Here is a 72,089-nt window from a genome sequence, read left to right as displayed (position 1 = left end):
TAAGAAAAACACATGGGATTCCTTCCCTGAACCTTGCCTTTCAAGATGGAGTCGTCAGTGATCTCACCAGTATGAAAGCACCGCATCAAACTGAACTTTATAAATGATTATGTGACATTCCTTCATAACTTACAGGACAGCTGCAGTAAACACCAGAGTGTGATCTTTTTTTATAGCACTGAGATAATGACTCAAGATTATAGGGATGGTGTACAGCTTCCCGTAGACCAGATAAACGGTAAACAATTGACGGTGTCACACCACTTCCAGTAGCTGGCAAAAGTTGTGGACATTAACCAGAAACCTGCGGATTCTCAGGGCAACCGATATGTTGTATGTGATAATTATCTTGGCAGAAACTCCTCCACTGGTGAATTTACTGTTTACACTTGGAATCCGTAGAAGTTACATTATTACAAAACGTTTGTAAGAACCCTCTTGAACATAAAGCTCCATGATTTAAAAAAGCCAAATTCAGAAAGCACATAAATTGGATTATTTACATGCAGGGGGTTGGGGGAGGGATTTAGGCTAATTACTGACCCAGGTTCCTTATGGCCCATGTCACAAAGACACACATTTCCAGTCCTGGAATTTCGTTTGCCACATCAATGCATTCTGGGTCTTAGTTCTTTCATTAGACTATCACAACCTAAAACAACGATTTGTAAAAAGGAGAGGTCCAGGGTGGTAAACATTGTGTCCTCGTGGCACGAAGCTGTACGGTAACACTATAACCGAGTGTCTTATTTGCTAGGCTCGGGTATACTGGAGGAAGGTTGAAGAAGGGCAGATGTTGCAATATAGTGCCGGGAGACTGGTGACGAGTAGGCGCTAGAAGTCTAGCGCCAGAGGACTGCTGACGAGCAGGAATTGGAAAGCTAGTGCCTGGGGACTGGCAAAGGACAGGCTCTGGAAGTCTAGTGCCAGGGGACTGGTGACAGGCAGGTGCTGGAAGTGTAGTGCCGGGGGCTGGAGCTGAGTAGGCATTGGAAGTCTATCTAGTACCAGAAGATTGGTGATGCGCAGGCGATGGAAGTCTAGTGCCGGGGGACTGGAGTAGATCAGGCATTGGAAGTCCAGTGCCGGGGGACTTGAGAAGAGGAGGTGTTGAAAATCCAGTGCCAGGGTACTGGAGAAGAGGCAGGCATTGGAAGTCTAGTGCCGGGTTACTGGAGACGAGCAGGCATTGAAAGGCTAGTCCAGAGAGACTGGAGAAGAGCAGGCACTGGAAGTCTAGTGCCGGGGAACTGGAGAGGTGAAGGCTTTGGAAGTCTATTGATGGAGGACTGGAGAAGAGGCAGGCAATGAAGGTCTAGTGCCCGGGAACTGGAGAAGAGCAGGCGTTGCAAGGCTAGTGCTTGTAGACTCGAGAAGAGCAGGTGTTGAAAGTCTAGTGCCAGTGGACTGGTGACGTACAGGCATTGGAAATGAAGTGCCAGGGGACTGGTGATGAGCAGGAGTTGGGAGTCTAGTGTCGGGGGACTGTTGACGAACAAGCATTGGATGTTTAGTGCCGGGATGTTGGTGGCAAGCAGGCATTCATAGTCTATCGTGCAGGGGCACAGGAGAAGAGCAAACATTAGAAGTCTAGTGCCGGGGGACTGGAGAAGAGCAGGCGTTAGAAGTCTAGTAACGGAGGCCTGGGGAAAAGCAGGCATTGGAAGTCTAGTGCCGAGGGACTGGAGAAGAGCAGGAGTTGGAAGTCTAGTGCCGGGGGACTGGAAAAGAGCAGGGATTGGAAGCCTAGTGCTGGGAGACTAGAGAAGACGAGGCACTGGAAGTCTAGTGCCTGATAACTGGAGAAGAGGAGAAGTTGGAAGTCTAGTGCCGGGGGACAGGAGAACAGTCAGGCTCTGGAAGGCTAGTGCTGGGGGAGTGGAGAAGAGCAGGCGTGGGAAGTCTAGTCCTGGGGATTGGAGAAGAGGCAGACCTTGGAAGATTAGTGCCGGAGGACGAGAGGAGAGGCCGGCGTTAGAAGCCTCGTGCCAGGAGCTTGGGTAAGAGGCAGGCACTGGAAGGCTAGTGTCGGGGAACTGGAGAAGAGGTAAATCCTGGACGGCTAATGCCGGGGGACTAGACGAGAGGCAGGCATTAGAAGTCTAGTGCCAGGATCCTGGAGAAGAGGCAGGTGCTGGAAGGCTATTGTCAGGGAACTGGAGAAGAGGCAGGTCCTGGAAGGCTAGTGCCGGGGGACTGGAGAAGAGGCAGGTTCTGAAGGCTAGTGCTAGGGGACTCTAGAAGAGGCATGAGCTGGATGGTTAGTGCAGGGGAATGGAGAAGAGTCAGGTACTCGAAGGCTAGTTCAGAGGGACTGGAGAAGAAGCATGAGCTGGAAAGCTAGTGCCAAGGGGAATGGAGAAGAGGCAGGTGCTGGAAATCGTGTGTCGGGGGACTGGAGAAGAGACAGGCCTTGGAAGGCGAGTGCCAGGGGACTGAAGAAGAGCAGGCATTGGAAAGCTAACACAAGGGACTGGAGAAGAAGCACGGCTTGGAAGTCTAGTGCTAGTGGACTGGAGAAGAGAAGGAGTTGAAAAGTCTAGTGCCGGTGGACGGGAGAAGAGACAGGCCTTGGAAGGCCAGTGCTGAGGGACTGGAGAAGAGTATGTTGGAAAATCGGTTATTGGTAGGGCAGGTAGGTACCTACACCTAGCAACAAGCCACTAACCTCCACCTAGGTACAGTTAGGTCTCAGTAAATTAATCCCAGCTCAACCCTTGGTAGCTTGGCAACGAGCGTCAAGGCTTAACTTAGGAGACAAAGTGTAAAGCATTCAAATATCACAAAACAGTAATTAAATAAAACACAGGAAACAGTTTAAAAATCCCAAACCAATTTATAAACATAGTTTATATTTTTATCTTTAAAATGACACAAAAACGATTAAAATCGGTTCAGGGGAACCGGAGATATGAATTTTTAAAGAATTATTACTTTTCTAGCGCTTAGAAACAAAAAGCGCCAATCGGGTCATCTGGTTGCACCTCGACCGGGGCAAAGTCAAACTTTCAGGCCGACCGCGATGGAGCCCTGCTCGGCTACAGGTCGCGGGAGGCCTCGGTTAAAAAGTTACCTTCTGACTTAGTCTTTATTTTGAAGTTTTTCTTCACCGGGACGAACCTGCCAGTTGAATCCGACCTCCTGGAGCCCTTGTCCGGATACGCGATGTGGGTTTCCTCGGTGGAGACTTTTACCTTCGGACTTAGTCGTTTTTTTCAAGATGAAAATCCTTCGACCGGGGTAAACCTGGATCTTGATCCGACGTCCGTGGAGCCCTTCTCGGATACGATGGCTGGGAGGTCCCGGTCAACTTTTTACGTTCGGACTTAGTCTCTTTTTTGGATGTTTTTCTTTACCGGGACGAACCACGAAGTCAGGCCGGGTCGCGGTTGAGGCAAGCCGGCTAGAATTTCCGCGGCGGGTCAGTCCCTCTCTGGAGCTTTTTTCCAAAAATTCTCAAATCTTTTCCAAACTTCTGGGGCTTCACCCAGATGTTCTTTTAAGGTTCTTTTGGGGTCCAGAGCTCACCCCAAGGGTCCAGAAGTTCTGTGATGGTCCTTGGGGGGTGCGGACTTCAACTCCCAGAATGCACCTGGCGCAAACTCCTTTTTGGCCACTGGACAGTGGTCAGCTGGTCGCTTTCTTCAGGAGTTGGTGCAGGGAACTCTGGTTAGCAATTTTTCACCTGTAGCAAACAGGGAGTCCCTCCTTGAACCAGTTGAAGCCAGGCAAAGTCCTTCTTGTGGTGAAGCCCAAGTGTGCAGCTGGTGCAGTCCTTCTGAGTGCAGGTTCCAGGTGCAGGCCAGGGGTCCAGCAGGGCAGTCCTTCTTCTCCTTAAGTTCTTTCTTCTTGAAATTTGGTGGGGATCTGAGGTGTGGGTGCAGGTCTGCCAGTTTTATCCTTGCTCCTGGGTGAAAAGCAGGGGGGCCCTGGTTCTCCAATCAGGGACAGGGTCGTCCCCCTGTGATGACCACTTCCTGGGAAGTGTGGCAAAAATCCATCCCAGAAGGCAACAGTCTCTAAAAATCCAACATGGATGAATCTGATTTTTGGAGGTTACATCTGGCTGAGCCCACCCACTGGTGTGGCTAAAAATCATAAACACACCCCTCTCCTGCCCTCTCCTAATCTAATCAAGGGGGCACCTAATTGTCTGGGGTTGCAGGATGTGGGGGTGTTGCTGGGTGCTGCAAATGTCCTTCTCTGCCTTTGAAGACCAGTTTGGCAGCCCTCCCCCTTCCTGCCTCACCATCTGCTGAGGGGAGATTCTCTCCCCCAAGCATATTCCTTTGTGTGAAGCCAGGCCACTTCACACCTCATCAAGGCAGCCTGGCAGAAGCTGCTGCAGGCTGGCCAATCAGAGCACAGCAGCAAAAACAATGCAGAGCTGAAATTGGCAACTTTTTAGGTAAAGTCTAAACTTTTTACCTGAACAAGTTATATTAAATCCAACAACTGGAAGTTGTGGGATTTATTACAACAATTAATTTGATACCAAATTCTTGGTATGTAACATTTAAGGAGACTTTAAAATTTAAAATAAAGTCTGCCCATTCTAGCCTATGAAGGCCATTTACTTCCATGAGGGAAAAACGAATTTGGCTGTTTTTACCTCACCAGGGCTTATAAATCTATTTTTATAAAGTCCCTGCTTATAGTTACATGGCACCCAGCCCTAGGGGCACATAGGGCACACCTTAGGGGTGACTTATATGTAAAAATAAGGTAGTTTAAGACTTTGGAAGTACCTTTAATTCCAAAGTCGAATTTGCAGATAACTTTAATTTAAAAGCAGCCAGCAAGGCAGGCTTGCTTTTAAAATGACACTGGGCACCTCAGCAGTGCACCTAGGTGTGCACCACCTATGCTGTGGTCCCTAAACCTACATGCCCTACCATATACTAGGGACTTATAGGTAGGTTAACTTAGCCAATTATAATTAGCCTAATTTGCATATCCATTTTACACAGAGCACAGGCCCTGGGACTGGTTAGCAGTACCCAGGGCACCATCAAAGTCAGGAAAACACCAGCAAAAAGAGGAAAATGGGGGCAAAAAGTTATGGGGCCTCTGCAATCAGCCCTGTTTTCTCACAAGTAGGCATTGGAAAGCTAGCATAAGGGACTGGAGAAGAAGCAGGGCTAGAAAGGCTAGTGCTTGGGGACTGGAGAAGAGCAGGTCTTGGAAGTCTAGTGCTGGTGGAATTGAGAAGAAGCAGGTGTTGGAAGGCTAGTGCCGGGGGACTGGAGAAGAGGCAGGCTTTCGAAGTCTAGTGCTGGTGGACTGGAGAAGAGCAGGTGTTGGAAGGCTAGTGCCGGGGGACTGGAGAAAAGGCAGGCCTTGGAAGCCTAGTGCTGGTGGACTGGAGAAGAGCAGGTGTTGGTTGCATAATGCTGGATGATTACAGAAGGGCAGCTATTGCAGCACTCCAATTAAGAGGAAGCAGCTCACATACTGGGAGCCCTAGACCTATCAACATGATGTAACAAAGATTAAAATAAGTTAAAAGAGAACTACTGAGTGTATATTTTAAAGGCCCAGGGCTACAGAATTCACGGTGACCTGGTTTCAAAAGAAGGAGGTCACACCAGCAATACAGCCTTATTGATTATTTGACTGAGGGCACAGAGCACCGAGTGTGATCATGTAGTCTAAGTGAATTTCAGAAATCCCTTTTACATTGTACCAAGCAGGAGACTCACAACCAGGTTTAGCAACTTTGTTATGTGTCCCAGAATTGTGGTGTGGGCTGCGAACCAGCTCCAAACAAGAAATATTGAGGGCAAATCACAAAGACAGCTATGAGTTTGTGAAGTAATACTTCTGTTATATTACTTCACATACTCATAAGTGCCTTTACAAATTGAACCCATCACACTCTTTTTGGTTTTAGACAAGGCAAAATAAAGAAGACAGTGTGTTTAATCAATATGGAAACATTAAGGGCCTCATTATGACATTGGCGGTAAATCTCACTTACCGACACGCTGACTGCCGCCAATTTACTGCCGCTGCGGCAGATATCTGTTCATTATATTATGACACACATGCACCAATCCATCACTATTCAGCCACAGACACAATTCCACCACACCAAAGGTCAGTGATAAACTGCTGGTATCAAAACTCACAACATTATGCCAACAACGCCCACCACATTATGACCCATGAATCACAACGGCGGACATTAAATGGCGGTAAACCATTGGCGGTACATACCGCTGCGCTCAAAATACACACACACATACAAAACAACACTACATTGGTCAATTTAAATAACAAACACCTGATACCCATACACACACCACACCCACACACCCACACCCACACACCCACACCACTATAAAATACACACCCATATTACCCACAACCCTTTACGACTACAAACCATTGGCACAAGACAGACACCAAGACCACAGACAAAACCAGAACCACACACTACTTGCACCTATACATCACTCATGCAACCCAACATTACACACCCCAACACATCGCCCTACACACCCTGACCTACACACCTCACACAACACCCATGGCACCACAAAGACATCCCCGATTCACAGAGGAGGAGCTAAGGGTCCTGGTGGAGGAAATCATCAGGGTAGAGCCACAGCTGTTTGGAGCACAGTTGCAGCAAATATCGATAGCTAGGAAGATGGAGCTATGGCAGAGAAGCGTGGACAGGGTCAACGCCGTGGGACAGCACCCAAGAACTAGGGATGACATTGAGAAGAGGTGGAACGACCTACGGGGGAAGGTACGCTCCATTGCAGCAAGACTCCAACTAGCTGTACAGAGGACTGGCAGTGGACTCCCACCTTCCCCCCACAACTAACAGCATGGGAGGAGCAAGTCTTGGCAATCATGCATCCTGAGGGCCTGGCTGGAGTAGGAGGAGGACTGGACTTGGGTAAGTCAACTCTCTACTACTACTACTACCCCCCTACCTGCATGCCATCACATACCCCCACCCTCACCCTCACTGCCATCACTCCACCACTTCCCACACACCCCCACCATCACATCTCACTTATCCCAATGCCAAACCCTCCATGCCATACCAATGCTTGGACACCACTCATAGACCTGCATGGACACCTATCACTAAAGCATGCACACTAGAGAGAATCAGCTATCCCACCATATACCCACTTACACAAGTGAAATGGCCAACATTATGAGAGAGGGAGTGTCACACCAGCGGGCCCCTGCCACTAGCCAGATATCTGGACAGCCTTCCACCTCCGCTGCTGCTAGTGGCCAGGAGGCCCCACCACAGGACCAACAAGCCATCAGCACCCCTCCCCCTGCAGAAGGTGAACCACCCCGCAAACATTCCCTGCAATCCAGACAGAAGCCAGAGACACTTTCCAAGACTCCCGCCAGGAAATCAGACTCTCTTGATTGTCACCCTTGTGTCCCCCTCTGTCACCCTGTCCACCTTGAACTGCCATTGCTCCCCTTCCTATGTCCCCTTGGGCAATGCACCAATGCTGCAAATAGACTGGAACAATACCCTGGACTTTCCTCCATCACCACCCCATCCCACTGCACACGGCCCTCCATATTCTAGCACTTCAATAAACACCCTTGGAAAAAAAGAATTTTGAAGTATGTCAAATTTTTAAAGTATGTAAACATTTCTACAGGTACAGACATTGCAATTCAACTGTACAGGAAATGAGCATAAGTGTATGATCTATAGCTGGCTGCAGTGATCATACCAGGAGCATATGTGAGGTCACCAAAATCTGTTAAAATATTTGCCAAAGGGTAAAGTAAGTGGGCATAGAAGTGGGGATTAACAGCATGCCAGTGCAACAGAAATTCCAAAATATTTCATTGAAATGTGAAGTAACACTGTCTTACCTGTGTGTCATTGGAAGTACTGTCTGATGACTGATGTTCTGTTGCCCTCATCCTCATCCTCTGCCTCCTCATCTTCACTGTCCACAGGGTCCACTGATACCAAACGGTCAACTACAGCCTCCTCTTCCTGCAGAAAATGCACATGGCCTCTCAGGGCAAGGTTGTCCAACATGCAGCATCCCACTATTATCTGGCAGACCTTCTTGGGTGAGTAGCACAGGGATCCACCTGTAAGAGGGAGGCACCTGAACCTGGCATTCAGGAGGCCAAAGGTCCTTTCTATTATCCTCTGGTTCATCCATGGGCCTCATTATAACGTTCTTCTGCCATTGTCCTGGCATTCCTCACAGGGGATCATAGCTATGATAGGTTGGGGTAACCAGAGTCACCTGCAAATGCTGAGGGACAACATTTAGCCACACACTATCCCATATGGCCCACACCATACCCATACACCAACATATATTGGGTGGGGCCCAGGCTCACCTATTAGCCACACTCTGTGCCTCTGTAGTTGGGCCATCACATTTGGAATGCTGCTATCCGTCAGGACAAAGGCATCATGCACCGACCCAGGATACTTAGCATTGACGTGGGAGATGTGCTGGTCTATCAAGCACACTATCTGTACATTCATTGAGTGGAAACTCTTTCGATTTCTGAACACCTGTTCATTTTTATGGGAGGACAAATGCAATATGTGTTCCATCAATCGCCCCAATTATGTTGGGGATATGTCTCATTGCATAGAGCTCAGCCTTCACCGTGGCCAAATCTTCAACCTGGGGAAAATCAATGTAGCTGCACATGTGTTTAATCAGGGCAGACAACACTCTGGTCAGCACTATTGAGAACATTGGCTGTGACATTCCTGCTGCCAAGCCCACTGTCACTTGGAAAAAACCAGTTGCCTCGAAATGGAGCACTGATGGAACTTGCACAAGAGGGGGGATCCCAGTGGGGTGACGGGTAGAAAATATCGGGTCATGCTCCAATTGGGCACACAGCTCTATGATTGTGGCCCTGTCTAGTCTATAGGTGACGATGATGTGCCTGTCCTCCATTGGTGCAAAGTCCACCAGGGGTCTGTACACAGGGGTATGTCTCCATCTCCTATTCATCCGCAGCGGTAGCAATCGATGGGGCAAAAGAGTGAGGAGCCGGTCACAAACTGTACAATGGGGCTACAATAGAACTTTGCATGCTGTGACCTTGTAATGGGTAAGAGTGAATTGTCTGGTATGTACAAATTTCTCCTGTGACACATCAAATGTCCAAGGCCTTCCTCCCCTGAAATGGCATCCGCCTTTCCTGTGTGGAGGGACAGGTTGAAGTGAGGTAATTCCGCTGACGTTGTGCGCTGTTACGGGAGGTGGTCGGAAACCGCTGTGCAACTCCTCATTGGATAACATTGGGTCCTATGGCTTACAGTGGCCAATGGTGATCTACACCGGTGGTGATGGTACGCACCGCTGCGGAGGTGACTGACATTTTCTATCTCATCCCTCACTTGCTACCTGATCTTCAACAGGAGAGGACCTACACTGCAGGTGCTGCTGTGACCTGTATCTGGAACCTACCATGGCCCGTGTGACCGGAGAAAGTGCCCCAGCCTTCACTTCAGAGGAGTTGGAGCGACTGGTGGATGGGGTCCTACCCCAGTACAGACTGCTGTATGGGCCTCCAAACCAACAGGTGAGTACACTCTGGGCACGATGCATGTGGCATGAATGCATGGAGTGCTGTGTGTGAAGGCCTCATGTAAGGGGTGGGTGAATTTCCTCTGGGCAGTGAATTGGTTGTGTGCAGGGCCATGTGTGTGTAAATGGTGATGTGAAAGTGTATGGTGGGCCATAAGTGTAACATGCAGGACTGTTTCACTAATTCTAGTTTCCTTTGTGTATTTCCTCTGCAGATCAGCGCCCATCAAAAGAATTGCCATCCCCAAGGAGGTGCGGACCCTGGGGATCTACGGCAGGCAGAGCACCCACTGTCGGAAACAGTGGGAGGACCTGAGACGCTGGGCACGGAAGATGGCAGAGGCCCAGCAGGGGATGGCCTCCCAACGAGGAAGGGGTGCCCCTCAAACCCTGACCCCCCTGATGGCATACTGGTAGTGGCCTATCCTGAGCTGGATGGGTGCTTGAGGGCATCACAGCAGCCACAAGGGGGTGAGTACAGTGCCCATCATTACAACTTACGCATGTTAGGGTGGTATCCGGGTGAGAGATGTGTGTCAGTGGGTGCCCCTAGGCCTGGCATTGCAGCGTAGATATCCTGGTGGATAGGGTACTGAAGGGATAATCCTACTACCTAGCTCTTAGGCATCCACTACTGGTCAGGGCTGCATAGGTCCCAGGTGTGCTGTATTTGCCGGTGTGTGCCCCTCCCCATGCCTTAGTGGCTAGCAATATCATTGGTAGTGCAATGCATAGTGCGTAGGCCTGTTCCCTGTGTGTGAAGGTGCTGTGTACGCAAACGGTGGTGTTGGTGCTGCCATTGACTAAGTGCATCCTTTGTCTCTTCCCCCCCTTACTGTTTTCTCACCCTGTCCTTATGTGCATTAACATCAACTGGCGGAGGAGCAGTGGCACTGGTGACGGAGGAAGCTGCATCCCACAGGACCCAGGAGGCAGACTCTACTAACGCTAAGGGCACCAGTGTGATGGAGGGCAAGGGGAGCACCACGGCGGAGACTGGAGGGGACAGTTCAGACACAGACACCTCCTCGGATGGAAGCTTCCTTGTGGTGGCGGACACCTCTGTAACCACCCCAGCTACAGGTACATCCATCACCCCCCCATACCAGCACCCCCCTCCTAGTAGCCCCTCATTGAGTTGCCCGTACCCACTCACCCAAGAAGGTGGGCATCTCTTTCACCCCAGGCACCTCAGGCCCTGCCACAGTGAGCCCTGCTGCCCTGAGTGAGTAGGCTATTGACCTCCTGAGATCCATCTCTGTAGGGCAGTAAACCATTGTGAATGGCATCCAGGGGCTGCCAGCCCAGATGCAAGACTAATGCATTCCTGGAGGGCATTCACACTGGCTTGACGGTCCAACAGAGATCGATCTGATGGCAGCCATTGTCCCTGTTTCCACCCTCCAACTTCCTCTTCCCAATCCCATTCTCCTCAACCCCAACCTATCCCATGCACACAGGGAGACGAGCATGCACACAGGACAACACACAAGAGTGGTTCAGGCAAACACAAGCACCACACTTCATCCCACAGGCACTCACACAAACACCATCGAGATGCAGAAATACCAACATCCACTATTTCCACTGTCTCCCCCACCTCCTACTCCACCACCTCCCTCCCAGTTCAGTCTACACTCACACCTACATGCAGTACATAATCATCCACTACCAGCATCATCACCACACCAAGCAGAACACAAACCTCACTGGGAGACACCTCCACAACAGCCATGCACACGTCCCCTGTGTCCTCTCCCACTGTGTCTGTCCCCCCCAAAGTACACAAACGCAAGCACTTAGACACCCAATAGCCATCCACCTCACAACAGCATCCAGCCCATGCACCTGCACCCAAAATCAGCAGACAGACACCTCCAACAACTACTCCCTCTTCCTCCACTCCCATTCCTTCTCCATCTTCCCGCCCCAGTGTCCCTAAGAAACTGTTCCTATCCACCAATGACCTCTTCACTCCCCCTCCCCCCTGTCCTGCACATCTGGCCAGGGTGGGAAGAACCCAGCCAAGCACCTCAGACACTCAGTCCACAGACCCAGTCATCACCACACCCACTCGTGGTGGAAAAGGATCCAGGACACATGTCCTGAGGGTGAAGGAGCCTGCCCCAGGCAGCCTCAAGGGAAAGGAGCCTGCCCAAGCTGCTGCCAGGAAGACAAAGGAGCCTGCCCAAGCTGCTGCCAGGAAGACAAAGGAGCCTGCCACAGCTGCTGCTAAGAAGGGAAAGGAGCCTGCCTCAGGTGGCAGGAAGACAAAGGAGCCTGCCCCAGTTGCCAGGAAGAGCAAGGAGTCAGCAGCAGCAGGCAGGAAGAGCAAAGGGCCTTGGGCAGGAACTGTGATGGAGCACCCACCACCAACCATGGTTGTCCTGCCGTCAGAGGTTGCAGGGTATGGACAGGAGCCTCCCCCCACCAGCAGCAGCACCACCACCTCAGGTGAGCAGCAGTCTGAGGTTGCAGGGGATGGGCAGGAGCCCCCCCACCAGCCGCAGCACCACCACTGAGCAGCCGTCACCACCAGCAGACGGTATGTAATCCTGCCTCCATGGGCTGCTGTGTGGCCTTCCCCCTGCAAATCTAGTGGCTATGACACCCACCTGAGAGACTGTGACCTTGCACTTCCCAGGATCAAGAGCACAGGGCACAATGCCCCCTCCAGAACCAGTGGGTAAGACACCCACCTAACCCAGACTCCCCAGGATCAAGAGCACAGGGCACGATGCCCCTCCTGAACCAGTGGGTAAGACACCCACCTAACCCAGACTCCCTAGGATCAAGAGCAAAGGGCATGATGCCCCTTCCAGAACCAGTGGGTAAGTCACGCACTTGAGAGACTGTGACCTTGTACTCCCCTTGACCAAGTACAGGGCATGTTGCCCCCTCAAGAGCAAGTGGGCAAGTCACCCACTTGAGAGACTGTGACCTTGCACTCCCCAGGACCAAGCACAGGGCATGTTGCCCCCTCCAGAACCAGTGGTCTTGTTACATCTGCCAGCTGAGGTGCCCCCATGCCCCCCATCCCCCTGAGGTGCCTGCCTATTTCCCAGCTGATGCCCCTGCAGTGTTCTCTCCGTGTTGATGCAGGTGCCATGTGTGGCCTTGGACTTTGGCCTGTGGCCAAGTGGACTATGTACAGCTGTAGTCACCGTCGTCGTCTTCGCCAGTGTTGGTGTTCGTGGTGGAGCAGCACCTACAAAATCATGGGGAAGACATGCATCTCGGGCTCCATGGCAGCGTGGTTGTTCCCTGTGTTTCCAATGGTGAGTCCTTTGACTTCTGAGATCCGTTTCCGCCAGGCTTTTGATGTAGTTGGTACCACCCCGGAAAAGGTTGCGGTTTTCAGGGTCTTAATATGGTGGGCAGAACATTGGCTTCTGCCTGGCTGTAGGTGGCTACCATAATTTGGCGGTAATTATCACTGGCCTGTTGGCGGTATTACCTACACTTTAACACAAACTGCCAGGGTTGTAATGAGGGCCTAAGTTCCAGTCTCTGCATTGTCTCTATGTTCAAGAGTAGACATCACTCATTGTTTAATAGATCAGATGAGCATTTTAATGCTTCATTAGTTCCCTCCAATCAGTGAGATCTTCAGACAGGTTATTGTCTATTCTGACTACTGGCATACAGAATTTTTCAGTGAGCAGCCATTCAATTATGTCTGTAGAACAAATTTCAACAATCATTGCTGTTCGCCCCCAGCCTTTCAGCTTTATCAGTTACCGATTTGTTTAGTTTTTACAAAACTTTATTATTGACACAGCTTCCAGGGTCTCATCAATACGAAAAAAATAATTAGCTCAAAGCACAATTTTTTGGTCTCAAAAAGAACACATTGCCATAGTATTGCCTTCATTTAACTATTTTGAGCGTGGATGTGCTATTTGTGAAAGGGCAGAATGCTATCACTCATACTGGTTAGCCAATGGTTAAAGTGGACTAACTTAGCACCTCATGCCGTATGATTTAGTGTGCAGAATCAAAATGTAAATGGCAGACCGTCAGACCAAAAGACGAATAAGGGTGGCTGAAAGCCTCTACAAAATCAGCAGGTTATACATATAATTTTAGTAAAATCAAAAAGTCTTGGTTAAATGACAGACTTAATATGCTAACCTTACATCGATGTTTCGCTTTTTGTTGGACTTCTGGATAAATAAATTTCACTCTGGGAAAAAGCTGAATCCAGGGGGTCATACAGCCTACTTAAAAAAAAAGTATTACCTGAGTAATTGTCCACTTCAGTACTAGAATTCTTTCCTCATTTTTGAAAATGACATGATTCACTCAAACTTATGTCACTTACAATGATTTGAATCGAACACTTTCCATATATTATTCAGCCTGAAATCTTGTGCACGTATAAACTTACAGTTATACACATATACCTCCTCATTCACACCCTGTATAAGGAATACAGAGACCGTCATTACAAATTATCGGTCAAACCAATAGGCAGCGTCTCCACCATAACTGGAGCTAAAAAACTTATGAACCCTTGACAGACTTAATATCTAAAACAGTAAGGGGCATATTTACAAAAATACAGCGCATCCCTGTGTTTCCCCCTGCGCTGGGGCTAAATTAGCTGCCGAGTGCCAACGCATCCACCCTTGCGCCATGATGCAAGGGTGGCTGTGTTGCGGGGGAGATTGCTTTTGTGTAAGAAGGGACACCTTCCTGCACAAAAACAATCTTCAATGGTGATTTGCTCTTTCAATGTGTACTGCACTGCAGAATGCAGGACACATAGAAAGAGCAAAGAAACGAGGAGAAATAAAAGCAGGCTAATGCAACCCCTGGGGTGGCGATACATTTTGGCGCTGCCAGAGGTTTATAATTTCTTGTACATCTAGGGCAGCGTCAAAATGCAATGAGTGTTGCTGTGGAATGCCCACATCAACACCACCTGCATGCCCCTTCCATGCAAAGTGCTGCTTGTGAAGGGGCCATATTTACAAAGTGGCATTAAGCCACAAAAAGTGGCTTCACGCCACTTTGTAAATACGGCACAGTGCACACTTTGCAGTTTGTTTTTCTTCCCTGCTTTCTCCCTTTGTTGGCTGTTTTTCGGTTTTCCTCTTCCGTCTTCTTTCCCTCTTTTTTGCCACTCATTTTCCTGTTCTGAATCAAAGTCTGATAATGTAAAATCAAAGCCAGACCTCAAAAAAGTGCAGGTGGGCCCCACCAGCAACAATAGGCTCATGTTAAGCACTGCCCTATAATTGTCTTCTACACCTGATGGTGGGAAGAGGACACAAAGCTTTGTAAAAGTGAGAGAGCATGGGGAAAGGCTTCTTCAACTCATATTGTGGCTGAGGTGGCACCCGCACTTTATGTGTTGGCCCCCGTGATTAATTTGTTAATAAAAATGTGCCAGTGCCCAAAGCCCTGCAACTAAATGTGCGAACATGAAATACTGATGCAGTGTAATCCTGAAGCCACCTCGGGCCACTTTAATCCATTTCAGCCACTCCCGCCCCCTTCAGCTCACTCTTGCAGCTTTCTGCTTTCTCCCATTGTGATAGTTTTTCGTTTTTCTCTTCCTCCGTCTTTCCCATATGTGTCTTTTGCTTGCAGTAAATGCTTGAGGCCGAAAAATAAGTGCCGGCCCTCAAAAATAAGTGCCGGTTCCCCGTACAGGAAACAACAAGCACAAATTAAGCACTGGTGGCACCACCCACCAGTGGGATGACGTTTGTTGTCTTGATGCATGCACTGTCAACATGTGGGAGAAGGAAGTGGGCAACTCGGAAGCTCTGGCAGTTTGGAAGCTGAGGAAGAAAGGGTACTATATTGTAGATTAATTGATTATGGTTTAGTATTGTATTTTTTAGAACAGCATTAGTTTTGCTGAAAATCCGGAGCGGATCCTGACTATGTGTTCATTTGCCACCGGGGGTCTAAGTCGAATATTTTCATGAGCTGGTGTCTTTAGGGTGTCATGGTCAGGTTTCTTCCACTGGCCTGCACCCATGGGTATGAGGCTGCCTATATTTGATTTGTAAATCCCAGGAGTATTGGACCCGGGAGCTTTTCACATGGGTTTCCACATGTGTAGTACAGATGGAGGGTTATTTCCAAGTGCAGTTCGCATTTTACTGTAATCCTTTTGGTTACTGGCTTTCTTTGCAACAAGGAAGTGAAACAGAGAAGGGCAGCTGAAGGTGAAGAGGTTAGAGTCAGTCATATTTGCAAGAGACATTAGGCATTGCCTGCACTGCAGACCGCCCTGGACCAGGTGATGGTAACAGAGGTTAAGATGAGAGTAGGTACCCAGAATGATTGCTGATGGCATATAGATCCGATAAGGGGATTGGGGATATGTTCCGGATGAGTGGTTGCACCTTTGTGAGGTGAAGGAGACTGAATGTGAGTCCCATTTGGTCACTACACCACAAGGGCATCTGCAGGGTCTGATCCATCAAAGGCAATGCCTGACACGCTGGGCATTGTGTGCAAGAAGATGTCAGGAAGCCTTCAGGGTTACCAGAGCTCTGGTCCTGAAGTACCACCAGGCATATATGATTTGTTTTGTGTACTGTGTAGAGGGGAGCAGTTAGGGCACCCAAAATATCTTATTCTATATTGGTTCATGTGTATTAGATCCTTTGTGCACTAGGGTACCCACTAGGCAGTCACGGGGCTTGTCATAAAAGTTTGCTGGGAATGAAGAAAACTAGCGCATTTGGGGGGGCCTAGTCCAGTAGGAATAATACAGTTTTTTGCCTAATAGCACAAGGACAAAGGGTGACCAGGACACCCAGTCCCATAGTGGCCGTCACCAGGCATACTATATTTTGAAGTTGGCACATAGGAGTATCACTAAACCAATAAAGGTATCAGGAATGTACCTCCCTTAACCCATAATGCTTTCTTGTCTTTTGAAAGTCAGTTCCGTAGTATTGGCACTCCTTTTCCGTAGGAATCACTCTTACAATTATCCAGCAATTTATTTCAATCTTGGGGTCCCACTTCCACTTGTTACTGATGCAGTCTCATCTTTTTAAGTCTTGCTCTTTCTATCCTGTAGTCAATATTGTCTTGTGTTCCCTCCTTCTTATTGTTTCTCACCTCAATTCTCCCCTTCCTTTGCACTCTATCAATCCTCGAAGCAGAGGCTCTTCTATGTGTACAACTATTTCCCCATTCCCTCTTTCTTCACTCTTCTTTTAACCCTTCTATTTCAGCACAGGTCTTTACCATATCACTCTGTGAATTCTATCAAACCTTATCTTCTGCAGAGACTAGTATTAACAGTTAACATTGTTTTAAGTTCACTTGCTTGCAATGGTTTCATGATGAGCCTTTCTGAGAGGTCGCCATGCCACCTAACGTGTATTTTATTCTAATATAAAACATGCTGGCATATCTTCATTTCAGTTGTGCTTTGTAAAAATGTAAAACAAACTAATGGAAACTAAAAGCCATTAGACCACCAGCAGATTACCTGAAGAGCTTTATCCAAAGGAAGGCCCTCAGTACATTCCATATTATTTTGTCTGATTTGTAAAGGCCCCTAGACCCCCAGTTAAACTTATATGGCCCGATCTGTTATGGGAGAATTGATCAGCTAAATACGGAAACTGAGCATGGATGAAATATAAAGAGGCGAGGTTCAAGATGGCCACAGGGATGTTCGCAATACAAAGTTTATAATAGAGTGTCCTGAGAAGCTGCCTGAGCACTAAAGAGTAGGAAGCAGGATAATAATTAATTCAGATCAAAAAGAGGAAACATAACAAGAGAGAAAAGGAATGTAAATGAAGAAAAGCCTCAACAGGTGGGGTGAGGAGTAGGTTAAGCTAAAGGGGGTAAAACGGTGAAGAAGAGGGATGAAACAAAAGTGGGAAAAAGAGAATGATGACAGCAAGAGGTGGTGGACGTAAGGACTCAAGGACAAATGTGTGGATTAGTGCTGAAAGCAGTACAGAGGGGAAGAGAAGGTAAGTAGAGCAGAAGGCAGGACATGGGCAGCTAGGACGAGGCCAGAAGATTGATGAGGTCTCTGGAGGTGTGTGCACCTAGACTCCCCGAATCAAAAACTATCAGAGATATGAAGCTTTTTGGTACACGGCGTTGTCCATTGTAATAATTGCCCTGAAGATAACTCTTTTCCTGGTGGAAGCCAATGCACAGAGCAGAGAGTGGCAGAGAAGCCATTTCACCAGAATAACCAAGTGAGCAGGTCGACTTCTCTATCCTGCATTAGTTGAAGGTTTCTTTAGTAACATTTCCGAAGCTGCAACACAAACAGCATTGCCATAAACCAGTTGTGACTCAATCAGAGTATTCACACTTGGGCAAGAAAAGAAGATGTGATGTAAGGGATAATCCTTTTCAAAATATGCAATTGAAGAAAACAGTTGTGTCCCACCTTGCTTTCAAGAGATAGGTTACAATAGCATTACAAATGTAAGATAGATTTTACCAGGGTGTGTGTCTGCCCATCGCCTGAGACGGACGATCTTGGCTCTAATTTGGCATGTTAGGAAAGGTAAGAAGCATGTCCATCCCTGCGACAACTAATTTAAGAAAATCAGAGGGCATCTGCCAGTGGGAGGGCTTCATTATAAGACATACCCTCATTTTAGGAACTGATTCTAGATCGGGTGGGAGTGATGTCGCTTAGGATAATTGGAAAACAATGATGGCAAGCTTTGAGGTGTTATTTAGAAATCAACCTTTAGCAATCCCTTTATTAGCTAACAGGCATTTAAAATAACTTGAAGGTCACTGTCACATTGTCTAGCTCTGCACTTTACTAAGTGATGTCTAAATTTACATTAAGCAAGGTGGATTGATGTAATTTACAATCAGCTGATGCAGAGGAAGATGAAGCTGTGGCGTGCATCTTATCATTAAGGGTGTACAGTAATTAAGGTACTAAACCCTGAGAGTTTTTCCCAATCTGTGTCAATGGGAAAATGTGTCAGTTCATATAGGCCCTACTTCTGTGTTTGCATGACAGGTTCACCTGTGCTGACCCCAGGTGACATTTGTCACTGATAGTCTAGGGCTATCACCATTTTTCAGCTTCCGGAAAGGTAGGTGAATTAAAAATAAAATTATCTCTATCCTCAAGGAACATCTTAAAAAAATCTGCTAAAGCAATATTTATACAGCAATATGCAAGGTTCTAAACAATAACTAGGCACTGGTTGCAACGTGAATGCCAAAGTCATAGCAGTAGTGGAATATCTTGGTCTTTAAAACTGCATTTTCCACCACTCATTTAATGTCCCAGTGCTGACTGCAGCTGTTTCTTAAAAAATCGTTGTCAAGCTTACAACCTGGCTGTGTATAGTCCGATTTTAAGGATATCCAAATGCGATATGTTTACACTTAATGAATAATACTGTATCTCAGTTACATAGTGGTAGCTCTGAAAATTTAGAATGGATCAAGCCCTCTGGCAATGCGCTGTAAACACCCCTGACTTATGCCTTGTTGGAGTCGTGCTGTATGGTCCAACGAGTAAGCAGGACTCCACTTTATTGGGGAGAGCATGCATTTCAGTAACAAACAACAACAAATAAAAAAGGTACACAGTATACAAAAAAGGTACAAAATATAAGTTCAATTTTATTTGCACAAAAATATTGCAAAAGATATCAAATAAATATTATTTTAAATGCAGAAGATGACAATATGTCTTTCCAGCAAAAGGGTACACTCAAATTGCCATTTTTTCAGAGTGTGTGCTGGAATAAGCACTAATGTGCCGTGTGGCATTATTGGTAAAACATACACATTACATAATATTAAAAAGCATTATTTATGCACTGAGTTGTGTAGGCACCGATAACGGCTTGATCTCATCTGCCTCTAGGCTTTTGTTACACATGTATTCATGGCAAAAACTGCACAAGAAAAGAATTGAAGGTCATTCATCTACAGCACTAATATGATGCAAATTACGCCAGCATTACCCTCAGGAGTAGGAGTGCCCAGCGTTCATCTAGGACACTGGTCTGTTGCAGATTTTCACCTAAAATAGGCTTACAAAGATTCTGAATAGATCTCAGCCTCATACTCAGTGGCAATTGTGAAAACCCGCACGGATCCCACCTGCTTAGATTTATGTTGGACCTCCTTTCACTAGAGAATACTTCATGTAACTCTACTGCCCTCATTACAAGTTGGGCAGAATATAGGGCCATATGTACGAACACATTTTCCCATTGACACAGAATGGGAAAAACCCTTTGCTACATCTGGCCCATAGTGTGGTATTTGTCATACGTGGTAAATACCTCTTATTCCAAGTTTTCAACTTCAAAACGAGAGATAACATGAAGAATTGGTATTTAACACACCATATTCTGTATATTATGCTTTTTTGAGACTTTTTCCCTGATAAATTTTGGCAGGATAGACCTCCTGAAACCTATCTGGGAAAACCCACAAGGGTGTGATATTTACCACATAATTAAGTAATTCTAATCTACAGGGATCATATGAAGCCCTTAACTTGTAATGAGGCCCTTGGGCTTTATTTAGGTGTTTTGTAAAGCGCTGGCTGTCATCTTACATACCGTAAATCTCTTAAGCGCATCAGTTACAAGTATCTCCCTTGTCATTACCAAACTCCACTACAATTATCTTAATTGATCCTTAACTCACATATAATATTGATTGATGGTCACTTTGATCGACAACTGAGTAGACTAAATATTGAAGTGTTGTCTTCAGTGGAAATTGGTACTGTGTTTTTAACACCCAATTCTCATCTTGCCCTGTCATCTGGAATAACAAGCTACTTGTAAAATTGTGCACAACTGCTGCAAAAGCTTTTTACTTCTACTCTTGCCTTTTCTGTTTTTTCTTTGCTATGCATATTTTGGGCTTTTAAAGGCAAAGAGCGCTTTAGGTGTATATTTAACAGACCCACTCACACGAGCTAACTTGATGCCCATCTACTGCGGAGACACCCACCAGATAATGCTAAAAGCTTTTAAATGCCCCATGTGAATTACTGACACCCACATTTTCAAGGAATGGTGATACTATAGTATTTTTACCGTCCTAGAAAAATATGGGAAAAGTACCGGTAAGCAGAAATCGCATAGTTTTGGACTGCTACATCCAATTATCACCTGTTGGGTGTGATGATCCGAGACAAAAAACAATGAAATCAAACAACAGATCACAGATTTGTGGATTTGGTAGACCCGGTTGTCCAGGCATATAGGCCATAATATAAGTATTGGTAAGGTGACTCTCAGAGGACCAACCAAGTTAAAGCATGATGTGGGTTGGCCAGTGCAATAGAGGTTCAGATTTGTGGATAGCGAGTACGTTTTTTTGTGCCCCAACTAGGAAAAAAGTAAGCCCCACTGTCACCCGCTAACAAAGTGCATATTCCAGAACAACATGAGCATGAATCACAAGCTTAGATCAAAGGTTGCGCTAGAATCGATTAGCTTGTATCACAGTAAAGAAGCTTCCAGCACAAATGTACACTCAAAAAAAACATTTTATAGCAATGCTCCTAAAAAAATATGTATAAAATCTGATTTCTCTTTCCATAACGCTTGTTGAAAACATGCATGCTGCAATTCAGCTTCTGCCAAGCTTATTAAATGCAACGATAAGGAAGGCACTGTTTTTAGGATAAAAAACCGTTCTGCAGTTCAAGTTGAACTGAGAAACTATGGCAATTAGAAAAAATGATCCATTTCCACAGGAAATATAGAAGTTGCAAAAAGCACCCTACGTAATGTTAGAAAATGGTACTTTTTAACAAACACACCACATCTTTGGGCATGGCTAAGATGCTAACACCTGATGTCCAAATGTTTGCCTACAAGAGCTTTTCAGGTTACCGACATGTAATAAATTCTACGCAACAGGCCTGATTCTGAGTGAGTAGAAATTCATCACAAAATATATATAAATGTTTACAACCAACTCAAAGTTTTCGACAGTACAATGCAGTATAACTTATGTAAATTGTCTTTGCAACTGTGATTTTTTCAGCACATTCTTCTTTATACTGCACAGTCCTGCTCGCCTAATTTTTTATAAGTATTGCCTGGAGACAAATGCAAAAACCCTGGGACTTAGAGCAATTTGTGTGACACCCACCAGAGAAAAAACAGGTACAAATTTAATTACGGATGATTTTATAAAAACCATAGCACTCTGAAGATTCTTTTTGGTTTAACTTCAGCTTGTGGGTGCAAAGTAATAATTCCTATAAAGATGTCAATTAAAGATTTAGTCACATTAGAGTGAGATGTCTGCTAATGTCCAATCAGTAGTTCTATTCAAGATCCCAGGGCCCAAATTCATAAGAAACACAGCTATTTAAAAAAAAGGGTCCACTACTATCCTTCTGGATTCTAGGGACATGTTTTCTCTAAAGCGGTCTCATACACAAAATAAGGACCTTAATCGTCGCTAAATTAGATAACAAATTCGAAATCTGCCTTTGGTGATGCAGGTTTGATAGAGAGAGGTCGGGCAAGCCTTCCAAACAAGGCATGCAGTGGCTGAAAAAAAAGCTGAAAAAAGAGCAAACTAGCCTCTTTCCGGTCTTTCCTCTCCTCCGAACTCGGAAGTATTTCCTATGTCAATTAAAGGTGTTTCCTGTCAACTAAGTTTTCATTCATACTTGATATCTTTGTCTTAAACGTTTTGACTAACTGTGCACCAAGATCCCCCATTAGCTACTGTACTAAAAGACTGAATATTAACAGTGAAGTTTAGACAGTTATTTGTTGGTTTTCCCTGAAGAAAGGCCGCTGGTGTGTCCCACAGATGTCTTGCACAATGTGAGACATTTGCTCGTGCTGGGCTTCCTGAGGGACGTGTAAGCTGGCGCTGCCGTAGCTCTTTTCTGCTTCCTGTACCAGCTGCCTCAATGCCATCTGTTCAATCTGAAACAAAAAAAGAGCACGGTTAGTTTTGTAAGGTAGTAGGGCTGTTAACAAAACTAAAAGTGCATGTGCCAACGGTGTCACTCCCTCCAAGAGGTTTGGCATGGGCTAACAGTTTGTTCACCGGTTGTCGGGCATGCTTTGAAACTCTTCAGCAGCATTGAACTGGGACAGAAATTAGACCCAGCAACCAAATTAAAAGTGTCTCCCCCTATTAGCGAATCAAATCGCAAAAAATGTGGCTCAGATTTGCAAAACAGGGCAGATTTAAACGTGTAAGGACAACTATAGAAGTGTTTTTAAGGCCTGAGAGGCTGCGTGCATTTGTGCTTGCTTTCTGCATGCGGTGTCTGTGGTAATGTTAGAGAAATCAGCAGTAAAAACGGCCCAGCAGAGTCTCAAATAGCCCAAAAACGGTCCACTCTCACCTCTCAGACCAACCCTTCAGGCACTGCCAGGTTGACCATGGGTTTCAGGGAGATTCGGAGATACATGTTTAGGCAAGTGAAAATATGGTCCTATCCAGGATTGCAATCATTTAGGCGCCTTGCCCAGACAGGATCTTATCCCAAGCTAGTATTGTGGAGATTTGAACTAGAGATGACCTCGTTGGACCCACCCAGTGTAACTTCGTTTCACTCAAACGACAGTCACCAAAATAGAGAACACACATTTGGAGAAGGATTAATGCATTTGAAGAAGGGCCAACAGTTTGTCCTTTAAAAATAACATCACCAATAAGGTATTAAGGTATCACAACTGTTTCAACATGTTTTCTTGCAATTGCTTGTGTTGTCAGAAATCCATATATATCAAGACAATACCCATTCAGTCTTAGAGTGTTGCATAAACCATATACATTACTCAAAAAAAGGAAGCAGAGAACTCTAGGTGGTTCCCAAGTTTAGGTAGACAGCAGCGTCTTTAAACGGAGCACCCTGCAGCACATCAGACACTGTCAATCTGCTCACCTCAAATGTCTGTTTTTCTAGATGACTTTTTAATCACAGCATTAGCACAGTGCCATCTATGCTGGGCTACAAAGTGACAAAGACTTTTGCCATTTTTACAGCAAACTCTTTAAGCACAGGATTACCTAATGCCATCCACGGCGAGCTGACAAATGAAGAAATCCTTTTCCCGCTACCCAGAGTTACCTGTTTCTATTTTTGTATATATATATATATATATATATATATATATTTATATCCACTGTGTAGTTATAGCTAGGAACTAGCTATCATAGGAAGAGCGTGTTTTAGTTTGCTACTAACTCCGGTGCCGTTTGACGAATTGTCACAAAGCTTTCCGAAAAATAAGTTCACCACCCTCAACTCCTTACTGAAATCTTTTGGACATTTATCTGTGAAGCAGGGCTGAGAAAAACGGGAGGTCCCAAAATACAACATCCCCATGCAATGTTCTATAGGAAAACAGAACATCTATACTGTGAAAATGACTGAACATAATTACTTTAAATTTGGCAGAAAGCTAGATCTTGGTCCAAAAAGTATGCTTTCTGTGAATTGGTATAAATCCGTTCAGTAGTTTTTTAAAAATGAAGGTTCAAAATAGGTGAAAATCTGGATGGTTAGTTTCACTGGATGCTCCTCGCAAGAGTCCTGCGATCATGAAACTTCAAATAATAGTGTGATGTGATTGGCCGAGAGTGGTTTTTTTTCCCATCAGCTATCTCACCCCCGGTAAACTAACTCTAACTTGTGCCCTCTTCATGCACTACTTATGACTCACATATTACAACACTTATGACATGTTCTATAACATCAGTGATAATAACATCACTGATGACAACTGAAATGACATCATGGATGACAAACTTATGCATAGTGGAGGTGTGAGTTATAGTTTTTAAAATAACTATTACTGGTGAATTTCAGTGTTTAGTATAAAGTGTTATGTTTAAACTAACATTTTTATCTAACTATAATGTCACTTTAACCTTTGTTTTTTTAGTGAAAATATATCACTTTATTGGGATGCTTTCTTTTACATTTAGCAATAGTGTTAATATCAGTAATCTGCATTGTTCTTTTCGTCCCTGCAAATTATGCATTTTGACCATTTAAAGATATGCAAAATAAAAAATTTAAAAAATCATATACTCTAAGATAAAAAAGATATACACTGAACGAAGTGTGGAGTGTCAGTGTAGGAAAATGCAAATAATTAAAAGTAAGTGTAATACTAGATAATAAAAAGTGGAGGACGGTACAGAATTACTGACTACACTTTCAAGTGTATCCAGAAGATCACATCCATAGCACTGTGTTCACTTAAATATGGACGTTCATGAGTAAATACAGAGATGGGCAACAAGAAGTATTAGTGAAGAGTGCTGATGTCTAGACAGGCCCAACCCTGATGGGGCGCCCAGGACAGGTAGGGAGTAGGCAGTAGTGCCTAACAGCCCCTAACGCTGGCTTCAGGGACCTCTGCTAGAGGAGGAGAGCTTCAAATAGCTTTCTTTGACAGTTTGAGAGTAGACTGACGTTAGCAACTTTTTTCCTGAAAAAAACGTACAAACTGCACGAAATTCCCCATTTTTATGTGGAAATGCACATGCATATATCTTTGTCCTCCGCTCTCAGTAACTGTAGTAATCACAAATGTTACGTGAGGATCGAGAGAGAACATCTTTGCAACTTCACCCACCCCCAAAAAAGAAGGGCTGAGTTCAGTGGCCACTAGTGAACTGCTACTTTTATAGTTGTGAATGCAAAGTGAAGCTGCTTGATAATGACTTCTTCGTGCATGATGGACGTATAATGTATTCTGTATAATGTATTCTGGACGTATGCTTGTGTGTTGTGGCTTTTTGACAGGTTTCAATTTTTCCAAATCAGTTTCTTGCGTCTAGTTTTGTGCCCTAGCGCCTGTTGGAACCTTCACGCTCTGTAAATGTTTTTTTTTTATTATTATTATTTTTGCTCTGCGTGTGTATGTGCACGTATGTGTGCGTTTTGTGCATGGGTGTGTTCTTGTGTGTGCACACACGCGTGTGCGCTTGTGTGTCTCACTTACCTGCACAATGATTAGTTTATACCGCAAGGGGGTTGCATCTGGGAACTCTTCACCAAAGCACAGGGTGACTCTGCTGTCTGGAAATCGGCCCTCGTTGCGGTAGTAGGCCTGGAGCTCTGCAGAGACAACGAGGGGAGAGAAATGAAACTGCGCCCGCAGCTGTATCATGCTATATAAGAATATGACAGAACAATCCACCCAGTTGCAGTGTTGAGTGCACAAAAAATCATCATCATGTGACAGATGAATATTCCTAAAACTGCATCCTAAATGCTGGTTCTCAAGGCGCTTGTATACGATTCATAGTCATGTATTGATGTCTCAGTTTAAATATTTGGACTACATACACAAAGTTTGTGATTTTGGACAAATTAATATCTTCCTCTGCAACGTTTTTACAAGTGTAAAAGGTAAGCACTTAGAAGTTGCACTATGGTGGCATTAGACACTAACCCAACACTTCCCAAAACGTACAAGGACCCAAGCATCCTCCATCAGGCACTAAGAGTTTGTGTGCGTCTGGTTTGCTATATTCAGGGCCATTATGTGATTGTGCGGCCAGTGCGATTTTCGCATAATTATAGATTTTCCGCATATGCCACATAATCCATCATCTACTGCATAATCTGCAGATTCTAACAAAGAAAATGTGGTTTCTAGCTCAAACGGTTCAAAGGTTACTAAAAATGCAGCGACACCTGTTGCCTGTGCGGTAGAAAGCCCTTGGCAAATTTGAAATGGTCACCTTTTTATTGCGCATTGCTATATTTGGGTGTTATACTAGTATTAATTATGAAATAATTAAATAATACTCTTACAAAATGAGCCGCATTATGCAGCATTATTTCCTCAACCCTGCCGCATAATTTGGCCCTCTCTTGCTGCATAACTCCACTGCCCCGGCTATGTTTATCTATGGCACTAGAGCCATGGCTCTTTCCCAGGCCTTTCCGCAACAGCATCAGCAGTGAGCAGAACCACGTCCATGGGTCCCTGGAGGATGGTTATGGAAAGGCCACCTCTACACATACATCACAGCCTTGGTCTTACAGTCAAAGGTGGCCTTAGACAAAGAAAACAAAGAATCGAAGCAAAGAAATGGGAAATAAGTCAAAAAATTAATGACATGCCACACAGGAAGGGGACTGCAACCACAGAGGATGAATTTTATGGGCAGTGGTCTGACAGATTGGGTTTGGAGAATTTTTCAGGAGAAGGTCGTGGCATGGAATACAGAGCAGTGTGTAATTCATTAAATATTTTTGTAGGCACATAAGCAAGTGTTTCTACCAAATAATTATGGAAATATTGTGTTTATTTAATGAGGAAATTGTCATACGATAGCCTTTTTAATATAACCCATATCACAAACTAAATTGTCTGTCCCAGCAGGGCCAATTAAGACTGTCACTATCTGATGTCAATAAAACAACTGCCAGTGAGTTGGGTAAGTGTTAAACCTACCACTCCTGCTGCTATGACCCAGCTGTGATAACAATGGAATATAATAACAAAAAGTATTACTACTACTACTGTTAGTACGTGTTCCTAAAGTAACCTTAGAGCACATCTCTCTAGCACCCCAAGCATTGCTTCGGAGGTGACTCAACCAATATAGTGAGAGTTTTCAGACCAGATGTAAAATGCCCTCTGCTGATTCCACAGATAGGTTGGTCACCTCAGTGGCACCATAATTGTCATCTTCAAACTATTCTGGGTTCGTTCTGGGGAGAGGAGATGCACCCTAGCGTATGGCCAGAGAGAGGTCAAACTTTCCGCTGGCTTCAGAGCTGAGTAAGTTCTCTCCAGGCCTTATTTGTTATTTTTATCAGTAATAATTCCTGGTCAGTCACTTGAGGTGAGGTAAGGCTGTAAATATTTACTATAGCTGACATATTAATCGCCCAGCAGTTCCTATTTAATAATAAATAGTCTTACATCTGCATACAAAGGGAACCAATTGTGGGCACCAGTTGTGGTTTTAGGATGCAGTGTAACAAAGACATTCCTCAATCACAATTACACAAGGTCTGCATGGCTTCTTTACACACTTCCAAACTGTATGTTCTTAATAATGTTCAAGAAAGTTATTTGATGTTCCTCCGCAGTGCACATACCTCTGAAGAATTGATTGGTGTCGAATATTTTTACAACCTCGTCCCTGTCCAGCTTGGAGGGCCTGTCCTTATTGAGCGTGCAGTTCCCACTCCAGAACACCCGTCCCTGGCACAGCCTCTTGATGAAGATGCCCTGCCGGTTGCAGTGCAGCAGGACGCCCCGCTCCAGGTGCCCGAAGAGCTTCCGGGTGACCTGCTTCTGGCGCTCGCTCTGGATGGTGTCCTCTGGCGGGAACCGGATGTTCTCCATGCTATCAGGCATGTAGGGCTTTTCCATGGCCAACGGTGAGTGGTTGAGGGAGATACGGCAGCCATTGGGGTGAGATGTCGTGGTGTAGCCTACCAACTTCCCCACATAATAAAAACTGATGCCCATCTGCGAAAAGCCTATAGGACGAAATAGCACAACATTTATAGCAGGTGTGCTTGCATAATGTGAGATACATTTAGGCATGGATAGCTATACTGCTGTAACAGGGCTTCTATGGCATACTTCACACACATTTATGCTGCAAGCAAACACAAAATGCCTTTCTTATGGGTGGGATCTCAATTATGTCACTAATTGACTATAGAACCAGTTTTGTGTTGTTGGTATCGTAATCGTGAAATCATATCAGAGAGAATGACTTCTAGGTAATCGGCTGGGGGGAGGGATGAGGCGGAGATCCAGCAGACCAGCGCCTCTCTAGCACAACTTGTGACGTCACTGCTGGTTCTAATCAAATCACGGTGGACTGTTGGGGATCTTGTAAAATCATTGGACACCCGTAAAATAATTATGAAATGACGGTAGGCTTTTGTCATATAGGTGTGGCTTACTGTGACATGAGTGGAGTTTATTGCAGCCTCAATGTGTCTTAGTGTGACATCCCTCCAGGCGATAGAAGAATCACTTTAAGCTACAGTGGCATCAATTTGGACTAAACCTCCATCATTTTTAATATCAGCTTCTGCTACCACTGTGGGTTATTCTGAAATGACTGTGGACTGCTGGGGCTTGTGCAATCACTATGTGCAATTATGACATCACTGTGGGGGTGGGGTGGGGTTGAAAAATCACTGCAGTACATTGAAACATCAGTTTGATTTATTGTGATATCACCACACTCTATTGTGACATCACTGAGGCTTGCGATATCAAGACAGGCTATTGTAAAATCACTGCAGGCTTTCATGTTATCAACGTTGGTTACCTTTACATTTTATGCAATCTAATTTTGTGACTTTACTGTGCCCTATTCTGAAATCACTGTAGACTGTTTGGGCTCTTGAAAAATCACGGTAAACAACAGTGATGTAACTGTGGAAAACGTTGAGATCACTGCAGTCTAATGTGACAGAAATGCAGTTTTTGTGCCATTAGCTCAGGCTATTGTGACATCAGTCGGCCTTCATGAGACATCATAGCAGGCTACTGTGAAAACAATATAGCTTTCTGTGACACGGCCGTCAGCTGGTGTAAGATCACTTGGAGTTACCAAGACATCACTGCAGGTCATTCTGAAATCACTTCAGAATGTTATGGAATAAAGTGGGCTATTGTGATATCTTACTATTTATTTCATGCAGCACCATAAACGTAAGTGTCTCTTGGCACATGAAGGCCAGCTACCCAAAACTGAAAAAAGAATTCTGGGAAATGTGGCACTGCTGAAGGATATTGTAACATCTCTTTGGGCAACTCTGACATCACTGCGGAAAATGGTGACATCACTGCAGTTAATTGTGACACTACTGCAAGTTCCAGCAATTGTACAATTATCCCCCTTGTCTGTTGTGCTACAACTATGGGCTGTTGTGACATCTCTGCAGGTTTTGTGCAGACATTGAAACATTACTGCATGCACATTGTGGGTCACTGAAACATAGCTGTGAACCTAAACCTTCACTGCAGTCTTGCGAGACATCACTGCAAGCTACTGAGACATCTCTGCGGAAAGCTGTGGCAGTACTGTGGCCCACTAGAGCTAATTTACAAATAAACCCCCAAGCTCTCTCGAGATAAGGGTAGGGGGATTAAACAGTATTTTAAAACTGAAAACAAAGCTCACTGTTTTACAAACACGTTAAAAAACGAAGTAAAACACACCTTTGAGGAAAAAAAAGAAGGGATGTCAAAGGGTTTGGCATTGTCCATACTACGTATCAAAGCAGAACACAAATAAACATTGTTTTTAAAAAGGCAATGAAACAAAAATACTTAGTTGTGCATTCCATAAATATATTATGCACGTATGATAAGAAAAGCATATTTGTAACAGAGGGAGCAGATGAAAGTTAACAGAGGTCGTTTTTTTCACCAAGAGCAGCCACATTGCCAACCGAGCCGGTTGGCATTATTAATACATAAAACGTGTTGAGGTTTTCAATGAGCAATGAGTATTTCACAGGCCCTTCTACTTCCCTGAAGTTGAAAGAGGCCTCGCAGGATACAGAAATGATAGAGCCCAGAGACTGGTCCTAAAACAGCTATCACTGCTGGTGCCCAAGTGTAAATTCAGTTTTCATTTAAAATATTTGTCTCCCCATTTTGAAAAACAAAACAGGAAAAACGCCCAGGATGTTCTTCCTCTCTGTACTTTCATGATTCTTCTTTTATTTGTATTTAGGCCTCGATTTTTTGGGTGTGCTGAGATGACAGCCACCGAATTAGTAGGTCTGGCCTCAGGGTCAGATTTAGCTGTATTGTGACCACATGTAATAACACAAATACACATTTCCTACACATATGCATGTGTAAATGGTCTGTGGGTCAGCATTCTTCATCCATTGGTCTTTTCAGCTTTCATCCAGGTTTGTTTCTGCCCACTAGAGCATACAGCATAGGGCGGCGGTGTCCGCCCACTTCAGGCACTGACAGTTACACTGCGAGAGACTGGATTTTATCTTGATCATTCATGTAAAGCCATTCAAAAAATTAGCACTTCAGTGCCAGGACCGTTTGGCTAAAACTTTACTTTGATCATTTTTTTTTTTCTTTCCTTTTTTTAAATTTTTGTCATCCTTGTGTGCTCTAATTACATCTTTAGATTACAGTAATCCAAAACCTTTACCTTTTCCTTACACCAGCAAATATCACATTTTCCTGTAATGTCCATTTGCATTCCAGTTTTAAGTATAGTTGCCCGCTGGGAATTATCTCTACTGTCCTATTAAAATTAAGTGTGATGGTTAATTTTTTATGAAATTCAATTTTTTTATTGCAAGCACGTGGCTCCGAAGTATAAAAAGGAGTATGTTTTCATTTTTTGCGGCATATGCTTGCAAGAAATATATTTTAAAAATTGTAACCATCACACAAGCTTGAAAAGGCCTGGCCTCCTGTTTATACCAATGCTTACTTCGTTAGTGAATCGGAAATGACATCATTCTGGGCACTACCAAGAATCAAATTACTCAATGTTGATACTGTACTGACCTTGATGAGCGGGATCGTACATGGAGTATGTGTCCAAAGATGGCAGTGCTGTTTAAAAAAAGACACTCACATTAGTCTACACTTTACAGCCTGGAAAATATTCATTCAGCTACTTATCAACAGCAACACAAACACATGGTAATGTATGAACTGAATTCACTTTTTTTTCAGATTTCGATTTAGAGGAGTGCAAAGTTGTTTTTCTTTGTTCGTTTTTTTAGATGAGTGAAGCGTCAAGTGTTTCTCGGTTAGTGGCTTTCACGTAGCTTTGGATTTTCACCCTTTTTTGCCTTTTTCTTGCATGAGTGTTATTTGTCACTTAAACTGGATGTATTTTTCTCAGGAGTACCGTGTTGCGGCTGTAACTCGTGGGTGTTTTGCACACAAATGCATAGTTTGCGTGGGTATTCCTCGCAAGGAATTCAGCAGGAGCGAGGGGAAAGTTGCGCCAAATTACACGTGTGTGGAAAAAAATCATGAAAGCCCCACTTTTCACACAAAAGCCCCGTTTTAGTAGAACTCAAAGCCTATCATGTGTGTCCTATTGTTTCATGAGAAATACCCAAAGGCTCTTAGAAATAAAAACTTCGCACACCCTAATTTCTATATGGTCTGTTCTTGCAATGGAATTTATCAACCATCAATCCGAAGGCACTATGGTGGTTTATAAATTAAGTATCTCGGAATGTGAACATTTCACAGCTGCTGCCCACATTCCTGCATCTCCCTTCGATAAATCTTTGTATTGGAAGTTGAACTGATTCGAAGTGACGGATTGAGCACAGAGCATTTGTCCATAATTTTGAATCATAATAAAACAGCTTGTATTACAATTTCCTAGAAAGCCGCATATTCCGACAACTTCAGTTGCTAGTTAAAGGCTGTTAATCTGTGCTGGGTGTGTATTTACTTGGGTGCGCCACCTGTCACCCGACAGCATTTCTCAAGGTTCAACGAACCTTGCACTACGAGAGAACATCATAAATCAAACGCAGGCCAATAACTCTGCATACTTTGCCCAGAGAACCACTGGGCGACTTCCTATTTTGAAGCACCTGTGTACTATTAGCGCGTAAAGTAGCGAGAGAGAGAAAGAGAGAAAGAGAGAGAGAGCGCTCGAGAGAGAAAGAGGAGAGAGAGAGAGAGAGCGGAGAGAGAGAGAAGAGCAAGAGAAGAGAGAGAGCTCGCACGAGAGAGAGAGAGAAGAGCGAGAGAAGAGAGAGAGCGCACGAGAGAGGGCGCGCGCGAGAGAGAGGAGAGAGAGAACGCGAGAGAGAGAGCGCACAAGAGAGAAAAAGAGAGAGAGCGTGCGAGAGAGAGAGAGAATGCGAGAGAGAGAGGGTGGAGAGCGAGAAAAGAGAGAGAAAAGAGAGAGCGCGCGCAGGAGGGAGCGGAGAGGAGAGAGAGATAGAGAAGAGCGAGAGAAGCGAGAGAGCGCGCACGAGAGAGAGAGAGAGAGAGACAATCGAGAGAAGAGAGAGCGCACGAGAGAGCGCGCGTTGAGCGAGAAGAGAGAGAGAGAGAACACCAGAGAGAGATAGAGAAAGAGATTGCTCGTGAACCCTGGAATTAAAAATTGGAGGTCTGGTTCCATTCTCGACTTCCACTCTCGATCAAATTAAACGTGTGATTCTGGGCGAATCGCTTCATTTCTGCGTGTTAAAATTATAACTCTGTACACTATAACATACATTAACTTTATGTTAATAAAAAGATTTGCTACGATGTTCCAGTTCCATTGTTCAATCACCCTATACCTGTTGGACTCGTATAAACTATTCTCGCTGAAACCACACCCCATGCTTGGGCGGCTCCTGCTGCAACAAAAGTACTTTTTCTAGAGTGTTCTGGTGCTCCTTGCCACTAGGTCGATGATACACTGAAGGGCATATTTATACTCCGTTTGCGCCGAATTTGCGTCGTTTTTTTTTACCCAAATTCGACGCAAAACTAACTCCATATTTATACTTTGGCGTTAGACGCGTCTAGCGCCAAAGTTCATGGAGTTAGCGTCATTTTTTGGCGTGAACACCTTCCTTGCGTTAATGAGATGCAAGGTAGGCGTTCCCGTCTTAAAAAATGACTCCCAGGCATGTGCGTGGTATTTATACTCCCGGGCAAAAATGACGCCCGGGAGTGGGCGGGGCAAAAAAACCCGCATTTGCGCCTCTTTTTAACACCTGGGTCAGGGCAGGCGTTAAGGGACCTGTGGGCTCAGAATGAGCCCAGAGGTGCCCTCCCCTGTCCCCAGGGACACCCCCTGCCACCCTTGCCCACCCCAGGAGGACACCCAAGGATGGAGGGACCCATCCCAGGGAAGAAAAGGTAAGTTGTGGTAAGTATTTTTTTTTTAAAAATGTTGTGGCATAGGGGGGCCTGATTTGTGCCCCCCTACATGCCACTATGCCCAATGGCCATGCCCAGGGGACATAAGTCCCCTGGGCATGGCCATTGGGCAAGGGGGCATGACTCCTGTCTTTGCTAAGACAGGAGTCATGTTAATGGCGTCTGGGCGCCCCAAAAAAATGGCGCAAATCGGGTTAAGACGATTTTTTTGCCTCAGCCTGACTTGCCCCATTTTTGGACGCCCAAACGCCATTTTTCCCTACGCCGGCGCTGCCTGGTGTACGTGGTTTTTTTTCACGCACACCAGGCAGCGCCGGTCGGCTAACGCCGGCTAACGCCATTAAATAAATACGGCGCCCGCATGGTGCTTCAGAATGGCGTTAGCCGGCGCTAATTTTTTTGGCGCAAAACTGCGTTAGCGCAGTTTTGCGTCAAAAAGTATAAATATGGCCCTAAATACCTTAAATGAAATAGGATGGCTGAAATATCGTGTCAACGCAGAGTTCATAAAACATGGAGATCGATCACTGGAATACTCAGAGAATCGCTTTTTGAAACACAATCGGTGCTGCTCCAGCATTGCTAGTGACAACTATTGCTATTAACCTACTGTGAGACAGACTCTTAAAAAAAGTCAACTATGGATGCGCGATCCTTGCGCCTATTATTGGAGGAAATATCACACCTTTTAAGAATGTAATTGGCATTTCAAGAGTCATTCCAAAAAGCTGCAATAGTTACAGTTTCCCAACAGCACTTCTGGAATTCCTTGGGCGTTCTAAATTACTCAGAAGTGAAAGCATTTTCCATATAATAAAGAAGACACTCAAGTACACCATCCCCTACCCCCCACCAGTCTTGGGAGTTATCCTCCTAATTCCCACCATGGATAGGGACGGTCCTGAAAGGAGTAAGTCTACAACTATACCCCAGGTGGAAAGGTTCTGGCCAAGAGTTCTGATATGCCCACAAACTCTCCGTTTTGTGTGTTGGCATAAAAAGGCCAGGGGGTGGCTATGACATGTCACAAAGAGCCTTGCAAACATATAATTGTTTTTGTAATATTAAGCGTGAGCAAATACATTGATGATTCTTTATATACTAAAACAGGAGTTTATACTCCTAAATGGAGGCATTTGTACACCTTTGCTCAAAGTACAATAGAAAATACCATTGAGAATCAGAGCACACTGATCACACGTTTCATTGCCCTTGAATGAATTAGAGACTGCGTTGGTCTGAGCACCTATTCAACCTGTGACCTGAAGGCTGCAAACAGGTTTCTCTTGAGGATACTTTATCCCACTGAGCCGTCTCGCGAGCGAGGGTTGTCCTTCTTCTTACCGGAGTTTTGTGGCATCATCCACCAGTCATGCAATGGCTGACTCCGGCTGTTCTCCTGCAGCGGGGAGGGACTCCTCTTGATTAAAGTGAGATACTCATCCACCATCGACTGAAAAGCAATGTTTACAGAAAGATTAGTGAGAAATCACAGAAGAACTTCCACTGCTTAGACACTTGTTTTCCTGGTACACAAGAGCCTGAATTTCTGGCTTTAAAAGCCTGAGAATCAGAGATTGGGACTGTCAAGTAGCAAAGAAGAGGCCAGCTGTACCAAAAGACTTCGTGCAGAGTGGTCGCAAACTTCGCACAATATTTTTTGACCTGTGCTCAATTTTGCAATGTGGCCTTTGTACGAATAGGTTACATTTCAAAACCTCCAGTCACCAAAAGCCACAGGGTGCACTCCCTAATGCATAATATATTTCAGGTTGCTATTTAAGATAACCCTTGGGGACTTGTTACAAATACATGATTGGTCGCCCACAAGGAAGAGCATAAACCCAATCCTGTGTTTGCAATTTATTTTTTAAGAACAGTGGGCATTCCCTAAAGGGACCAATGCTGCTTAATAAAAGTTCATTGTTTGGGAAAACATCAGAGGGAACAGGCCGTGGTCTCTGCAGATCAGTGACCAGCCCAGCGCAGGGGTTGGTAACTCATTAATGCTTTACAACCGCAGTTACGATCACAAGCTATTGACACAACCCTCTCTGATTCAGAGGTATGAGGGGGCATCCCTTTCACCTAATTCCTATTTGTGATTCTGAAAGGATTGCAAAAGACTTTTGATGAGTCCGAAAGAATTGTCTGAATCGTAAAATGAATTTTGTACGTTTAAAAAGCATTTTTCCCGTCACAAACTATGCGATTTTGTGAAAATCAGAAAATGGTTTTGTACATTTGGCGCACAGCTCTCCAGAGCTTATGAGCATTTTTTTCAGGGTAGATCTGTAAACGGTTATGAATGTTGTGAGACAACTATTATTTACCTTAGTTGGCACGACGCTGCTCTGAATCAATTGAGTAGTTTTGTGACTATATAATTCATGTGGAGTGTAGCCTGAGTGGGAAAGTGGCCACAGTAGTGACGAGTAGATTGATCAATAGACCTGTGCTCTAGCAGGGCAATGAGGCAGGTTCATTCTCATGTCATGCCAGTTTCCTGCAGGCTGCCCAACCTCTGTGAAGGCCACACAGCTACTGCCAGCTCCACTGTGCCTGTAACTCATGAGGTCTGAGCAGTGGCCACAACTGCGTGGTTAGTGGAGAGGGTGTCAAGGAGGACTAGTGGACATGTCTGGCTGTACAATGTCCTGCATAGGCCTTTAGCTGAAAAGTGAATATTCACCTTACAATGTTCACGCAAACCTGCTTAGATCTCTTGAAAGTAACATAATGTGATCCTTGGGCTGAGAAAATATTTCAGGGAAAATATTAAGCCGTAATTTTCATACCAAGAGTGGCAGAGTACACAAAGATGTACATCACAGGCATGATGACACATGTCCCCCTTACCTCCTTCATCAGCTCCTCACATTCAGACTGCCCACAATCCATGTCTGTGACTTCCCCCAGGCTGCTGCTGCTGCTCCCGCTTGAAGGGACACTCTTGTCTGAAGGACAGAGACAAAAACGAAGTTGAGAAGTCTGGAAGAAAACACCACAGCCAGGTGAGGGGCTGGCGGGCTCCTAAAGCTCCTCTAAGAACTCGTGTAATAGTCGCGCTGAGGGTGATAGAGCACCACCAGTAATGTCTTCGCGATCAGCCGTGTTCTGTAGAGCCATGAACTGCCCAACATTCATTCATCCATTTATCTAACATTCATCGCTCACTCTTCTTAGACTGGGTAAGGGTCTAGCCAAGAGCACACATTTTAAGCGCTATTTGTTCATTTCACTTGTATTACTGTATAGATGGCATTTTCATTTGGTCGGTGCCCCAGGTCAAAGCATGCCGAAATAGAAGAATTATGACCGAAAATAAGGTTTGAATCGGAGATTTTTGAAGTCTTCACTAAAAGGATTCCAGTGCTTAATAATTGCTCACTTTACTGTGGTGTTTAACAGGTGAAGACTATCTCAGGAGAACACGAATACTTTCTAGCCCTGTGTGTCATCTAAACTAGAACACTGCAAGGCCGTATGCACCCAGGACCGAAGAAAGAGATACAGACACTCCTTACTCGGTTTCAGTTTGAAGGAATCACCTGTCACACTGCCCATTAAATAATTGCATTAGGTTCAAGTGATACAAAAAATAAAATAACAACATTTAAAATCCTCTACGCTGTTTGGGCAGCTGCTCAAGAGAACACCTTGAGCTTGGTGTGGGCAGGGCTCTCGCCATTCCTCTGAGCCCCCAAGGTGGGCTTGTTTCTGGCATTACCGAGAGCACCGACCTGGCTCCACGGAGCAGCGAAGAGCATCAAAGTGAATATTCCTATGGTAGAAGGTGCCTTTTGAGCAAGATGTGTTCTGCCTTTGTATAGAAAGATGTTGTGTAAAGTTCGGTGCATAGGAGGTTAAAGAAACCAGGATCTGGTGCAGAGATGAATAGGTAAGGAATATGCAATTAGGACAGCAAATATTTTCAGCTCCAGGCTCGAGGAGCTAGAGAGATTTGCTCGACATCACTCGCCAAAGTGCCGGCTTCCAGACCTCCAGGCTCCGAGATCAGCAAGTTAGCCCCTAGGCCACATCTCTCGTGTAACAACACACAGCTACGGTGGGTGACAGGAGTGGCCAAGGGCTCAAGGCACGTTTCACCTGATCACAGACACAAGGGTGCAACACAGATTGCTAGTGGGCCATGCAAGAGTGAATGGCTGAGGGGGCGGCGGGGTCAGCAGAAGAGGTGAACTCTAGGACGTTTGAAGTAGGTTTCTAGCTGTGTGTACTAGCTGTGTGTGTTACTGTGGTTGGTTTTTAAGTCAAACCTGCGATAAAAGTGATCAGAATTAGTTGCCCCTTGTACATAAAACACAATGGCATTCAATGGAGGGCACATTCATTCTTATTGACTACAGATGGCAATGTGCTGTATACGTGATTGTGCTCATCAGTGTACAACACAACACAGAAAAAGATTGTTATGTGGGAGCTCAACTTACAAAATATTGTTTTTCCATCTCAATTCATATGGTTCAACTTGGAAAGTTAAAAGGCTGATGTAGTCCCACGGTGTAAAAACAAGCATGCTTTTGCCGCATGTGTAACTCACTGAGTTATCTCACTTGGGTGACCTGAAGGATCAGGTTGGGTCCCCCGCCCCTAAGCACTACTCACATTTCTGTTCTTCCTCTGGGACGATCCGGTACACTTTGTAGGGTTCCGAAATATCCAACTGGGAGCGGTCGGTCACTTCCTCAAAGTCTGGACTTTTGTTCAAGGCACAGCGCAGTCTGGTCTTCCAGGTGGCCGGTTCCGCTTTGTCCCCTTCTTTAAATTTACCTTTGAACACTGCCCAGGCCTATAAATATATCAACGCAGACATTATTAATGAAGAGTAAAGCAAACACCTTCCACAGTTGTTACATCATTAGCACACGTTGGAGAGGCAGAGGGTGTGTAATAATTCAATATCCAGAAGGGAGGGGTGAATTGCTTTTGGCCAAAGTCCTTGGCTGCTCTCAGCACAGAGATAGAATTACAGCACCACTCAGTTCCCACTGGTATTTGATTACAGCATGAGTTTGAACATTTTACTTTGAGCGAATTTTAAAGAGTAGCCTATGTACAGGGCCACAGGCATTATGTGGTAAAAGAGGACCGAACAATGCAATAAGAAAATATATATTATGTGGGGTAATGAGGCACATGCTGGGGCAGAAGTACTTTGTTATTTTGACATTTAACCTACAATAACACTGTCTTAGCAACACTGTCTGTGCAAATGTTTCATCTCATTAATGTAGCTATCAGCAACTGAAAGGTGACCAGTTAAACATTTTAATGGGTCTGCCACTGCAGGTTACCACGCCTGGGATTTTTTTTTTTTTTTAACTTTGATCCATTTGAGCTAGAGTCATATTTGTATGAAAACTTACAGATTACTCAAGTGATTGTGTTAAGTGTGGTAAATCCAGAATTATGTGGAAAACACAGCAGCCACACAACCACATACATCCAGGAGCCTTGTCTATAAAGCACACCATCTTTTTTACAGTGGAAGTACCAGCGGTGACTATGTGTTAATGCTCAGGCATAGATCCACTTATAGTTCAATAGGTAGCAAATGAACTTGCAGTAGTGGTATTAGTAGTTAGGGTATTTCTATATGGCCACAAGTATAACAAGTAAGGATGCACATCATAGCGAAACTGGTGGTTGTTTCAGCGCTACTTGGAGTCTTTTGTTGTGCATGCTCTTCATATAGGACAACACACACTGTATTGAGTGTTTGCAGTAGCAGTAATGCAAGTAGTCGCCTATTGGTAACAATGGCACCAGGAGCTGTAATAACAACAGATTTGGTTACAGTAGAATATGGTGTAATAAGACTAGTATTATGACCTCTAGAGGCGTACTGTCATATTTTTAGCAGGTTAGTCCTACATTTGGGTACTCTGTCCCCTTGCTTGCCTTCGCGCGGGACACCAAAAATCCTACTTTTTGCTGCTTACAGCCAATTGGCTGCTGAGACACCTTGAGCCACTTTTGAGGTCTCGATGTAGCACCGGCCATGACTGTGAGCACCATCTTGTCGACCCATTGCCTTCTGCAGGTCCATAGGTTCTACTTTTCATGCAGTTCTGTCTTTGCTGTCATGATTTTTCTCCAACTGTCCATTCCTTTTTAAAGTCTCTTCTGAATAGGTCCTTGTCTTCAAACCTAGAAGGTGGTTTCATGCATTACTACCTTTTGGCTGTCTTTAAAAGGGCTGGTGCAAATATCGCTCCACCCAGCAGTACCACGGGCCAATGCAAAGTTTGTGCTGGTGGTTGCAGGGGCCGGGCACCGGGATTTATCTTTCGTCAACGGTCTTTGACCCCGAGCAAGAAACAGACAGACAGAAAAGGGAATAAGGACTAGGAAGAGAAAAATAACAGAACAGTGGCACAGGGAGAAAGCAGGGAGAAAAATGTGGGTGGAAGAAGGAGGCATGAGGTGGAATCAAGATTGGCATACTTGGTGTTCACCACCACTGACATTCCACACTGCGGGCCATGGGCTCCTAGGAAAAAGTTTTATGACCCTGCACTTTTCATTTTACAAATTTACCCACCAGGACGTTCTTCAATGAGGCCCTCTGTCCTGTCTACAGACCCCCATGCCCTCATCTTCCCGGCACTTCAAGGTTCAGTCTACCAGAGGTAGAGATCTGTCAGCTCAGCCTTGGTTCTGTCTGGCAGTGCCGAATGCAGCAAGCAACCACCTCTGGACTACTGGGCTTACTTAAAGCAGTGACAGGCCATGCTGAGTTTTAAGTGGCTTTTCATCAGCCCGGTGCCTCTAAGGGCACAATAAGGGCCTTTCAAAGCTCCTAGGTGAGAGGACATCCCATGAGTTTCGTTTCCCAGTAGTCTTTTTGTGGCATGTTTTTACAATCTTGAAACTTGCTGGTGATTCAAAAAATGAGCGTTATCACTGCCTTAATTAAAAGTGTTCTTTGTAATCCTCGAAAGGATGAAAGGTTGAGTACTTTCTAGGGTCAAACTTATGACCAGGCAGTAAAACAAAGATCTATGCAGCAGATACATTTACTACTGAGCTGTACTTTTACTGAAGTTACTGCAGCCTGCCATGGATCCACCCATTGAGACAATGAGACACACAGTTCTTAGAGCAGCTCATCCAATACTCAGGACTTTCAGATGAAGATGGTGTTTAGAGTAGCACCTGATAGGTTTTAGGTTGACATCAACTTAGGTCCCTCTGCACACGGCTGTGGGCAACACACGAGAACTGTTAAATTGCATGCAACCAATGTTTTTCCAAGCTCACTAATATATTCAGACTGCAAATCAATTGTTGCAAGTCAGTAACCCTCCTTTTTGTACTTTCAAAATGTAAGAGTTGATTCCAAAGTAAAGAATGAAAGCAGAGCTGCTAATCTTTGCAGATTGTATTCCAGTCTGCTTTCCTTTTTTCCACTAAGACATAACAGTAAGGCTAGAGCTAACATAATATTTCAGTCATCACTGTATATTCGTTGATAAAAGACCATTATAGATTACGTAGGTGATCAAAAGATAATGGTCAAACTTCGCCTTTTTCACAACACTTTGTCCAGGGATGACTCTGTTATCTCTCTAACCACTTCTAAATAAAAAGCCTCCAATCACTTTTCAATGAAAGGAATCTAAAGCTGGAGGCATCTCAGCTATTTTCCGATGATTGTGTGGTCTAATTAATAGTGTCACATTGAACGCTACATTTCGGACCCTTCAATTACTGTGATATTTCAATGCTGCCACTCAACTTGAAATGCAGGTAAGATCTACTTTAACAGGTATGAAGAAAAGTGCCAAAAATGCAAACAAACCGGTTAAAAACCTGAATGTGAGGAAAAACGCTCTCTCCTAAACTAGGCACATAGCCGGGGGGGGGGGCACGGCTTCAGGAGGGTGTTTGGGGTATTACACTCCACCCCAGCAAATGTATGTTTTGATAAATAGCTGGGTGCAGGAGCGTTCAGTAAGGCATGGAGAGGTGTCTGTCGAATTTGAGCAGGAATTTTTACATACACACCGACAAAAAGGCACACACACTCTTTCCCTCTATATCTTTTGAAAGGCCTAAGAAATGTTGGTTATTTTACAAAATATTATCTTTGTCTCAGTTAGTACCCCTACCAATCCACACTCCTCTCCCACCCTGCTTGTCGCACATTATATTTTACATGGTATACCAGCATGATTGTTGGAAAATCTGAAGATAACATCACCCCCCCCCCAAATTTACTGACAAAGGTATGCCCCTGCACATAGCCAGTGTTTTCAATATCTGAAAGGAGTTTTCTGCTCCTCGCTGCTGCCCCAAACAGCACACATCTATGCACTATTTCTATACCCCAGCCTAAATGGGAAGCAACAAAACTCTGCATGTAACTTGAGGCAATGATTCTTAATCGTGGACATCAATCATCTGATATCATGCGTTGGTTCCTCTCAGCAGCACAACGAGAATGTTCAAGATAGGCATTGCAGGTTGTTTTCCACCTGAATTCATTCTTGTGATATGCCTTTACATCAGTTAGAAATATGTTTTTTATAGAGTTTCAGGTTGTCTCCTCCCAAAAATATTTCTACAGTGATTTGTCCAAGATTTAAAGATGGCTAAGACTCAGTTTTCCATTTTTGAGGGTGCAGTTTTTAGCATAAACAGACCATTAAAAAAAAAAAACTTGGCTTGAAAAGCTAATAGTTCTAAGATCTACATATGAGTTCTAGGGAGTTCGCTGCTTCTGAGAATAGAAATATTGAAGACACAAAGAGAATTCCCTTACTGCTGTTATGTGGGTTCACTGGATGTTATGAGCACACAATTCAAGCTGTATGGTAATAGAGATGTTTGTTGTGTTTGCAGGTTGTCATTTCAGTCACGCACCCTTTGGTGGCATCTGGTACATGAAAGCCTATATTAGCTTCATTTTCACTTGAGAATTGTGAGTCACAGAGCTAAAAAAAGATGTTACAGTCTGCATTTGCTTACTCTATATCTATGGAAAGAGGGAAATGTGTTTGACGGTGATAAGCACATTTGTGTAAAATTAATCGCTTTTCAACTGATTGATTGTTATATAGAAATCTAGTCACCTTTCTTGTGACACTGCCTCCATTATCGAATACCTGATCTGGCCTTGGTGATATTTAAGTGGCAAAAAGATCCGAGCCCTAATTAACGAATTTTTCATGACAGCATCCACATTTGTTGTACTCAGTTGCGTAGCACAAGGGACAAAACAGAGCAAAGAGCCACATATACTAATATTGACCTGCTGTTGGTGTCATCTCCTTTGCTGTTTTTTTCAAACGAGCATTTGTAACGGAAGTGTACACTTCGAGTACAAACTCCTAGGCATAGAGAAACTTAGAAGGTTCCCACAATCAGAAGTGTGTTGTGCATTGCAGCGCACATGCAATGCATCTATTTCTTTGAGAAATAAACATATTTTCCTATCGTTGTGCCTGATTTTAGAAGGTGTTTGTTTTTCTTGCACAAAGCCTGGGCTGGCCATCCTAGTTCATTGGGCCCTGTCACAAAACCTATGTGTGTCTCTGCTGACCCACCTAGTAACCTCCCCCTTGATGGAAAGTGTCATAAAGTGGGTTTGCAATGTGAAAAATGCAACTTCATAGAACTTGCACTAGACAGTATAAAGCATGTACCACTCAGCATCATGCTAATGACTGTGCAAAGCCTTTGTAAATCTGTGCCCTGGTTTCCCTGTGAATCACAGTGTCGCCTGTGGGAATATAAATCCTAATAATTATGTGCCACGTATGTCTAGCAATGTATATTTGTTACTTGATAAAGTTGTAGTACTAGTTGTTTGCAACGTGTCATGCACTAGTGCAAACTCTATCTGTAGGGACACAAAGTGTGATCTCAAGCATACAGGGATGACAGCCCTTAGCATTGCCAAAATCACTGACACGTATTTTACCGGCCTCCAAAGGATAAAAAGTAGAACTGCATACCATAATTCAATCCTTTGACTATGCACATTTCGACAGCAGGTGCACTAACCCACTGACATCTTTCCAGAACTCCAAGTGGATGTTACAGGCACAGCTTGCGCTAGTACTCTGAGCTTTACAGGAGGTTTAGTCCCCGCTTACCTTTTTAATTTATGCGTTTTCAAACCATAATGCAATACAGTAACCAGCATGGGTGATAAGCAGCAGCCTCACCTTGAATATGGAGGCATCTACTTCCTGGTTGTAGTCTTGTTTCCCAGCGTGCTTCCATGGGATCCGGAACATGCTCTTGTCATCGTTCTCCCAGACCAGTCCTGGGTACAAACCACTGTCGATCTGCTCGATCAGCCATTGCCTGAGACGCCTTCCGCCGTTCCTGTCGCACATGCTAAAACTAAGGAACGAACAGCTCTTTAATCACTATTCTGGCCATACAGAACGTGTACAATAGTTGTTGAACTCACCTGTTGGTGCAAACAACAGGTGATAAAGATTTTTGGGTTTTGTGGACTTTGAAAAGCTTGGCTTCTACTCTCATCTGGAGAGTTGTGCTATCAGAATATTATTGTCAGAATATGAGTTCAAATACATATTGCAACCCAAGTACCAGTTATAAAATATCACCGGCTAGGGTTAATAATAAAAAATCGACACCCAATGGAACAATATTTTTGTAAACAATATTCTGACTTACCAACCTGGGTTATGATGACAGCCAGACTGCACAATTTCATTTAACAATAAATATACATTTCCACGCAATAAAACATTGCTTTACCTGCTTTGACCACCAATAGAAAGTGCCTTGAGATGCTCTACCATTTGCCCATATTGAACAGAAAACACCACTGAGTTCAGATACTTGGACACAAGGCAGCTGCTGGCAAGAATGTGGGTCCACACTTGAACTCACTGTGAATACATCATTCTAACCAGAAAGAGGTGTCTAGCTACTGAAGCACGTGAACTTCCTGTATTATGCAGCTTTTCATGAAAACAACAAGGCTTGGAATTCCCCACACTGCTTTAAGAAAGGGAGATCAAATGATCTACTAGCAAAGCTGATGACTGTGGAACCAAGAATTCCACACTGTGGTCCCGACTTCCTGCTCCAACCCTCAAAAGACCTATTTCATCTGCCTTGCCTAAGTACCTCTATCTCCAAAAGTTGGAGGATCTTATATATTTTATGTTTGTATTGCGCCTAATACAATATGTAGACACTTACAAAGGTGCCCAGAAATGCCCCACTCCGGGTACAGCGGTCAACACTGGAGTTTGTATTGGCAATGAGAGACGTGGAGAAAATCAAACTTTACCACTGCAAGACTCATGCTAACAAATGGCATCAAACCTGGGGATTGACTACTTACTTCAATAAAACCAAGTACATTAGGATACAAAAATAACCTTTGTGTTTTCAATAACCTTTAAGGTTCTGTCAAAATCAAGATAAAATAATACTAAAAGAATTGGATTTTGACAGTAACCCCGTCCACCCCCCCTCCATTACAACAGGAACCCACCTCTATCCAACCTCACAAGTTATAACTCTGGCTGTTTTGAGTTTTCTTTACAAACTTTGCAGTGTCCAACTGTCACCATTTGCAAAATGGCCTCGTTGAAGCCACCTTCAAATATGCGATGCTATCCTGCGCATTGGGAGATCATTTTAACTATAAAAAATGTTCTTCTAATCATACCTAAGCTGTGATGGAAAAATCTATAAAGACATTTTCTCTGTCACATTTACTTATTGTAGGGTTGTTCCATGAGCAGTGAGAAACGTATGACGATTTTTTCTCTGTTTAACTGTTGCGACACAAGCTTTTGCAAAAGTCAAAATTTTCACTCAAATGTAAGAAAATCAAAACAACTGGCAACCTCATGAAGCTAGGCAGTCATCCATAGAACTTCGTGAATTCTATGAAAAAATTGTACTTCTACACAATTTATAACAACTCAATATTCATTTAAAAAAGGATAATACCATAAAATCCTATCAGCAAATAGAACCCCACAGTCAGCAGGCCCTATGTTATTCCATTTGTTGAATACCCTGGATATCAATCCCTTGACAATAAGGCCAGCAAGTTAAAAATGTTCAACTTTGTGCTTAAAGGAACTTCTAAGAAAGGATATTGGAAGACTTTTAGTGAGCGTTAGAGAGGTAAGAATGATTTTAAGTGCTTATACATTTCCAGCAGAAAAATTTACCAAACAGAATCAAGCCTCCATGGAGAATCGTTCAATGCCACACACTCTGCGGTGACCACTTGGTACATTGAAGACCCATCGAATAAGCATCAGGGAAAAGGAATATGGATCCTGTTATAGAACGTGAAGTGCTCTGTGTTTCTTCACATGACTTTTTCACGTATCTTCAACGCTACCACATGGGTTAGGCCAGATTTGGGACTACAATCATTAGCCCATTTGATAAGGGGTTCTTTAGTTTTTTCTCACATTCGGTGAAAAAATATCCCCAGGAAAGTACATTTGTTTCTCTGACACATTCAAGGATTATGCTGGTGCTTTGCAACAACTCAGAGTCAGCAAATGGAAATTGAACCTTAGCCAGAAAGTACTATGTTGTGATTTTCAAGATTTACTTCCTCTTAAAAAAAAAAAAAAAAATCGAGGAAATGTAGCAAGAACTTGTAGGAGTCCCGCTTTTATTTTCATTTTTCAATATTGAGTGAAGGATCGATGAACCTTTGGCAGCTGAGTAAAAGAGGTGAAGTGATGTTTTGCATTGGTGAAATTTTTGCCACACCAAGAGCCATTATGCATCCTTGCCATCTGACATAAGGACAATTTGCTGTTTCAGAGGCAATCTGTGAACCTCTGCTTGCACGAGGCTTCCAGACCTACAGATCAATCAGCATGTGGTCAGGACATTTTCAGGCCTATCTTAATAATGCTGCATCTGAGGTGCATTTAGCAAGTGTTCTGGCTGCAGCTGATGTAGTTTGCACAACGTTCCTGCTGGGGCCATCCAGAGCTCAGGACTTTGGGGCTTGGAGCCCTGATCTGGGCTTAGGTGATAGCAACAGATATATTTAGCAAACCGCATCAGAAGCAACAGACTGCAGGTCATTTTTATGCAAAATTGTCCTTATAAGTCAGACAAAGTTTTACCACTGCCCTTGGCCGAATATGCTAATGAATTCACTATTTGCACAGAATGTACAAAAATTATTTTGGCAGGATCCCAAAACCCTCCTCTAATGTCTTCATGTGTTGCATAGTTTTGACTTTTAATACTGACCTAATGTTCTTTTAAAGGCATTATTTGTCACTAGGTGTCAGAAAAAAAATCCTAGGGGAAGATCCTACAACCTTTTTTAAGTGTGATTTTAAATCCCACGATGTGTGATTGACACTACTTTGCAAACGCTTTGACGTGGTCATCAAGTATCACTACATTCGCCACCTACTCGCACTGCTCACACCTGTGACTGGCTCGATCCATCACTGACACCAGGTGCATCAAAGATTTGTTTCAAAGTTCGCGACTGCCACCAACTGCAAATCCATTCCAACTTCTACAAGGCTGGATATACCCATGAATTAGGATGCATTTTTAAAAAAATGTCAATAGAGCAGAACAAAAACGTCTGATCAGAGTTGTGACACTTTCAAAAGAAGAGTACCAGTGCTTTTCAGAAGTCTGCTATATATTTATTAAGAAGTACACAAGCTTCTCAGCGCTACTGTGCTTTGTACAGGACAGTGCGGGTGTCTCTCAGCAGGGCAGGACAGGCACTTCACCGCAGGGCATTTATGCACGCTACCAGAGCTTCTGAGAAGGGCAGCTGCGTCGTTCATTGTATATTGTCAGCATCTGTCTGCAGGAAACAAGTGCAGAGAGAAAGGAAGTCTGCACCTTATTTTTTTCATTTCAAGCACTGCTGGGGGCTGAATGCTCTAAAGGTCCAAGTACAAACCACTTCCGCATTTTTAAAGCTAGGCACGCTCTTTCCTTTAAGCACAGTGACAGGCCACACCTTTGTCTGAGGGGTGTACATTTGTACCCACCTGTCTGTCTAGGAGAGTTCCTCCACTGATCAGACAGACTAAACCCATCAAAGATCAATTTGCTGCACCGACCTAAGCTGCCACCAAGATTTCTTTATTTGAACCACAGCTGTCATAACCTGCCTTCTGCTGTAGAAGTTCCCTGAAGTCCAGATGTAGCAGCAGAGATTACGATCGCACGCTACCTTCAACTGCAGCAAAGCCCCAAGCTTCCTTCACCTGCAGCAGAGCACACGCCGCTGCTCTCTCAGTGCAGAAGCCAATGTCTCAAATGACCTCCAACAACAGCAGAGGTCACCATTTCAAGATGGCTTCAGATGCAGCTGAGCGAAATTGTCTTCAGCTGCTGCAGAGCTCCCATTGCCCACCAATCGCACTAGAGACCATCCCATTGTCGATAAATTGCACTAGAAAACACGGCTGCAGAACAGCCCTCCCCAAGTGAACCTTTTGCAGCTCTTGCCTCGGGAAATCCCCCCACCCGCCCACTACAGCAGAGCCCTTTAAATCTCGGCCCTTCGGCTGCAGAAGACCCTCAAACTGTATGCAACTGCAACAGAATCGCTCCCCAGACACCACCTGTCCTCGATGCGTTCAGCTGCAGCAGGGCCCCGCAGAGTCACTCAGCTGACGTCGCCTCCTAGCTGACGTCAGCTGCAGTAGGGTCCTCCTCGGGCATTCCGTTAGTTGCACATGTATGAAACTTAGAGCCGGTGACCTGCTGCAAGCTCGCGTGGAGCTGAGAATCACTGCTGGTGCTCACCGGCTGAGCCAGCTACGTGCTTGGAAAAGCCTGAACAATAACAACCTGCAAAGACATGCAAATAAACCATTCTAACTGCAGTGCTTTGTTAGCTCTACAGACAAGAGGCTGTGCTTTGTTAGCGGTACTCCGGTTTGCCCGAAATAATTCCGCAAAAATAACCAAATAGCTTTCTGTGTGAATGTCACCAGACATAAAATACTGAAAAGTCCCATAACGTAAATTACAGTCAGCACAAAATTATAAATCAAAGTGTAGTTCACTAAGTCAATGGATCCTGCACTGGGTGTACATTCTGCGGTGGAATAACATTGTTCACACAGTTGATCCTTTCCAGGAGCACATTCGTTGCTGCGTATACCGCTGTACTCAGTTGCACAGGAGGTTTTCCACTATGAGGTGTTGGGGTTCCACATTCTATGCAGCCCAGTCCCAAAGTCTTGCAATTCCTCATTCAGTTCTGGGAAGTCACGCTCTCTGCACTCCACGGGAGTTAACAACACTGTGGTCACATCCTGTGCTGGCCGGTTTCACGTTTTGTTTTGCGCAATCATACATTCGAATCAGCCCAGTCCCACATTGTAAGCTGCGTGCTCCCACATTTTGAAGTAAGCAGTCCACCACTCTATACAACTAAGTCCCTCTTCTGTGATGGTTCGGCATTCTCCTTTCTAGCATTATGTGTTGCCGAGGCCCACACTATGTACTGTGTCATCCCATGGTCAGAGATGCACAGTCACATTCTACATGGCCTGGACTTTCTTCTATCTGGCCAAAGACCACATTCTGCACTGCCTAGTCCAGTGGTCTAGTCTGTCCAGTCCTACATTCTCCTACGTGCAGTCCCGCGTTCAGACCAACACAGTCACACACTGTGGTTCGCATAGAATCTACATTATGCACAGGTGTAAAGTTTTGCCCTCGCTGTGCACTGTCCAGACCCTCCTTTCGTACTCCGTCACATCTTGCACACTGCCCAGTCCATTGTTCTGAGCTGCGAAGTCCCATTTTCTGTGGAGCGCATCGTTCTGTGCGGCAATGGACACTACAACGTGCTGCACTGTGCAGTCTCACCTGTTGCGTTGTGCAGTGCCGCGTCCTGCACTACACAGAGCTCGCTCTCTGACCTGCAAAGACTCGCATTCTGCGTTGAGCATCACACCGCTCTTTTTCGTTTTCCAAACAAGGGTATCCTACATTCAACACAGGTCGATTACACATATTGCAAGTGGTACAGTCATACAAAATCCCGTTTTTAAAGGGATCTGGTCTCTCGTGTTCTGACCAGCCCCATGCTCTGGTCTGCACCGTCCAACAGTCTGTGCTTTTAAGTCCAACGCTCCGGCCTGGACTGTACCATGTTTAGAGACGCTCACCCTCGCCCCACATACTGCACAATCAAATGCCACTTTTTGCACAGCGCAGGTTCATGTTCCGCACTGCCCAGCACCGCTCACGTTCGACTACCGCGCATTCCATGCTGCACAGTAACACATCCTGCAACGTGCAGTGAAACACTTACACTATCCTTTGCTGCAATGCAACTGAACGTGCACAAAATCACTCGATTTATGACCTCCCCGAAACAACCTTATGTGTACAGAAATGCTGACAGGTGAACATAAAGAGCCCGCTAGCTGAGGAAAAGTGCCCCGAGAGAAATAGCTACCTTTACGCTGCAGCCCAGCTTATTCCCGTTTATTCCGATTCTCCGTGTGCTCTGCTGCTGCGAGAACCACTTCTGTTTCTAGGTCAAACAAGAGGGACCGCACAGTGACACTATATTATCTGTGGGAGTAGGCGGGCCCTGCCCACGTTCCTTTAACGGTCAGACTCGTCCGCCAATGAGGCGAGCGTGCGGGTCCTCAATGTCTGGCCAATCAGGACACAGCCGCTTCTCCTCAGCACCGGGCTTTCCGGGAAACCCAAACCTCGTGCCGTGACCTAGGTGACGCTAGGGAACGCTTCTCTGCCCACGCGCTGGTCTGCGAGCCCGCATCGCCTCCCGGGTTGCACTGTGACGCATCAGAAGGGGGCGACTGGCAGGGAGTTGGGGAGAAAGGTTTTGGGGAGCGCTGATAGCGAGCATCAGTAGCAATCCTTAGCTCACATGCTCTCCCCAGAGTCCAATGTTTCCAGGGCGTCCTTCTCCACGAGTTTTTGATAAAACATTTTTTATGTTTGGAACCTGGCGTCTGCCTATCTTCCCTTTTTGATTTTTTTAACCCCACCCGGCAGGTCACAGAGTACCCGCTGTTTACATTGCAGAGGGTGGCAATCCTCCTCGGAGGCGAGGAGCTCGTGTCCGGAAGGAAGGTGACCGAGGCTCATGACACGCACGGGTGGGAAGTCCCTTAGCGCGTGGCTCCGACGCCCACGCAGTGGAAGAGGGAAATTTTAATTGAAACATTTCTCACTTTATCAACACCCTGGGCCCAGATCTGAACCTGGCCATAGGAAATACCTCTCAAGCGACCTTCGTTTTGACGTTCCGATCAACGTTACGCTCGTTTCCTTGAAATGACCATGTTCTTGATATACCATAGACTAATGATTCATCCGTTTCAAAGGAGACAAAGTTTAATAGAGTTTTAATGGAAAGGGACCCTCATTATATCTTACACTGAGATCAGAGTTGCCGATGAGTGTCTCAGAACCTCGTTTTTGATGATCCAATCTCAGGTTTGATAGAGCGAACCGTAGTAATAATTTACCTGTGTTCGGACGCTCTTTAGGCCGATGAATCTTTTGACTAAGTGGGAACTCTCCCTACTCTTATATCGTTCAGTCGCATCAAATCAATAATCAATAACGAACATAGGCAATACCTTGAACAACATAACACTTAACAATTAATCCAGAATACATTTCGGCGAACCCTGACCTTTCAGTCAGGAATAACCACACTAGTTTATTGCAAAGTTAGTGAATTTATTTCCCTATATTAACAAAGCTAGCACAATATAAATGTGTCTCAACACCAAATGATAAACATAAATGAACATTAATAGCTGCCCATAACGGCGAAACAAGTGTAATCTATGTAGCATTTGGATCACAAGGCATTCGATAATGGCAATGCAAATCACTAATACGAAAATCTGTAATGAGCTAATTGCATACATTTAGTCAGCATAACAAGATCTCAAATTGCATCGTGCGACATATGGAATCCTCGTCTAACCTCAAATTAGCATCGGCATGTGGGTCTTCATGCAAAAACAATTTAGCAACATTAATTTAGAAAAACTCCTAACTAGGGATCTTATCAAAATCAGCAGTTGGTCACCTAAAAGAAACACAATGCAATTTTACAATTTCCTTTCATATTTACCAATTACGATCAGCAATCAAGGAAGTCTTCGTCTCACAGGTACCGTTTCTCAATCAGCATGGGACGGGGCAAAAGGGGCAGGGGTGGACGGGGCGATTGCCTCACGGCGACAAAGTAAGACTACTACTTCATGCAAAGGGACAAATCAAAGTTAAAGTCTCTAGGGCAAGAATCATCAAAGTCTCTTTCTCTCGATTAGAGAAAGCATCAAAGTCTCTCAAAATGGCGTCGCAGCAAAGTGGGCCATAATAGCTATGAAGTCTACAGAATGGCGTAGTATCCGGGTAATGGCCTAATCTCTTCTCGTACACCTGGTTTTTATAGACAACAGTTCGAATCCAGTAGGGTCTCCATTGGAGGGTTCATAGGTTAGCTTCAAATTGTCCAATCAAAAACACCAGTTCTCAAGCTTTTACTTAAGCATACATTATCCTTGGAGATGGGTACGCAAGTTGCAACATTGTCTACCAATTAGCTCACTTTCAGAGCCTCCATTGTCCGCACCTGCAAGTCGACCTTGAAGTAAAGAGAAAATATGCCAGGCTGGCACGAAACTTTAAGATAAGCATGTGAACGGTTTCTGTGGAAAAGTACAGCTTCAAGCAAAAATACACGTTTAATAGCACAGTGGAAAAATACGAGCATCTAAACCGTGAGACCAGGCCACTAGGCCAAAGCCTCCGCTAAAGTAATGCTAAGCTAACGCATTTCAAACAAGCAAATCGTAGCACACGTTTATGATTATGTCGGATTAGTGCAATTCTAATACACCACGTTATATAAAGCACGCTTATAAATGTTGGCGAACTACTCTAAGGGCACATTTTGTCCCAGTACAAATCTTTATTAGTTCGGTTAAAGTCACACATGATTATTTCACACTACGTTTATGCGTTAATAAATCAAAACTTTCATTTTCTGCTTCATCAATCCCTCCTCTGATGACTACTTGTCATCACACAAATTAAGCCCACAAATTTTATTTCATTAAAATTCTGTCAGTTCCCTTTTCCTTTTAGTTCCCCTAGTTTGTGCTTTGTATTCTTCTGCCATTCTTTTCATAATTTTCTCCTCCTTTCTTCTTTTTATTCTTTCCATAATCATTATTATTCCCCTTTTTATTCCCCAAATTCCAAATACACAAATTATCACTATTAAAATTCCCTCTATTATTTTTAACAATATTCCATTCCAAATTCCCCCAATCCAATGTCCCACGGAAGCAAGTCCTTTTCCAACCTTCTCCCACACTCCTGGTTCTTTCAGTTCCTTCAAATCTGCACTTTCTTTTGTTAGATTAGTAAGCATAGTTTTAATTTTCACACTATTGTCAGGTATATAGGTACAACAGTGTCGTGCACCAAGCATTTTGCAAACGCCACCATCCTTTGCTAAAAGAATGTCTAAAGCAAGCCTGTTTTGAAGAGTCATAGCTCTTTCCGCTGCAAGTTCAGCATCTATCAGGATTATAGCACCTGAAAACTTTGTCAACATGTTATCCACTATAGTAGACAACTTTCTTATTTTGATGGAATTCAGCACAACTCCCAATGAAGGAATCATGGCTCCAAATATATCTCCTACCACAGCAGCTGCGGTCTCTCTCTTCTGGATACGATGGGATCCAGATGTCTTTTGAATCATCGATAGGTCGTCCAGTTGATAAACCTTTGGGAACACTATACCCAAATAACATCTTCCCCACCATCCCTTTGGAAGACGATAATAGGCATTATATCCACAAATGTAATATACACCTGGTATGACAGGGTCAAGTCCATCCATCATGAATGTCCATTTGGCCTTAAAGATAAACGTGTGTTTACACTCACTCGCTCCTACAAAAATGTTGTCATAATAAGATTCACCTCGATATATACAAAACTTCCCTACATGGCAAGCATCTAAAGCAATTTTTCCTTGTGTCTTTATTGCAGCAAAATCATAATTATCTACTGAAGTCCTCTTATGTAACTCCTTTTCTAATTTCGCCTTCATTTGTGCCCTTCTATCATCTGTACAATCTAAAAAGCTTATTTCTACTGCAGAGAGCGAGCAGGTAAGATTTTCCCTATGAGCGTGAGCCGTTTCAAAAGGTAGCATTGGCTCGAAAAATTCCCTCATAATTTTAGCATCCCAATCTTTAGCAATCTGGCTTAGCTGCGCTATTATAGGAACATAAGCAAAGGTAACATCATAATTTGAGTAAAAATACTGTATGTTAGTTTGACCATAAAATCTAGACATTACTATACTACATGTAATCCCGTATGTAAGAGGCATGTGGTGATATGTCACCCCTTCCTTCACTGATGTCGGTATCTGTGTACACACATAACAATCTTTCGCATCCATTGTCTCAACATATTCTGTCAGTAAGCGGTAGAAAACGTTATACAAAAGCTCTTTCCTATCATGCAAGAGTCTCTCATCCAGTGCTAGCCTTTTCAATGCGGTTAGTTCAGTAACAGTAACAGGAGCAAAAGTAGAAGCCTCAATTCTCTCATTCTCAGTTTTACCACGTATTCCAAGTACAACTGCCATTACTATTAGTACACATGTAATTACCAAGCCTATACACACATATTTACAATATTTCTTTCTATTGTTTTGCGTCATGATCTGTATAGAATCAGAGAGCTAGAAGCACCTATAAATGAAACTTATTTAGCAATTCAGTTACAAAGCTGAGCGCGCGCAATGTTCACACCGTCTTCTCCAAAGGCCAGGTCACTTATCGGTTAGCAGCATTTGTCTCAATTCGGCAATAACTCAGTTTTTATCGGTTTAGCAAATGTCCCATCCGGTTTAGCAATGTCTCAGCTGGTTGTTTTTTTTTTTCACTTTATATTGTAGCAAGCGATATCATTTATCACCCTTTCAATCAACACTGTCCATAAAACTTTTCTTTTCTATTGGTATCTCTTCTTCTTCTTCGTTTTCGATGCTTAGAGATACAAACTCGTCAGTCCAATCGTCATTGACTGCATATGCCCATTCAGGACCGGAATACCTTCTGTTCGGTATCCTTTTCCTTTTCAATTTTGCTTCTCTTTTCGATTCTGCCTCGCTGGTACTTTCCTCTTTTGTCAAGTCTTTTTCTTCACTCGAGGTTGGTACCACGACAGACACTTCCTTTCTTTTCTCTTTCACTTTTGGCCTTTCTCCGTCGTTCAAACCTTCTCCAGTCCTTTGTTTTACTGGTGATATACTTAGTCTCCTCTTTGCACCGTGTCCATTTGATGGACCTGCGACCTTTTCTGTAGATGTTTGAACTTTTTCGTTCTGCTCTGCCTTGTCCCCTCCTTCAGGGGAATCGATCACGTTCTCTTTTTCTTTTTCTGTATCATCTGCTTCTGGGAAAGCCCTCTTCTGGTCAGGCTCTCCTGCTTTTTCACCTTTTTCGAGCCCTTCTTCACCGTTACTTTCGTCAGGCTCTGTATCACTTTCAGCTGCTTCAGGTTCTTTGTCACCTTCAGCTGCTTCAGGCTTTTTGCTACCCTCAGCTGCTTCAGGCTCTTTGTCACCTTCAGCTTCTTCGTCGCTGTCTGAACTTTCTCCTTGGTCTTCCCCAAGTGAGTCGGACTCTTCGTTCTCCAATAATATCTCTCTCTCTCCCGCTTCTGCCTGTCCGTTTTCAGTTCGCTTTGGTTCTGTCTCAGCACTTGGCACTGCTTTATCAGGCACTGGCAGTTTCAGCGCTTCAACTTCCTCATCTGTGGGACACAGCACCTTCTTTGTGTGACTGGCGTGAATCCAGTTGGGAACCCCCGCACACTTCACAGCGGTAGTTGTCGTCAGGATCACTTGGAAAGGGCCTTTCCAACGGGGTTCCAGACACAACTTTCTCACGTGCTTCTTTACCACGACCCAGTCACCTGCTTTCAGTGCGTGTCCTGGACCTTGGATCGGTGGCAAGGTGGTTGCTTCCACCTGGTGAGAGAAAGAGCGAACCACGTCAGCTAGACCTTTGCAGTAGTCTAACACCATATCATCTGTAATGTTCAAAAGCGTGTTTGCGGGAACTGCAGGAAGTCTCATAGCCCTGCCCATGAGAATTTCGTGTGGAGACAGTCCAGTTTTTCTATCAGGGGTGTTTCTCATTGACATTAGCAATAAGGGCAATGCGTCAGGCCATTTCAAATTTGTTGATGCACATATTTTCACCATTCTTGATTTCAGTGTACCATTCATCTGCTCCACCAGTCCTGATGCTTCAGGGCGATAGCTACAATGCAGCTTTTGCTCAATGTTCAGCGCTTCGCAGAGTAACTTTATCACCTCGTTATTGAAGTGACTTCCCCTATCTGATTCTAAAGAGATCGGGAATCCGAAACGTGGTATTAATTCTCTCAACAATAGCTTTGCAACTGTAAGGCTGTCATTTCTACGTGTGGGGTATGCCTCTATCCAATGACTAAAAATGCACACAATCACCAACACATACTTTAGACCTCCATGCACAGGCATCTCAATGAAGTCCATCTGCATACGACTAAAAGGCCCGCTTGCCCTACCAATGTGGCTCGCGTTCACAACTGTTCCCTTTCCTGGGTTCATCTGCTGGCAAGTGACACATCGATGGCAAACTGCTTCTGCAGCTTGACGAAATCTGGGGTTAAACCAATCAGTTTTGAACAATCTTATCATGGCATCTCTCCCTAGGTGAGCTTGCCCATGATAGAACTGCGCAAGCTGTGATAAGAGACTGTTTGGCAAAACAAATTTTCCCTCATTTGAAACCCATAACTCATCTGGTCTTTTTATACATTGTGATTTAATCCAGGAATCTCTTTCATCCTCCCTGACATTATTTTGTAATGCTTTTAATTCATCTATCGTATCTACGACCTTCAAGGCAAATGCTTCAGCTGGTTCTAGTTCTGGCTCACTTATTGAATTCCATTCATCTCTTAGTAATATACAGTTCAAGGCACAAAATCTTGCGACTTGATCCGCATATGCATTTCCCAGAGAAACATAGTCCTGTCCTTTCGTGTGAGCACTGCACTTTACCACTGCAATTTCAGCTGGCACTTGAATGGCATGTAACAATTCCCTTATCCTTTCCCCGTTCTTCACTGGGGATCCTGAAGAAGTCAGGAAACCTCTCTGTGACCATAGTTGTCCAAAGTCATGCACAATCCCAAACCCATATTGACTATCAGTGTAAATGGTGACTTTCATCAATGCAGACAGTTGACATGCTCTGGTAAGGGCTACAAGTTCTGCTACTTGTGCAGAATAGACTCCTTGGAGCCATCCCGCTTCCAAGACACCTGTTACAGTACATACAGCGTATCCTGCTTTCAAAATCCCCATCCCGTCTCTTAGACAAGAACCATCAACAAAAAGAATTTGGTCATTTTCATCAAGTTTAGTATCCTTAATGTCCGGTCGAGGTTTTGTGCAAAATTCAGTTACCTGAAGGCAGTCATGCTCAACGTCTTCAGCGTTCTCAATTTCAGCATTTTCTCCAGGGAGCAAGGTAGCTGGATTCAACGTAGTGCACCTTTTCAGCTGCACATTCGGTGAGCCCAGAATAATCGTTTCATACCTTGTGAGTCTAGCTCCAGTCATGTGCTGCGTTCGGGAGCGGGTCAAAAGTATTTCAACTGAGTGAGGGACCATGACTGTTACTGGGTGTCCCATCACTATTCCTTCACTCTGAGTGAGGCTGATACCAACTGCTGCTACGGCGCGCAAACACCCTGGGAGTGCTGCTGCGACCGGATCCAAACTAGCTGAAAAATACGCTACTGGTCTGTTTACGCCACCATGGGCTTGAGTCAAGACAGACAAAGAACATGCATCACGTTCATGGCAAAACAATGTGAAAGGCTTTGTGTAATCAGGCATACCTAAAGCTGGAGCCCTGCACATGCACTCTTTCAATTCAACAAAAGCATCCATCTCATCTCCTTTCAACTCAATTTGATCCAAAGCATCCTTCTGGGTCAGTTTCAGTAGAGGCTTCGCTAGAGTCGAGAAGTTGGGAATCCACTGGCGACAGTAGCCCACCATTCCCAAAAATTTCCTCACCTCCTTTCTCGTTTTGGGCGGACTCATTTGAAGTACACTTGTTATTCTTTCCTTCATTATTCTCCGTGACCCCTTCTCTATCTGGTGACCCAAGTATTTCACTTTCTCCTGACAGAACTGCAATTTGGCAGGAGACACCTTGTGTCCATTCCTTCCCAAATGGTTTAACAGAGCAATGGTATCGGCTGTGCAGCCACTTTCTGTCTTTGATGCAACCAGTAAGTCGTCAATGTATTGTACTAGGGTTGACTCGAATGGCAATTCTAACTCTTCCAAGTCTTTCTTTAGAATCTGATTGAAGATTGACGGCGACTCAGAAAACCCTTGAGAAATTCGACACCAACTGTACACTCTGTCTAGGAATTTGAAACAAAAGAGGAATTGGCTGTCCTCATGAAGAGGCACCGAGAAGAACGCTTGTGACAAATCGATGACTGAGAACCACTCGGCATCGCAAGGGACCTGGAACATTATTACAGCTGGATTTGGTACGACAGGGCAGCATTTGACTATGATGTAATTTATTTTTCTCAAGTCCTGCACGAGTCGGACCTTTCCACTCGGCTTTATTAGTCCCATTATTGGTGAATTACATGGACTGCTTAACACTTCTTTCAGTACCCCCTGTTTTACAAATTCGTCAATGAGTTGGGCAACTTTCATGAGGGTATCTTGTGCCATGTGGTATTGTGGGGTCTGGGGAAAGATTGCATTGGGCTTTACAGTCACTTTCACTGGTTCCACTCCTTTCATCAATCCCACCTCTTTCCCGGTCATGTCCCACACCTCCTTTCCGACTGTTTCCCGTAACTCGGCTGGAATATCTTCTTCGGTTATCATCGGGAAAAGGCAAATTAGAGGATACTCTTCATCTACAGTTTCCATCTCATCCCCCTCTACACTGTCCTCCTCTTCCCCATCACTGCTCGTCTGGATTGTTATTCCTTCGTTCGAACACATGATCGAACAACCCAATTTGCACAATAGGTCTCTCCCTAACAGTGCTATCGGGCTTGAGTCACATACCACAAACTGATGCACCCCTTGATAGTTACCGATGCTGACTGGTACCGGATCTGTTATTGGGTTCGTCAGGTGCCTGTTTGCTACTCCCACCACCTGAACTGTCCTCCCTGAGAGTGGCAAATTTAGTACTTCACTGCTCTTAACAGTTGAACGTGTGGCTCCAGTGTCCACTAAAAATGAAACACGATGACCCATTACTCTTCCCTCTACGTACGGACCCTTTTGATCAACTTCCAAGGATGCTGCAAGCACACAATCTCCTTCTTCTTCCGAGCTCTCACTCTCCCATACATTGTTTATTCCACTCTCACTGTGTAATGGGAACTGTTGTACGGTGCCATTTGTACTCATTACCTGACCCGAGACCTGTGGAGGAACCATCACTTGCTGCTGACTCATTGGTGCCAAGGGTATTTGCATTTGCTGATTAGGTACCATGGGTAACTGCTGTTGCATTGGCTGCATTTGCGTCATCTGCATACGAGGCATCTGCATCTGCTGCGGCTGCATAGGTTGCAATCCCTGCAATTGATTTATGGTCTGAAAATTTGGGCTTGGACCTCTCATTTTCGGTCCCCTCATTGTCTGAAATGCATTGACATCATTGTTTTGCTGACCAACACCTGCACCTTCCTGCACCACCATCGGGCACTCGCGTTTCCAATGACCGACAATTCCGCACACGTGACAGGGCATCACCTTCTTCATTGCCTGCACGCCCGTCACAACAGTGTTCAAATCCGGACCATTATTCACAAAACCTCCTCTGCCTCTGCCTCTAGGCTGTGGCTGAAACGCCATGTTTCCCTGCAACTGCGGCTGCGGTTGCGGCACCTGCTGTTGGAACCCTTGCATCCCTTGCAAACCTTGTAACCCTGTCTGAGCTGCTTTAAGCTGCATCATCATCACCTTCTCTTTCAACCTTTTCTGTTTCACTTCAATTTCGTCGCTACAGTATTTCGCATAATTCAACACCTCATCAATCGGTTTCGACTGCCAACAAATCAAATGCGACTTTATCATTTGACTTATTTCTGGTCTCAGCCCTTCCACAAATCTGAACACAAAATGAAGCATATCCTTCGCCTCGATTGTTTCCGTGCCATTGTAGTTCTTAAACGCCTTCAACAACCTCTCATAGTAACTATGAATCGATTCTTTAGCCTCTTGGGCAGTTCGATCAATCTTCTGCCAATCCACATTTTTCGCGGCAACCTTCGTCTTCAAATGCTCAATCACCTTATAGTACAAGCTCATCACCATAGGTGATGGTGCACCCGTCTCCCTGTCTCTTTCTGGTTCACTTGTCGGCCAACCTACAGCTCTTTTGCAATCCTCCCACAAATCTGGTGGAACTACAATCTCGAAGAGAGTGTTCAGGTCTTCCCAGAGACATTTTGCAAGCTTCACAAACCTATCAGTCTGTTGATACCATTCAATCGGCTTCTCTCTCAGTTTGGGAAAATCGTCCGTAAAAGACTGAATGTCGCTTCTGTGCCATGGTACATGTATTAATTTTCCCCCTGCTGTCTCCCTCATTGGTAACATAGTTACTGTCTCGCTGCTTTGTGGTCTCTTCTCATTATGCTCTGTAGCACTGTCCCTCCTCTTTTCCTTCCTCTTTACCCATCTGCTTTCCCACTTGTCTAAACACCTCCACACTTGTGCACTCTGTAGCAATTCTCTAAGGTGTGTCTTCATACCTGCTGACCTCATGTGTTCAAAATCTGTGGTCCCAAAATCCAACCTGTAGCTTCTGCTCAAGTGTTTCATCTTGTCTATGTCAACCCCGTTTCGGTCAGCTGCTTCCTGCAAGCTCTTATGTACCTTGTTCACTTCCTTCGTAATCCTGGGACATAGATACCTCAGCTCTTCTTCCGTGTAGGACTCTAACCTATTGACACCCATAGTCCCTTCCACCAATTCTTGTGCTTCCATGTTCAACCTGACCCTATTCATATAGTCTTCTCCTTTCCCACTGGCTGAACTTTGTGTGGAATTTAAACTGTTGAACCACTGTGTCAGCTGTTGGCAATTTACCCCCATCAGTGTAGCATTCACATCGACTGCCATTGATGGTTGCGGCAACTTTTCAGTATTCGATGTTAGAGGTATTATCAGTGGGGGACTCGACCTCACCAGTGTTGACTGAGCACATATGGGACTAAACTCCATCAAGGATCCAGATCCATTTGGCTGAGCCGCTATAGGAGTTATCCCTGGAGTGTTTTCTATGCACCTCCTTTCGGTCCCATTCTGCAGCATTGATCCCTGACCGCTCATACCTAAGTTAGGCTGACTATACAAAGGTACCGGTGGACCTACAGTAATGGGTAGTGATATCGCGTCTGGGTTCTGTCCATTTCCCATGTTCTGAGGCATGTTCATTCCCATACTATGGGTCATCATTGCCGGCATGCCCATCTGACTCCCCGTCATTTGAGCATGTGCGTTTCCCCCCTGCATCTGCTTCTGAGGCATCAAAAACTGAGTTGATTCAGCTTGTGTCATTGTTGGATTGTGACCATTCTGTACTCCCCTTACGGTTGGATCTAGAATCATTCCTGCACCGTTGTCACTGCTGTAGTACCCTGGCATTTGCGGCTGTTAATTTTCTGCTGGTTTCAGCATGGGCACATCTGGGTATATTCTCCTAACCTGTGGTATCTGCGGGGTAAACAGTAAACTCGGGTCTTTAGATCCCGATGACGCTCCTGAACTCTGGGTTTCACTGTTCTGTACCGGTGCCGGAGGGGCAGAACTGGTACTTGGACCTTGTCCATTCTCCGCATAAGGTGGTGGACGGTCGTTCAGCAATTGCATTATTAACTCCTCATCCTCTAACTCCTCTTCTCTTCTCAATTTTTCCTCGTCCTCTCTATCCTTGGAACACTTCCTGTCTGTCTTACAGGTAGCTTTCTTACCTGTCTCCTCTTCTTCCTTAGTAATTGCGGGAAACAGTTTTATTCCCTGCAGTACATCTGACCTCCACACCTTCTGTGCATTATCCCACCTAGCATCCGCTAGTGTCTTTTCTACCTTCCTCATCCTTGTTTCAAACTTATTTTTCTGTTGCTGTCTAGCCATTAATTCCCAGATTGCTAGAGCCTCAAACTGGGCTGGCCTTGGAGGCACCTTCATGTCATACATCGTGAATCTTAAATTCTCTAGGATCCTTATATTGAATGTCCCATGTATCGGGAACGCTACGCTCCCATGTTTCTCTGTCAGTTTGTGCCATTGCTTTAGCCAAAGACACGGAGCTACCCCCTTCTCTTCCATTACAATGTAAGCTGGTGTGCCCTCGGGCGGCGTCTCCTCTCCTACGCTCGCTTTGATGTAAGACTCCCCCTTCATCGCACTCCTAAATGCTTTAAGGAATTTCATTTTCTCGTCCTTTTATTTCACAAAGTTTATAATCAATAGGTGACTTTAATTCCACAAAATTTGTAATCAATAGGTGACTTTAATTCCCGGAATACTCTTCGCCTGCCTTTCCCCTTACAATCGAGCCCCACGGACTGCGTCCAATCCGTGCGTGACCCTTCTCTCCAACCGACCTATCCCAGCGCGGCTCCTAGTGACGTCACACTCACACACACTGCGGCTTACAAAGCCTCGCGGCTAGCCTTCCTTCACTCAGCTCCTCTCGTAACAACTTCTTGCATGTATCGCGAGCTACCAAAAACTAAAACAGATCTGTCGGTTTACTATAGGAAGGGTAACACAGTCGCTTCAGGACCTTAGGGACCTTTCACTAGCCTCGGCCGCTATTCCGTCTTTCTCGGTCCCCACGTTCGCAAGCAAATCTGACCCGCAGATCTACTCTCAACTTGTCAATGATCTGTTCTAGTGCACTTAGAATCTTGTCAAAGCCCGAAGTCGAAGTTTCTTTCGCTCCCTTACACACGTACCGACTCGTTGACCACGCCCGATCAACCTACTAAACCACCCAGACCACAACATGGATCAACATACTCCGGAGTCTCTTGACCTCGCAGGGCCCGTCTCAACAACAACAACCACGTGGACCTTTTTATGCACAAAGCGCCACACGCACATGAAGTTCGACGACTTCCCTACTCCCACACTCGGAGTCGCACCTCCGCTATCTCTATGAAGTTCGACGACTTCACTACTTCTACACTCGGAGTCGCACCTCCGCTATCCTCTAAAAAGAAAAAAACCCTCGCAACCTTTTCACACACCCTGCGGCAATAAGCTGTGCAAGCGCAAAACCCTAACTTCACTCATACCATCACTAGTACCGCCAACGCCGAATCCACACCTCCATTCTCTCCATTCGCAAGCTCCGAGATCCCGGGAAAGTCACGGTGGACCTAGCCCATCATCATTCTGTCAATCTATTTTATCCAAGAAAAATCTAATTCAATTTCTCGAGTGGGGTCCCAAAATGCGTAACCGTTAATTCAACACCATGTACTTTAAGAGTACAGGGTCCCAAAAGACGTAACCGTTAATTCAACACCATGTACTTTAAGAGTACAGGGTCCCAAAAGACGTAACCGTCCTCTGCTACCATCTACTGATAGAGCGAACCGTAGTAATAATTTACCTGTGTTCGGACGCTCTTTAGGCCGATGAATCTTTTGACTAAGTGGGAACTCTCCGTACTCTTATATCGTTCAGTCGCATCAAATCAATAATCAATAACGAACATAGGCAATACCTTGAACAACATAACACTTAACAATTAGTCCAGAATACATTTCGGCGAACCCTGACCTTTCAGTCAGGAATAACCACACTAGTTTATTGCAAAGTTAGTGAATTTATTTCCCTATATTAACAAAGCTAGCACAATATAAATGTGTCTCAACACCAAATGATAAACATAAATGAACATTAATAGCTGCCCATAACGGCAAAACAAGTGTAATCTATGTAGCATTTGGATCACAAGGCATTCGATAATGGCAATGCAAATCACTAATACGATAATCTGTAATGAGCTAATTGCATACATTTAGTCAGCATAACAAGATCTCAAATTGCATCGTGCGACATATGGAATCCTCGTCTAACCTCAAATTAGCATCGGCATGTGGGTCTTCATGCAAAAACAATTTAGCAACATTAATTTAGAAAAACTCCTAACTAGGGATCTTATCAAAATCAGCAGTTGGTCACCTAAAAGAAACACAATGCAATTTTACAATTTCCTTTCATATTTACCAATTACGATCAGCAATCAAGGAAGTCTTCGTCTCACAGGTACCGTTTCTCGATCAGCATGGGACGGGGCAAAAGGGGCAGGGGTGGACGGGGCGATTGCCTCACGGCGACAAAGTAAGACTACTACTTCATGCAAAGGGACAAATCAAAGTTAAAGTCTCTAGGGCAAGAATCATCAAAGTCTCTTTCTCTCGATTAGAGAAAGCATCAAAGTCTCTCAAAATGGCGTCGCAGCAAAGTGGGCCATAATAGCTACGAAGTCTACAGAATGGCGTAGTATCCGGGTAATGGCCTAATCTCTTCTCGTACACCTGGTTTTTATAGACAACAGTTCGAATCCAGTAGGGTCTCCATTGGAGGGTTCATAGGTTAGCTTCAAATTGTCCAATCAAAAACACCAGTTCTCAAGCTTTTACTTAAGCATACATTATCCTTGGAGATGGGTACGCAAGTTGCAACATTGTCTACCAATTAGCTCACTTTCAGAGCCTCCATTGTCCGCACCTGCAAGTCGACCTTGAAGTAAAGAGAAAATATGCCAGGCTGGCACGAAACTTTAAGATAAGCATGTGAACGGTTTCTGTGGAAAAGTACAGCTTCAAGCAAAAATACACGTTTAATAGCACAGTGGAAAAATACGAGCATCTAAACCGTGAGACCAGGCCACTAGGCCAAAGCCTCCGCTAAAGTAATGCTAAGCTAACGCATTTCAAACAAGCAAATCGTAGCACACGTTTATGATTATGTCGGATTAGTGAAATTCTAATACACCACGTTATATAAAGCACGCTTATAAATGTTGGCGAACTACTCTAAGGGCACATTTTGTCCCCGTACAAATCTTTATTAGTTCGGTTAAAGTCACACATGATTATTTCACACTACGTTTATGCGTTAATAAATCAAAACTTTCATTTTCTGCTTCATCAGGTTCAGGTCAGAATCTAGGCCAGAGAAATGTTCAAAGAACAGATTAACCATGGGTACCAAAGTCAAGCATTGATGGATGGGATCGATTCATAAAGGCATCTAAGAGTGTGTACAAAAATACTTATGTGGAACTACTTCCCATACTCATACTCCCATACTTCCAGTGGTCAAAACGAGGGAAATTAGAGCAGATAATGAAAATACAAACGTAATTGTGTTCTTTTCTGAAATGTAAAGATTACCTGTTACATTGATAGTCGAACCAGAGGGAACGGTATATTTATTTATTTAACAGTAAATTAATGTTGGTCCAGTGATGTCCGTGTAGAAACTCTTACCAATTAGAGCTCCATTTTATAAATCGAACTTTAATAATACAACACTTCACAAGCACAAAAGTGTATAGTGGACGCGTTGCTTCTCAGTTTCAGAGAAGAGCTAAATAACCCCTATGTAAGCAGTGCACAGGTCAGGGATACACGCTGGTACAAGGCGTCCACCCACTATTTTCACATGGTGAACGGTGTTCACCTTGCAAGAAGTGGGCCCCACTGAAATATGCCAAACTCGTCCTGGTGTCATTTTCAAACACCGGAACGCATTCCATAGCTCATGCATCCTGTCTGCTTTTGTTTTGCACCAGCAACCTGCAGGGGACAGGGGGCTTTCATATATCATACACCAGCTGAGCCCAATACAAAGGCTGAATTTCAGGGGCCATCAGGCCTACTTTTGTTCCACTATCATGACTGGGAGCTGACCTGAGCCTCACACATAGATGCAAATGTAAGGGCTAGGCAACAAAGACACACAGCTTGTTATCACTTCACAAATACCTGAGAGGTGCGCTTTTTACAGTGTTCAATCCCTGTATACATGTGAGCTTCATGCATTGTAAGAATGTCAGATTAGTTGGTCTGTTCCACTATTTACACAAATCATTTAAAATACCACTATTTTGTTTCATTTCTTTTATAGCGCTCCTCATCCTAGTGCAGGGTGTCACAGCACTTTACATCACATGTATACATTATACATTGACAATAATTCCTATAAATGTGTAAGTCAATATACAAAATGTGTTATATAAGACAGTGAGGGTTACAAGGTGTAGGAGTCACTTGTCCTTACTAGCTCACTGTAATATATTAGAAGAATTACAGTTTAAAAACTGCAAGTAACAAAAGGATCTCTGTGCTAAAAGCAGTAACTCACTTACCTAGCTACATAAAATAAAAATCTGTCATTTGCATGTCAGATGATGTGCTTTGTAGGAGGCATATGGACCCTCTATGCTACTTTGATTCAAAACTGGGACTAGAGAAAACACAGGTTTTTCCAGAATATGTGTTACCCTCCAAAGTTATTTTACCATTATTATTATCCCCTTTGATTTACTGTAGTAGTAATCTTTATTGTTTAGTTAAAGAAAACCATAACAATCAATGCATCGTATACAATATATAAAATTCTATAAAAGAAGGACAAACAAAAGGAGAAAATGCTGTAAAATCTTTGAAATAAATATACAACTAAAGTGCGATGTGCCAAGATTTATATATATATATATATATATATATATATACATATATTTTAATGATTTTTGATAGCTTGCAATTCTAAAACAGTCGAGGGGCAGAGTGACCATTAAACTAACTTTGCAGACACTTAATGCCCGTGGCGCAGTTGATGTTACATGCTAACTCAGTGTGTACAGCCTAAGAACCTGCTGTTTCGCCTACAGGCTTCTCTTTTCCTTTTTTAACGGAGTCGTCTTAAAATGTGTCCTTCCACGTGCTATGACATTGCCAAAACTTTAATACGCGACTAATAAAATAAATGAACACTTAAAAGTGAGCCAACTGTCAGCTAAGGTGTGTCCTAAATAGTAAGTTTACGCTTGTGGTGTGGACAGTCAGAAATTTGATGAATCTGCAGATTGACTGCGGATCGTGAGGGTCAAACATTGACATCACTGCTGGCCGACAGGAACGAGTCCCATTCCTCTCGAAGACTGGTATTAACTGTTGTCGTCGTGCTTCCTTTAAGGCCGGGCAAATACAAATCAGATGGACCATGTCTTCCTTGGAACCTTTACATAACCTACAGGAAGATTCTCCTCCATTCTTACAAGACGGTTGGTCCGCTCTGGATGGTAGAGCGCCTAGACGAAGAGCCAGCAAACGACGCTTAATATGTAGTGCGAAAGTTGAAATCAGATATTGTGATGGCGCCAATGTGGTATAAGTGTGCATAAGAAGCCAGGCATGTGAGCGTTGTGCAAATTTAGATTTATCAGCTAGAAAGGACTGCAATCCCATTTCCTTTTTTAGCGCTCGACACAACAGTGGATATGAGATGTTGGAGTCCCACAGGTGCATCATTTCTGTCTCTTGCAGAGAATTATACAGACACCTTTTATATACTGATTTTGGATTGTTGCTCACTGAATACCATAAAGCCACGACTAGGGGGCTGGTCATATTTTTTCTTATTTTGTACCAGGACTTTATTGCCCAACTGCTGTTGTATTAGGCCAAATTCTAGCCTGACCTGTGCGGGAGAAGCGGAGCCAGGAAGTTTAAAGACCTGCTTATAAATATTTATTTGTTGTTGGTCCAGTAGCAGGGCGTCTTTCCCATATAAAGCTTTGCTTCCATATGTAGTGGCTGGGAGGAATTTGGCCGACATAACAGACAGTAACGGTTTATACGATGGGCCTTTTCATCTTTTTGCTAGGGTACAGAAAGCTAACGTTAAAGCTTTGCACTTCTGTGCAATGTAGCGATTCTGCGGCGCGAGATTGGCCTTGTTATCGATAATGATGCCAAGGTATTTATAGCAGCGAGTTGTTTCAAGGGTAATGCCATTCAACTTTGTATTGTTAGCTAGATTCAGAGGACATCCCATGGACATGGTTTTGGTCTTTGAGGTGTTAACTTCTAATTTGTTTGTCTTTGCGTATTCACCTAAAGTAGTGACCAACAATGTCGTCAGCGTATGAAAGGTGTGAAAAGGTCAAACTTCCCATCCTTGAAGAGTGCGAGTTGGTTGCATCCAGCTTCAAGGAGAGATCTGCTGTGAAAAGGTTGATGAGGTGCGGGGCCAAAACACAGCCATGTTTTAGTCCTATATTTGTCGGTATCCTCCTAGAAAATTTTGAGCCATCTGCTACCTTGACCTGTACCCAAGTTTTATCTTATAGCATTTCTATGCATCTGAGAGTACGCTCTTGCAGGCCCCACCTTCGCAATTTGCTCCAGAGAAGTGCCCTATCGACTCGGTCAAAAGCACTTTTGAAGTCCACAAAACATAAATATAGTTTTTTCTTTAAGCATTTTGCTCGGTTGGCAATGTCTCCTAGTGTACGAATGTTAATCACTGTACCATATCCTTTCCTAAAACCAGTTTGATTCAAAGGAATCAGGTTATTTGAGTTTGACCAATTGAGCAGGTCGGCCAGGACTAAGGTGGCGAAGTATTTAGCCTCGCTGTCAATTAACGCTATCAATCCGTAACTGGTTGGGTTTGCTCTAAAACCCCCCTTGTATATTGGGTTAATGATGGATCCTCTCCAACTTTCTGGAATGATTGTGTTACACTCAACTTCAGTATACAGGATTGACAGTGTTGTTGACCAATATTTAGGGTCAGCCTTGAAGACAGCTTGCGGAAGACCATTAGGACCAGGGACCCCGTCCCTGCGACCCTTCCTGATGGCTAGGGTGACGTTCTTGGCGCTAAACCCTGTCCCACTCTGACTGACGTCTGTGTGTTTTACTGACTCCTTCAGAGGCTGATTTACTTCAGATGAGGATGGTTTAAAGAAAATGTTGGCAAGGTATTCCACCCATTTTCATTCTGGGACTGATGTAAAGTTTATTATTCTTACCTGCTGGCCGATTCTATTCACTGTTGTCCAAAAGGCCCTTGAATTAGCCTTCCTTGAATTCTGAAGTAATTTGAGCCAGAAGTCGTCCTCCTTTTTGGTTCGCATTTGCATACCTGATTCTTGTAATTTTTCCGTAGGGTTTTTATTTGGGCGCATTGGGTTGCTGTGGGAGAGCTATCTTTTATTAGTCTAAGGTTGCGCCTCAATTCCTTCCTTATTTAAAAATTTTTTACTGGTAGGTTTGAAGACCTTGCCTGATTATTATGTGGCAATTGACGCCTGGCGAGGCCAAGAGAGGGTACTGACTGAAGAAAAGTCGCCCACGCTTCCACTGTTGGTAGGTCCTGGCATATTGCCAAATGAAGCAAATGTTTTATGTTTTTATACAGCCTTGGTAATGAAGACTCCGACCAGATCAGGCGGTTTAGGTTGATAGATGTTATTGTCCCTAGTTCCTTTATAGCTGGAAGAAGGCACGGAGCATTCCAAACAAGTTCTATGTGCTGAAATGAGTGGTCACTATGGAGAGTCGGTTTAATTTAAAATTTGCTAATGTGAGCTAGCAAAGGAAGTGACACGGCTGTATAGTCTATTATTGTCGCTGACTTTGCACTATGATGAGTGAAGCTTGGCGGGATGTCATCGTTGATCCTGCCATTTAGTACCCTCATACTCATGTGCTCTAGTACCTCTACCAGTTGTTTACCCCTTGTGTCCAGTCTTTTCTGCGCTGGCAGTGTTTGGAGCGGCACTGACCATATGGCATTTTCAGCTGCCAGTTGCTCGTCTGGTTCTGGAGCGTGCATTAAGTTAGCATTGAAGTCGCCTGTCACTAATATGTCCCATGCTGGATTAGCGCATCTTATTTCTTCCACCCTATTCAGTAATTCATCAAAGAGCAGTACTTTCTGATTTTTCCGCGGATGGACATAGACGTTAAAAATGACTAGCAGGGCGTGCTGATTATTACTAAAGGTGATTTTAATGGCCTGCATGTCGGTGTTTGAGAAAGCCAACTGCTCTGTTGAAACAAGAAGTGCAGTTGAAATGTATGTGACTAGACCACCGCTTGGCCTACCTGATTTCTTTGATTTTTTGGCACTAATGTGGTGTAGCGAGTAGCCTCCTAATTCGATTGGGTCCTCCAGCCACGTTTCTTGTAGTAGGATTATGGAATAATTGCAACTAGTCATTGCTGTGAACCCGTCTGCTATGATAGTTTTTGCACCAGCGATGTTCCAGGACATTATGGTGACAGCCATACTTTGATCAATGTTTACTGTATTTAATGCGCTAGGTCAATTGTTTTTCCTCGAATTTAAAGTGTGAGCCATCCATCTCCATTTTTCTCGCTCTCCCTTCAGTACAGTTGGGGGGCCACTGTTGGTTTTTAAGTTAGGTACCTTCCGTTTAAACTGCCTTTGTTCCTGTTCCCCAGATTCCGGGCCCCCTACGAATTCGATGCCCGTTGGCAATTTTTCTCTAGAATTTAACAATAGGGGAAAGGGATAGCGTTGACTGGATGGTTCTGATAACCGTATGCCCCAAATTTCGAATTGCTGTTTGAGTGCCATAATTAATGTAGCAATATCACTTGTTCTCCACATTGTTAGAGTTTGCTCCAGACCATTTTGAGCACTGCCAGATAGGAATTTCACAGATGTCAAGTCTGCGGATACGATTTTCTTAGTTGATGGGAACTCGGCAAGAAGCCTCAGAATGTTACCCCTATTTACGCTGTCTTGATGGCCTCGTGATTTATATTGCGGGGTAAAAAGGATCTGCCTTAATTCACGATCATTCTCGGTGGCCTGAGTGGATTGTAATTGGTGGGGGTGATCAGGTGTTTCTCTGTGTCGATGGCCTTCTCAACTGGCCGCCCTCCGACTGACTACTATATGGTACCCTGTCTAAAATGGGTGTTTGTTTGATTGAGGAAACTTCGTTTGAGAAATTGGTTGCCGAGGTTTGGCTATTTTGAAACGTAACTTTAGTTTTTATTAGCCCTTGATTGTTTGTAATTGTGACCACCCTAGAGGGGTGGCTGTGACTTGGGCTTGTTGTCTGGAGCTCTTCGCTGCTGATGTTACTAATGCCGGATTTCAAGCCGTATGCTGAGAGTGAGAGTTTATGAGTCTGACTTATGGACTGTGCTTTTGCCTCATCAGTATTTTTCCTTGAAAGTAGTTTGTAGTTTGGTCGATTGCCCGACATTGTATCTGGGGAAATTTCTATGACTTGCGTGGCACCAGCTTGGGTGTAAGATCCTTTCCATGGGTCTAACTTGAGGCTCGACAGGATGCCGGCTGTGGTACCTGGGGAGGTTGCTGTGAATTGTGTGGCAGCTACGTGCGAAGTGGTGGCTTGGCAAGTTGATACTTGGGGCACAAGTTGCTTCTTGTTCCTCCCGAATAGGGTGGCGGCTGATGCCGCTGCATGTGGGATGTCCTTTGGTTTTAGTATTCCGGCTGTTATTGACCATGGTTGGTCCTTTCTCGGTATTAGAGCGTCTGGTTGGTTTGGAGATTTTTTGCTATTCATGTGCGTTTTTTCCATTGGACACCTCTGTCGGGTGCCTGGTCCAGAACTTCCCTCACCCTCAACTCCAAGGCGTGCGGGTTAGACTGAAATTGTACTGTCGACTGAGACATTTTGTGTACAGCTGACTTTGGGGAAGCAGCAGTTGGTGACGGACCTAGGCCATTGACTGCCCCATCCCTTGTGTCATTAAATATAAGAGGCACTCGTTATAATATCAAGAGTATAGTACTCATGAGTCAGTATACATTAAACAATGTTTTTCCCTATATTTCTGAGAAAAATAAGATTACTTTCAACATAATATTGATATCCTCAAATTAAATATCAATGTCCAAATACAAATGAAAAGAATTTTTAAGTCTGTTACTCCAAATTTGTTACATGATCCAAAGTCCAGGTCCAGATTTCTCCAATCAAAGTTCAGTCATATTCTTCAAAGGCGTTATGTAAGCAATGCCTTTTCCAACCTCACATCCAAATTAACAGCCAACACATGTTTCGTCCGGGAATTTCCCAATGACTTCATCAGGGCTACACAAGTATGTAAATCCGTCCTATAGCTTAAGTACTCCTTGTAGACATATCCAGAGACACTTCCATTGTAATACTTATCTACTGATTGCAAGTATGACTATCAAATATGAGTGTTCCCGATATCGATTCCCAAAACGTGAGTGCGCGTATGGCCACAAAATATCAAAGACCGATTGCATGTTAAGAGCCATCGTTGAAGTGTGTACAGCATTTAACAGTGAGGCATGTAATCGAGTGAGATCTTCCATTTCACTGCTCGGGTAACCTGCATGAGAGGAACTTTTGGAAAAAAAGTTTTACCTTTTCTATTGATTGTCTCCAGGGGGGAAATAGTCAGGATGCTTCTTGCCATTGCTGCAACGTCATGTTGTGGTTTTCTTATACCACTTGAAATTTCCATAATTGAG

General features: G+C 44.2%; 1 protein-coding gene across 1 annotated transcript; it reads right to left on the bottom strand.

Moving 5' to 3' along the window:
* Positions 1 to 19,152: 19,152 nt before the first annotated feature.
* Positions 19,153 to 49,957, bottom strand: IRF8 (interferon regulatory factor 8). Its single transcript, XM_069217124.1, has 9 exons — positions 49,857 to 49,957; positions 43,597 to 43,777; positions 38,027 to 38,210; positions 36,257 to 36,354; positions 34,742 to 34,850; positions 31,052 to 31,099; positions 27,631 to 28,017; positions 25,514 to 25,629; positions 19,153 to 22,471 (listed from the first exon to the last, which is right to left on the bottom strand). Exons 2-9 carry the CDS (start codon positions 43,768 to 43,770, stop codon positions 22,298 to 22,300), a joined length of 1,290 nt encoding a protein of 429 aa, XP_069073225.1. The 5' UTR covers positions 43,771 to 43,777; positions 49,857 to 49,957; the 3' UTR covers positions 19,153 to 22,297.
* Positions 49,958 to 72,089: the final 22,132 nt, after the last annotated feature.

The sequence above is a fragment of the Pleurodeles waltl genome, chromosome 12, assembly GCF_031143425.1.
Source record: "Pleurodeles waltl isolate 20211129_DDA chromosome 12, aPleWal1.hap1.20221129, whole genome shotgun sequence".
NCBI classification, from domain to species: Eukaryota; Metazoa; Chordata; class Amphibia; order Caudata; family Salamandridae; genus Pleurodeles; species Pleurodeles waltl.
This window is presented reverse-complemented; position numbering and strand designations above follow the sequence as displayed.

Bases quoted from the DNA above. Each gene is read 5' to 3' on its own strand.
- IRF8 (XM_069217124.1), bottom strand. From the start codon at position 43,770: ATGTGCGACAGGAACGGCGGAAGGCGTCTCAGGCAATGGCTGATCGAG. The intron at 36,355-38,026 runs GTGAGTAGTGCT...TCTGTCCTTCAG, and splicing joins CCCAGAGGAAGAACAGAAAT to ACAAGAGTGTCCCTTCAAGC. The intron at 34,851-36,256 runs GTAAGGGGGACA...ATTGCTTTTCAG, and splicing joins GTGAGGAGCTGATGAAGGAG to TCGATGGTGGATGAGTATCT.